This window comes from Leptonychotes weddellii, chromosome X (genome assembly GCF_054177405.1).
Source record: "Leptonychotes weddellii isolate Sample4059 chromosome X, ASM5417740v2, whole genome shotgun sequence".
Taxonomy (NCBI): domain Eukaryota; kingdom Metazoa; phylum Chordata; class Mammalia; order Carnivora; family Phocidae; genus Leptonychotes; species Leptonychotes weddellii.
The window spans coordinates 1413020-1480240 of NC_138385.1; the positions used below are offsets into that span (position 1 = coordinate 1413020).

General features: G+C 53.2%; 3 protein-coding genes and 1 pseudogene across 11 annotated transcripts in view; 2 read left to right on the forward strand and 2 right to left on the reverse strand.

Annotated features, from left to right (window-relative positions):
• Positions 1 to 17526: 17526 nt before the first annotated feature.
• On the reverse strand, positions 17527 to 17696 carry LOC115943324 (small ribosomal subunit protein uS14 pseudogene; annotated as a pseudogene).
• A 6007-nt stretch (positions 17697 to 23703) lies between these two features.
• On the forward strand, positions 23704 to 51617 carry PDZD4 (PDZ domain containing 4). 3 transcript variants are annotated; one of them, XM_006740453.3, is made up of 8 exons: positions 23704 to 24044; positions 45225 to 45478; positions 46487 to 46577; positions 47025 to 47123; positions 48029 to 48091; positions 48406 to 48507; positions 48787 to 48897; positions 49049 to 51617. In XM_006740453.3, exons 1-8 carry the CDS (start codon positions 23985 to 23987, stop codon positions 50564 to 50566), a joined length of 2298 nt encoding a protein of 765 aa, XP_006740516.1. In that variant the 5' UTR covers positions 23704 to 23984; the 3' UTR covers positions 50567 to 51617. The 3 variants fall into 3 exon arrangements, with proteins under 3 accessions (XP_006740516.1, XP_030891588.1, XP_030891589.1); XM_031035728.2 differs by having other exon boundaries at positions 45225 to 45460; XM_031035729.2 differs by lacking the exons at positions 45225 to 45478; positions 46487 to 46577 and having other exon boundaries at positions 23706 to 24044.
• A 2350-nt stretch (positions 51618 to 53967) lies between these two features.
• On the reverse strand, positions 53968 to 58214 carry SSR4 (signal sequence receptor subunit 4). Of its 3 annotated transcripts, XM_081808070.1 has the most exons (7): positions 58126 to 58214; positions 57758 to 57834; positions 55744 to 55862; positions 54930 to 55004; positions 54674 to 54763; positions 54302 to 54367; positions 53968 to 54137 (listed from the first exon to the last, which is right to left on the reverse strand). In XM_081808070.1, the coding sequence occupies exons 1-7, from the start codon at positions 58197 to 58199 to the stop codon at positions 54033 to 54035; spliced, it is 606 nt and encodes a 201-aa protein (XP_081664196.1). In that variant the 5' UTR covers positions 58200 to 58214; the 3' UTR covers positions 53968 to 54032. The 3 variants fall into 3 exon arrangements, with proteins under 3 accessions (XP_081664196.1, XP_030891585.1, XP_006740515.1); XM_031035725.2 differs by lacking the exon at positions 58126 to 58214 and having other exon boundaries at positions 55744 to 55859; positions 57758 to 57917; XM_006740452.3 differs by lacking the exon at positions 58126 to 58214 and having other exon boundaries at positions 57758 to 57915.
• Positions 58124 to 67221, forward strand: part of IDH3G (isocitrate dehydrogenase (NAD(+)) 3 non-catalytic subunit gamma) — a 9468-nt gene continuing 370 nt past the window's right edge. The window contains exons 1-12 of one of the 5 annotated variants that reach the window (XM_081808064.1): positions 58124 to 58278; positions 61993 to 62031; positions 62359 to 62370; positions 62602 to 62699; positions 63129 to 63241; positions 64429 to 64489; positions 64588 to 64720; positions 64861 to 64994; positions 65329 to 65431; positions 65521 to 65667; positions 66888 to 66982; positions 67066 to 67126. In XM_081808064.1, coding sequence (XP_081664190.1) covers positions 58198 to 58278; positions 61993 to 62031; positions 62359 to 62370; positions 62602 to 62699; positions 63129 to 63241; positions 64429 to 64489; positions 64588 to 64720; positions 64861 to 64994; positions 65329 to 65431; positions 65521 to 65667; positions 66888 to 66982; positions 67066 to 67126 — 1077 coding nt within the window. In that variant the 5' untranslated portion in view covers positions 58124 to 58197. Of the gene's footprint in view, positions 58279 to 61992; positions 62032 to 62358; positions 62371 to 62585; positions 62700 to 63128; positions 63242 to 64428; positions 64490 to 64587; positions 64721 to 64860; positions 64995 to 65328; positions 65432 to 65520; positions 65668 to 66887; positions 66983 to 67065; positions 67127 to 67221 lie in introns of all 5 variants that reach the window. The other 4 variants (XM_006740451.3, XM_081808066.1, XM_081808065.1 and 1 more) reach the window with 4 other exon arrangements.

Genomic DNA, 67221 nt, shown 5'->3' on the forward strand with positions numbered 1-67221 from the left:
TTTTTTTAAAGATTTTATTTATTTATTTGAGAGAGAGAGAATGAGAGACAGAGAGCATGAGAGGGAGGAGGGTCAGAGGGAGAAGCAGACTCCCTGCCGAGCAGGGAGCCCGATGCGGGACTCGATCCCGGGACTCCAGGATCATGACCTGAGCCGAAGGCAGTCGCTTAACCAACTGAGCCACCCAGGCGCCCCTAAAATATTTTATTTATTAATTTGACAGAGAGAGACACAGTGAGAGAGGGAACACAAGCAAGGGGAGTGGGAGAGGGAGAAGCAGGCTTCCCGCCGAGCAGGGAGCCCGATGCGGGGCTCGATCCCAGGACCCTGGGACCATGACCTGAGCCGAAGGCAGACGCTTAACGACTAAGCCACCTAGGCGCCCTGAGTTTGACGGTTTCTTATAAAACCATGCATCTATCACATGACCCAGCAATTGTAATCTGGGACATTTACCCTAGAGAAATGAAGAGTTATGTTCACACAAAAATCTGTACAGGAATGTTTATAACAGTTTTACTCATAATAGCTCAAAACTGCAAACAACTCAGATGTCCTTCAGTGGGTGAATAGTTAAACAAACGATGGTCCATCCACACCATGGAATACTCTTCAGCAATAAAAAAGAAGGAACTACTCATACACTCAATAATCAGGATAAGGCTCCAGAGAATTGTGCCGAGTGAAAAAAGCCATTTTCAAGAAATTATACATTATATGGTCTCTGAGATCCCATTTCTACAACATTATTGAAATGACAAAATTATAGAAATGGAGAACAGATCATGGTTACCAGGTAATAAGGAAGGGCTGGGGGCTGAGGAAAGTGGGTGTGACTATAAAAGGGCAATAGAAATAAGCCTGGTGGTGAGGGAAATATATCTTGGCTGGATCAATGTCAGTATCTGGGTATAATATGATACTCTGGTTTTGTAAGATGTCACCCCTGAGGAACTAGGTAAAGGAGACAGGAGATCTCTTGGTATTGCTTCTTAGTACGACGTATGAATCTGCAATTATCTCACACTAAAAAAGTTCAATTGAAAAAGTGAACAAAAGGGGCGCCTGGCTCGCTCAGTCAGAAGAGCATGCAACTCTTGATCTCGGGGTTATAGGTTTGAACCCTACACTGGGTGTAGAGATTACTTAAAAATAAACAAATAAAACCTTTAAAGAAATTTTAAAAATTAAAAAATAATAAAAAATGAACAAAAGATTTAAATAGACATCTCACTAAAGAAAATACAGGAATGAAAAATAAGCACATGAAAAAATGTTCATCTTGGGGCGCCTGGGTGGCTCAGTCATTGGACATCTGCCTTCGGCTCGGGTCGTGATCCCAGGGTCCTGGGATGGAGCCCCACGTCGGGCTTCCTGCTCGGCGGGAAGCCTGTTTCTCCCTCTCCCACTCCCCCTGCTTGTGTTCCCTCTCTCGCTGTGTCTCTCTCTGTCAAATAAATAAATAAAATCTTTAAAAAAAAAGACAAAATGTTCATCTTATTTATCTTTAGGGAAACAATTTAAAACCACAGTGAGATGTCACTTCACACCCACTGGAATATGGCCAAAATAAAGGCCAACAACCCCCTTGTTTGCCTGTTGATTCACAGGCCTGAGGAGTCCAATGTGGCCAGGTGGCAGTCTTCACTTTCAGTTCAATGGAATCAGTAGTGTGCTTCCTGTTGGAAAGAAGACTTTCCTCCCTCTGGAACGAAGGCCTCTAGGACAGCAGAGCATAAGGTCACAGGAACCAGAAGCACAAATGTTGCTGGTGGGTCACTAGGGGTCATAGGGAGTCGGTGCCATTTCCACCCCTTGATTCCTGAACCCATGAATCCCGGCTATGGGAGAAAGAGCACCATTCACTGGATGTTGATTCAGAGCATATTACAGCTTTCTGGAGAACCTTGCTCCAGCCCTGCAAGGTATCCCCACCTAGCCAGCACTGTAACTGAGTCTTCAGAACTCATTCCACACCATTCCATGGTTCTATCAAGGCAGCTTCTTCAGGATGGTGGGGAACAAACATGGCGAGACCAGTGAATTCTATGAGCGTGGGCCCACTGACACACTTCTTTTGCTGTGAAGTGAGTTCCTTGATCAGAAGCAATGCTGTGTGGAACACCATGAGGGTGGATAAGGCACTCTGTAAGTCCACAGATGGTGGTTTGGAAGGAAGCATTGTGTGCAGGGAAGGCAAACCCATATCCTGAGTAAGTGTGTATCCCAGTAAGGACAAAACGCTGCCCCTTCCATGATGGAATGATTATCATATATACTAGTATTTTAAGTTTTAAAATTTGGGATATTATCTTGCTTCTTGCTTGTTATATTATTGAATTTAGGTCAGATTGATGAGGATTTACTTGCAAAGGATAATATCTATCTCAACTGTTTTAATGTTTTATTTTTTTCAAAGATTTTTGTTTATTTATTTGAGAGAGAGAGCATGAACAGGAAGAGGGGCAGAGGGCGAAGCAGACCCCCCTACTGAGCAGGGAGCCGGACGTGGGGCTCGATCCCAGGACCCCGGGATCATGACCTGAGCCGAAGGCAGATGCTGAACCGACTGAGCCACCCAGGCGCCCCTTATGTTTTATTTTTTAAAATGTCATGGTTTAAGAGACACTGAACTCTAGGAAACAAACAAAAACAAAATGTCATGGTACAGGAACAATGATACATTGTCAGGAATGGAAAAGGAGTTTTTCTTTTATTTATTCATTTATTTTTAAAGATTTTATTTATTTGACAGAGAGAGAGACAGCGAGAGCAGGAACACAAGCAGGGGGAGTGGGACAGGAGAAGCATTTTACTTCCCGCTGAGCAGGGAAGACTATTTGTTTAATTAGAGAAATAGATTTCAGATTTTATACACTTTAAGGTTTACAGTTGACAAAGTGTGTTAAGACACACCTTATAACTTGGTCCTGCTGTACATACCTAACATACACTTTGTTCCACATGTGGTTCACCACCAATTTGGACAACATCACAACTGACCTACATCCTATTCCACAAGGCAAGTTGATTATACTATTTACATGTCTCAGCATTGTTCAATCGCTGTTAATGTTTCAAAAGCTTAGGACTTTTCTCTGGTGAAGTTCTACTAATAAGGAATCCACTTAGGTTTTTTTCTTCCTGAAAATGTCTATTTCACTTCCTCCTCAAAGTTTATTTTATTTTTTTAAAGATTTATTTATTTATTTGAGGGGGGAGGGGCAGAGGGAGAGACTTTTTAGGCAGACTCCCCACTGAGCACAGAGCCCAACTCCGGGCTCTATTTCACGACCCATGAGATCATGACCTGAGCTGAAACCAAGAGGGAGTCTGCTTCTCCCTCTGACCCTCCCCCCTCTCATGCTCTCTGTCTCTCATTCTCTCTCTCAAATAAATAAATAAAATCTTAAAAAAAAAAAATTTAAAAATAAATAAATAAATAAATAAAATATTTTTTAAAAAAAGAAACTGTCGGGCGCCTGGGTGGCTCAGTTGGTTCAGCAACTGCCTTCGGCTCAGGTCATGATCCTGGAGTCCCAGGATCGAGTCCCGCATCGGGCTCCCTGCTCGGCGGGGAGTCTGCTTCTCCCTCTGACCCTCTTCCCTCTCATGCTCTCTGTCTCTCATTCTCTCTCTCTCAAATAAATAAATAAAATCTTTAAAAAAAAAAAAAAAGAAACTGCCAAACTGCTTTTCAGAGTGGCAGCTCCATTTTATATTCCCACCAGCAATGTAAGAGTGATCCAGTTCTCTGCATCCTCACCAACATTTGGTGTTATCACTATTTTTTATTTTAGCCATTCTGATGCCTCATTATGGTTGTAGTTTGCATTTCCCTAGTGGATAATGATGTTGAACATCTTTTCATGTGCCACGTATATCTTCTTGGATGAAATGTCTTTTCATCTGTTTTGCCCATTTTCTTTTTTTTAATTATTTTAATTATTTTTTTATTTTTTAAAAAGATTTAATTAATTTATTTATTTGACGGAGAGAGTAGGAGAGCACAGGCAGGGGGAACAGCAGAGGGAGGGGGAGAAGCAGGCTCCCCAGTGAGCAGGAAGCCCCACGTGGGGCTCGATCCCAGGACTCTGGGATCAAGACCTGAGCTGAAGGCAGACGCTTAACCGACTGAGCCATCCAGGCGCCCCTCTCTTTTTTTTCTAGTTCCTTGAGGTGGGAGCTCAGTTTATTGATTTGAGACTTATCCTTTTTACTAATGTATGAATGTAGTGTATAAATTTCCCTCTCAGCACTGTTTTAGCTGTCTCCCACACATCTTGCTATGCTATATTTTCATTTTCATTCAGCTCAGTGTATTTTAAAAAATTTCCTTTGACATTTCTTCTTTGACCCATGGATTGTTTCTAAGTGTTTGGAGATTTTCCTGTTGTCTTTCCGTTATTAATAAGGTGTTAAGCTGATGGGTGTCAATACTGGAAAGGAAAGCAAAATGCCATATAATCCTACCTTTTTCTTGCCTCAATTCAAGGATAACCAGCCTTTCCTATTTGGATGGCCAGAAAGCTGATGCCATTGAGAAGCTACTTGGGACTCTGAGGTCATCCACTTGCCTTTTTTTGTCATCTGATGTTACCCATTTAAAGCCTTTTTCTAGGGGCGCCTGGGGGGTTCAGTCGGTTAAGCATCTGACTCTTGTTTTCAGCTCAGATCATGATCTCAGGGTTGTGAGATTGAGCCCTGCATTGGGATCCATGCTGCACGTGAAGCCTGCTTAAGATTCTCTCTCTCCCTTTCTCTCTGCCTCTCCCCTATCTCTCTCTCTCAAAAAAAAAAAAAAAAGAAAGAAAAAAGAAAAAAAGAAACAGGTGAAAAAAAATAAAGCCCTCTTTTCCCTGTGCCCAGAAGTTTGCAGAAACCCCTGACAGTGTTTGAAATTTACAACCCCACACATGGAATTTTGCAACCAGAAGATCTTGCTCATTTGATGGAGCAAGCATGTTGGCATCCGGGCACCATATCAAGAGGTACAGTGACCAGGGGAAGCCAATTAGCAACCACCCCCTATAACTCTGGAAGAACTAAAAGCATTCAGAGACCCATTAAGAGGGGTTACTGACAGTCATACACAAAATCTTCATGTAAAGGTGAGCTGAGAGAAGCTGCAGCAGCATACTCAGAAGATAGTGAGTCCCTCATTTACTTCATCTGTGGTTTGTTGAGGATTTTTGTCTCTCAAAATCGGTATTTATTTATTTATTTTATTATTATTAAAAAAGATTTTATTTATTTGAGAGAGAGACACAGCGAGAGAGGGAACACAAGCAGGGGGAGTGGCAGAGGGAGAAACAGGCCTCCCACTGAGCAGGGAGCCCGACGCGGGGCTCGATCCCAGGACCCCGGGATCATGACCTGAGCCGAAGGCAGACGCTTAACGACTGAGCCACCCAGGCGCCCCCGAAAGGGTTTCATGTTTAAAGTATGAAGTCTTGTTCTGTCACATTGCATAGAAACAGGCTACCCCCATGTCAGCTACTTCTCTTCCTTTGCATTTGATTCTTCCTTTTAAGCACAAAGGAACACGTGTCAGGTAGAGCTTTCTTTAGCTGAGATGTGCACCCACGGCTTTGATACTTTTCTAGTTTTGCAGCAGTGTCAGGAGCACTTGGCAAGGTCCCTTTCAAGTGGGCTGGAAGGCTGTCTTCCTTTTTTTCCGGGGGTGGGGGGGTGCTGTCTTCCTTTGGTGACATTTCTGAAACACCCAGTCACCATACTGTGAACTGGCGGGATCCTTTGCATTGGGACCTGGGAAGGCTTCTGTAACCCGTCGATGATAGGCTTGAGCATAAGACATTAGAGATGGCCAGTAGCCGGGCACACCAGCATGAGACAACAAGGGATCAGCAGAAAGTTGTATGTGAATACACCTCAGTTTGCAAACAGTCAGCAACCCTAAAAGCAATACCTGAGGCCAGGGAAGTGCAGTAGTTCTGGCAAGTTTAGAAGTTTTATTTATTTGTTTATTTATTTATTTATTTATTTTAATTTTTTTTTTTTAAGAGGGAGACAGAGAGAGAATCTCAAGCAGGCCCCATGTCCAGCTCGGAGCCCAACGTGAGGCTCGATCTCACAACCCTGAGACCATGACGTGAGCTGAATTCAAGAGTCGGACACTTCACCGACTGAGCCACCCAGGCGCCCCTGGCCATCATAATTTCTGATCCAGGAGCAGACCACTGCCATGTTACAAGGATGGCAAAACTCTGGCAATGAAGAGGCATTTTCTTTTTTTTTTTTTAAAGATTTTATTTATTTATTTATTTGACAGAGAGATAGAGAGAGAACACAAGTAGGCAGAGAAGCAGGCAGAGGGAGAGGGAGAAGCAGGCTCCCCACAGAGCAGGGAGCCCGATGCGGGACTCGATTCCAGGACCCTGGGATCATGACCTGAACCGAAGGCAGCCGCCCAACCGACCGAGCCACCCAGGCGCCCCAAGGCATTTTCTTTTTAAAACAAGTATCTCTTTATGTAACCAAACCACTGTTGAGTTCACTCCTTGGGGAGTCACAGGTATACCAGGTGGGGTTGTCGCACAAAGTAAGCTTTATTGGCAGGAAATAAGGAGAGCTCGGAGAATAACTTCCAAAGCCATGACTTTTTGATCAAGGGCAATAGGTTCCTTTTGTTTAGGGGTAGGATGCATGTTTATATAGGGAAGCCTGGCCATCCTATGCAGAGGCAGGCAGAAAGGCTGCTTGTGGGGCGCTTGGAAGCTTCCGTTGGTTGTGTCTGGCTCTTGATTTGGGCTCAGTTCACGATCTCAGCGTTGTGAGATCCAGCCTGGTGTGGGGCTCTGCACTGGGCGTGGAGCTTGCTTGAGATTCTCTCTCTCCCTCGCCCTCTGCCCCTCCCCTTCCCTCTAAAAAAAACCTTCTCGTGGGCCTTAAGGAAACATGCCTATACATACATTGTATGTCATATAAAAGAGGCTTGTGCTCCTCCTTGGGCGGAGATTTTAGTATTATTAATGAGGTAAAGGGTTATTGGTCATTCCATGGGTCACGCCATAGTCTGTCTGCACAGGTGTGAGTCAGGGTTGAGCTCAACCTGGTCTGGGTGATCAGGCCTGCTGGAGCTCTTCCTCAAGGCAATTTATCTACTCTTGGCTTTTTATAACAGAGAAACTAAACAAGATTTGGATGTGCTGGTACATCGACTGCTCTTTAATTCATAGCTATTCAAAAAAGCATCTGTTTCGGGGACCCTGGGTGGCTCAGTTGGTTAAGTGACTCTTTTTTTTTTTTTAATAAAGATTTTATTTGTTTATGAGAGCATGAGTGGTGTGGGGAGAAGCAGAGGGAGAGGGAGAAACAGGCTCCTGGCTGAGCAGGGAGCCGGATGTGGGACTCGATCCTAGGACTCCGGGATCATGACCTGGGTCAAAGGCAAACACTAAACTGACCCAGGCGCCCCCCCGACTCTTTTCTTTTTTAAAGATTTATTTATCTTTTTTAGAGAGAGAGTGCGCACTCGAGTGGGGAGGGGAAGGACAAAGGCTTGAGGATTCTCTCCATTTCCCTCTGCCCCTCCCCGCCACTTGTGCTCTCTCTCTCTCTCAAATAAGTAAATAAACCTTAAAAAATATATGCTTCTTGGGGCACCTGGGTGGCGCAGATGGTTAAGCATCTGCCTTTGGCTCAGGTCATGATCTCAGGATCCTGGGATCGAGTCCCACATTGGGCTCCTTGCTTAACCAGGAGCCTGCTTCTCCCTCTGCCTGCCACTCCCCCTGCTTGTACTCTCCCTCTCTCTCTGGCAAATAAATAAATAAAATCTTTAAAAGATATATATATATATATATGCTTCTAGAAATTATAAAATGTACTCAAATTTGCAAATCAAAAGAATCCTCGTATATTTCACAATACTTCCTAGTTTTCACTAGAAATTAAGGTTTCTAAGGGTTAAGAATTCTAAGTAATATATGTAATTAATGCTAGTAGAAGTAATAAGAGGGGCGCCTTGGTGGCTCAGTCAGTTAAGTGTCTGCCTTTGGCTCAGGTCATGATCCCGGGATCCTGAGATCGAGTTCCGCCTCGGGCTCCTGGGATCCTGGGATCGAGTCCCGCCTCGGGCTCCTTGCGCAGCGGGGAGTCTGCTTTTCCCTCTGCCTGCCCCATCCCCTGCTTCTGCTTTCTTTCTGTCAAATAAATAAATAAAATCTTTTAAAAAAAAAAGGACTAATAAGGGAAACAGCTTTGAATGCCAGGAGGGTAAGATTTGTTTTTGGTAAGAGAAGGTATGAGGAATGGAGATGCATTTTTTTATTGAGGGAAAAGAAATTTTGTCTTAAAGTGAGGTTGATTGTTTAAAGAAGAAAAGCAGGGATGCCCAACTAGCTCAGGTGGTAGAGCATGTGACTCTTGATCTTGAGACTGTAAAAAAAAGAAAATAGTGTAAAATCAGAATGTGGAACGGAATCTTTGAAAGGGTATTTTAATGTGTGATCAAGCTGGCTAAGAGTAAAATGAATTTATTTTAAAAATGAGTGTTGGCGGATGCCTGAGTGGCTGAGTCGCTTAAGCGTCTGCCTTCGGCTCAGGTCATGATCCTGGAGTCCTGGGATCAAGTCTGCATCGGGCTCCTTGCTCGGTGGGGAGCCTGTTTCTCCCTCTGCCTGCCGCTCCCCCTGCTTGCACGCTCTCTCTCTGACAAATAAGTAAAATCTTAAAAAAAAAAAAATGAGTGTTAATATCAAAAGTATGTGGGGAATTAGGGGCCCAGAAATCTGTACAAACAAACCTTGTTAAACTCACCTTTACCCCGTCTTGTCAAGTTTTCAGATTCATTGTTTCTTTGTATAAAAGGTAGAAAAGCTGCCCGCTCTGGTCACTCACTTTCTCAGGTCTTCATGCTTCCCTGTGTACCTGCAGAAATTCAACAAAATCTGTGCTTTTCTCCTGTTCATCTGTCTTATGTCAGTTTCGTTCTTAGACCCAGCTCGAGACCCAGAGAGTAGAAGAGAATCCCGGACACACACCCCAGTTGCGGGCACCACCCCTTCCGAAGGACACAGCTGCATTTGCAAAGGGTCTCTCAGGGAGCCTCAGGAAAGACGGGTGAGTGGGGTGGAAACTAAATTCAGAAAGCTGTTCGGAGGCCACAGTCGGTGCGGAGATGGTGGGACCCGAGGCAGAAAGGAGAGGATGGGCCCATCTGAGAATTGTCAGTGTGATCGATTCACAATATCCACTCCACAGGAACTCACAGGATGCCTGTGTTTCAGGAAGCAACTGTGATCTGGCGCTGAGAATTTCCAGTGGCCCCCTTACAATTTAAAAAGTAGCCCAGACCTGGTATGGATAAGCAAATGCCTCTGCCCTCAAAGGGACTTGCATTTCAATGAACTTTAGCGTTTAGAGGAGTGGAGGGAGAGAATGGACAATATCCCCTCCCCAGGAACTCCTAGTTTGCATTTACTCCTGGAGGCAATTGTGATCTGACCCTAAGAATTTCCAAGGGCTTCCCTTCAAATTTAAAAGTACCCAAGACCCATCTGTATACGCAAATGCCCCCAGGTCCCCAAAGGGACTTGCATCTCATTGCAATGTCCTTTTAAAGAAAGGGAGTACTTTGGTTGGCTTCCTGGCATTGTTAAAACAACAATCAAAACAACCACCTTGGGCCTGCTGACAAGAATCTACACAGCCCTCCTGAGCCTGTTCAGCCTGGAAAAGTCTTTTTCTCTCCTTTCCTTTCTTTCTTAGAAAAAAAATCTTGACTACTGCCTGACACTATGCACAAAATCAATTCCAATTGTATTGAAAATATAAAAATAAAAGACAAAACAACAAAGCTTGTAGAAGACAAGGAGAGAACATCTTCATGATCTTGGGGTTGGGAAAGATTTAATACACAGAAAGCACTAACCATAGGGAAAATGTTGATAAGTTAGCATTTTCTTTTCTTTTTTTTTTTTTAAGTTTTTTTTTTTTAAAGATTTTATTTATTTATTTGACAGAGAGAGACCCAGCGAGAGGGGGAACACAAGGAGGGGGAGTGGGAGAGGGAGAAGCAGGCTTCCCACCGAGCAAGGAGCCCGATGCAGACTCGATCCCAGGACTCCAGGATCATGACCTGAGCCGAAGGCAGATGCTCAACGACTGAGCCACCCAGGCGCCTCAGTAAGTTAGCATTTTCTGAGCTCTGCCAACCCTAGTCCAATTTGGTGAAGATGTTCTCTCCTTGTCTTCTACAAGCTTTGTTGTTTTGTCTTTTATTTTTATATTTTCAGTACAATTGGGATTGATTTTGTGCATAGTCTCAGGCAGGAGTCAAGATTGAAGTGTACTTTGTTTCAGGTATTTTCTGAGACGTGTTGCCCCTTGGCGGCTTTGCTATGGTCTTTTTTTTTTTTTAGGCGGGGGGCAGAGGGAGAGAGAGAATCCAAAAAAGTTCCCCGCCCCACATGGAACCTGACTCAGGGCTTGATCTCATGATGGTGAGATCATGACCTGAGCCAAAATCAAGAGTCAGATGCTTAGCCGACAGAGCCACCCAGGCTCCCCTTCTTTGCTATGTTCTTTGCCTTTTAACTGCATGTATCCCCTAAGTGGCTTCTGCTCTATGTCCTCCCGATGTTCCCGAAGTCCTGTAGTTCTTGCTGTATGCAGGGGATATAGGTTTCCCACTTCTCAGTAAACCCTGTACTTAGACAAAGTGCACTGGTCTTATCTGGGATATGCTATCATGAGGCAGGCCCACTCTTTATTCTGCATACCCGTCCCGTGTGGCTTCCATTTAAATTCTAACTGCTTTGGGAGGCCCTTACACTTTGCGTGTGGCCATTTTGCTGAAAATGGAGTTGGTAGAGGGTTTCCATGCACCTCACTAGTTTTGGAAGGTCTCCAGAAGGGTCAAAGCACTGTCTCTCACCCCCATATTCATACATTTGTACTCAGTTTTAACAGAGTGAATGTTGAGTTTTATCAAATCCTTATCAGCACCTACTGATGTGATGAAGCAGTTTCCTCTGATTTCCTGTGTAATAACTTCTATGAAAGAATTTCCTGATGTTGAACTAGCCTTGTATTTATGGACTAGGCCCTACTTGGTCATACATCATATCTTATTCTTTTGCTGTATCGTTGGAGTCTTGCTTATCTTTACTTTAGAATGTTTGCACTTGTATTCAAAAGTGAGAGTTGTCCACAGGTTTTCTTCTGTACTCTCCCTTTTTAAAAATTTATTTATTTTTATTTGGGGAATGGGGCAGAGGAAGAGGGAGAGAGAGAGAATCCTCAGTCCGACTCCATGGGGAATGCAGAGCCCAACTCAGGGTTCTATCCCAAGATCCTGAGATCATGACCTGAGCCGAAATCAAGACTCAGACCCTCAACCAACTGAGCCACCCAGGCGCCCCTGTTCTGTACTCTCTCAAGTAGGTTTAGGTATTATGTTTATTGTTGGTTTTATGGGAGAGGAAAAGTCAAGAGGAGGTAATGCATGGGGCACCTGGCTGGCTCAGTAGAAAGAGCATGCTAGTCTTGATCTTGGGCTTGTGGGTTCAAGCCCTACGTTGGGTGTAGAGATTACTTAAAAATACATAAACTTTAGGGGCGCCTGGATGGCTCAGTCATTAAGCATCTGCCTTCAGCTCAGGTCATGATCCCAGGGTCCTAGGATCCAGCCCTGCATTGAGCCCCACATCGGGCTCCCTGCTTGGCGGAAAACCTGCTTCTCCCTCTCCCACTCCCCCTGCTTGTGTTCCTGCTCTCGCTATCTCTCTCTCTCTGTCAAATAAATAAATAAAATCTTTTAAAAAAATACATAAAGTTTAAAAAAAGACTAGGTAATACACCCCTGAAGAAGATGAATGAACAGATGCTTGCCCAGGAAATAACGTGACTTATCAAAAAATTATAAAATTCGTATAAGCGAATATAGGTGAGTATCTTTCTGCCCTTGGGGTAAGGAAGATCTCTGAAACCAGACATAAAAAGTAGTAATCCCCTGAAAAAGATATTGGTCGATTTAACTATACTGGATTTGGGAACTTCCGCTGATCAAAGATTTTCTTAAAGAAAGTGAAAAGGCAAGCCACAGATTGAGAGAAAATGGCAATACATGTAATTGGCAAGGGGTTAGTATTCAGAATATGTAAACAACTCCTACAAATCAATAAACAGAAGGGAAAGAATACAAAAACTGGCAGAAGACAAAGCCAGGTATAACACAGAACAGAAAACGCATATGGCCAAGAAACCACTGAAGAAAAGATCCACCTGACTAGTAATCAGGGAAATGCAAGACTGTAGTGAGAGACCATTTCTACCCACCGACCTGGCAGAAACAGTCTGAAAATAGCAAAAGTTGAAGAAGACATAGATTCCAAAGCTCTTTTGTATCTCGCTAGGAGTACAAATTGGTAGGTCCACTTTGGGAAACAATTAGGCCCCACCTATGAAATTGAACACATGCAGATTTTCCTCTCCTGGGCATATATGGGAGAAAAACATCCATATGTTGCACTACGAGATGTGCACACAAACAAAAATCTTAATTATATAATGTTGAGGAGAAAAAGTAAGTCCCAGAAGTCTACAGACAGGATTCTTTTTGTATAAAGTTCAAAACTAAGGTGATGTAGGGGTGCCTGGGGGACTCAGCCTGTGAAGCATCTGACTCGGTTTCAGCTCAGGTCATGATCTCAGGGTCATGAGATCGAGTCGCACTCAGCAGGGAGTCTGCTGGAGATTCTCTCTCTCCATCTCCCTCTCCCTGTTCCCCACCCCCAGCTCACTCACTCACTCTCTCTCTCTAAAGAAAGAAATATATGATAAAGCTTTATTGAAGAAAACAAAGCAGAGAAAGATAAATGCCATATAGTTTCACTTATGCGTGGAATCTAAAAAACAAAAGAGACAAACAGAAACAGAATCATAAATACAAAGAACAAACTGGTGGTTGTCAGAGGGGAAGAGGTGGGGTGATGGGCAAAATAGGTGAAGGGGATCAAGAGGTACAAACTTCCAGTCATAAAATAAGTAAGTCACAGGGATGAAAAGTACAACATAGGGAATACAGTCAATAATATTATAATAACGTAGATGGTAACTACACTTAGTGAGCATACCATAATGTATAGAATTGTCAAATAGCCATGTTGTATACCTGAAAGTAATATAACATTGTGTGTCACTATGATTTAAAAATTTCTTTAGGGGCGCCAGGGTGGCTCAGTCGTTAAGCGTCTGCCTTTGGCTCAGGTCATGATCTCCAGGTTCTGGGATCGAGCCCCACATCGGGCTCTCTGCTCAGCGGAGAGTCTGCTTCTCCCTCTCCCTCTGCCTCTCCCCCTGCTTGTGTGCTCTCTCTCTCTCTCTAATGAATAAATAAAATCTTTAAAAAAAATAAAAAATAAAATAAAAATTTCTTTAAATGGGAGGCCTGGGTGGCTCAGTCGGTTAAGTGTCTGCCTCCAGCTCAGATCATGATCCCAGGGTGCTGGGATCAAGTCCTGCATTGGGCTTCCAGATCAGCGGGGAGTCTGCTTCTCCTTCTCCCTCTGCCTCTCCCCACTGCTCGTGCTCTCTCTCTTTCTTTCTCTCTCATAAATAAAAATCTTTTTTTTTTCTTTTTTCTTTTTTCTTTATTTATTTGACAGGGAGAGACACAGCAAGAGAGGGAACACAAAGGGGTGGGTGGGAGAGGGAGAAGCAGGCTTCCCGCGGAGCAGGGAGTCCGATGTGGGGCTCGATCCCAGGACCCTGGGATCATGACCTGAGCTGAAGGCAGATGCTTAACGACTGAGCCACCCAGGTGCCCCTCATAAATAAAAATCTTATAAAAAATAAAATAAAATAGGGGCAGCCTGCTTCTCCTTCTGCCTTCTGCTCTCTTTGCTCCTGCGCTCTCTCTCTCTTTAATAAATAAATAAAATCTTTAAAAAAGATAAAAATAAAGGATGGGCAAAATGGGTGAAAAGGAGTAGGAGATACAGGCTTCCAGTTATGAAATAAATAAGGTCACAGGAGAGGCACCTGAGTGGCTCAGTTGCATAAGCATCCAAGTCTAGATTTCAGCTCAGGTCATGATCTCAGGGTCGTGAGATCAAGCCCCGTGTTGGGCTCCGCACTCAGCGGGCAGACTGCTTGAGATTCTCTTTCTCCTTCTCCCTCTGCCCCTCCCCTGCACACTCTCTTTCTCTCAAAAATAAAATAAAATAAAATAAAAGGCCACAGGAATGAAAGGCACAGCATAGGGTAGATAGTCAATGGTATTGTAATAGCATTGTATGGTGACAGAAGGTAGCTACACTTGTGAGCACAGCATAACACAGACTTAATTGTACACCTGAATCTAATGTAACATTGTGTGTCAACTATACCCAAAAATATTTTAGGGGCGCCTGGGTGGCTCAGTCAGTTAAGCGTCTGCCTTCAGCTCAGGTCATGGTCCCAGGGTCCTGGGATCGAGCCCCGCATCAGAGAGTCTGCTTCTCCTTCTCCCTCTGCCGCTCCCCCCAGCTCGTGTGTGCTCTCTGTGTCAAGTAAATAAAAATCTTTTTAAAAAATCTTTTAGGGCGCCTGGGTGGCTCAGATGGTTAAGTGTCTGCCTTCGGCTCGGGTCATGATCTCAGGGTCCTGGGATCGAGTCCCGCATTGGGCTCCCTGCTCCTTGGGAGCCTGCTTCTCCCTCTGCCTCTCTCTCTCTCTCTCATGAATAAATAAAAATTAAAAAATCTTTAAAAAAAAAAATCTTTTAAAAATATATAAACAAAGGGAAGCCACTCAAATGCCCATTGACAGATAAATGGAGAAACAAATGAGGTCCATCATACGTTGAAATACGATGTGGCCTTAAAAGGATATGAAGTTCAATGAGGTTTATCTGGGGCACGATTATTGCTAATTTTCCCTCCATGACGACTTGAAATATAGTTGGCATTGGCACTTTTTGGCAGTCTCTATGGAGATTGAATCTTTCAGGTTAAAGTGATTGATGGGACATTTGCTTCTTGAGGAATAGTCATTCTTACTTACCTGGGAGAGCAGCCTGGAGACCTCCCACAGCAGAGAAGTGAAAGTTGTCCACCTCCTTCCCCAGCGGAGTGGACTCCCTATCCTGAGGGTCACAGATTCACAGAAATGGGAGGGAATATATATATGTTTTTAATTGGAGGGAACTTAAAAAAAAAAAGATATGTAAAAAAATTAAAATTAATAAAAATAAAAAAATACAGGGGCGTCTGGGTGGCTCAGTGGGTTGAGCATCTGCCTTTGGCTCAGGTCACGATCCTGGGGTCCTGGGATCAATCCCCGCATCGGCCTCCCTGCTCCGAGGGGAGTCTGCTTCTCCCTCTGCCTGCCACTTCCCCTGCTTGTGCTCTCCTTCTCTCTCTCTCTGACAAATTAATAAATAAAATTTAAAAAAATTAAAAAATATATATGTAGTTCTGATCCATGCTACAACATGTTGCAAACATTATTGAGAGAAATCAGGTATAAAATGACAAATATTACATAATTCCACCTAAATGAAACATCCAGAATGGGCAAATTCACACAGACAGAAAGTAGGTAAAGGTTACCAGGGCTGGAGGAGGGGAACGGGGAGCCAGTACTTAATGGAAACGGACTTAAGGGATGATGAAAAGGTTTTGGAAATAGCGGTGAGAGTCGAGCATTAGGAATGTACTTAATGCATCTGAACTGTACTTAAAAATGGTGAAAATGGCAGATTTTGTCTTATACATATTCTATTGCAATTTTATTTATTATTTATTTATTTATTTATTTTTAAAGATTTTATTTAGTCATTTGACGGAGAGAGACACAGCGAGAGAGGGAACACAAGCAGGGGGAGTGGGAGAGGGAGAAGCAGGCTTCCCGCCGAGCAGGGAGCCCGATGCGGGGCTCGATCCCAGGACCCTGGGATCATGACCTGAGCCGAAGGCAGCCGCTTAACGACTGAGCCACCCAGGCGCCCCTCTATTGCAATTTTAAAAAGCAAGAGAATGATAAATCTTAATGCAGGCTATTGGCCACTGCGGGGTCATGATGGTGTATGTAAGTTACTGGTAGTGGTTCCATGCCGGGGTCAGGCAGTAGTTTCATGGGTGTTAATCAGCTTATTTTAAAAATAAACAAAATGTAAGTGGGCCTTGAGTGGACAAATTTTATGGATAGTGAGTAAACTGAATCTGCGCATCTGTATTAAAAAAAAAAAAAACTAGAAAAGGAAATACCCATGTTCCCAAGAGCCAAGATATGTTCTCATACAGAACATGAGAAGCCTCCTGGGCCCCCCATTTGCTTCCTCCATGCCATCAGCAGGGTTTCCAGTTTTGCCAAATGAAATAGCAGGAATGGTCCTTTACAAATGCTGTCAACTAATCTTTGACAAAGGAGCAAAGTCAATTCAGTGGAGAAAGGATAATTTGTTCAACAAATGGTGTGGAATACCTTGGACATCCACATGCAAACAAATGAATCCAGACATGGACCTCACACACTTCACAAAAATTGACTCAAAATAGATCATAGACTGAAACATAGAATGCCAAACTATAAAATTTCAGAAGATGATAACCTAGGGGAAAACCTAGATGACCTTGGGTTTGGCGATGACTTCTTTGGATACAAAGTTTCTGCTGCCTTTGGAGAGAGCAACCTCAACACTTGAAGAGAAGCTGGATAGAGTTTCTGGGCCAGGGTTTGGCCTCAGCTTCCCCGAGAGTTCCCTTCCGGGAAGCCAGTGGGCAATGTCATGAGTGACTACTGGGAAATAGGGCTCCCCAGATGGGCATCTGGCAAGGCTAGGATGGGGACCAGGAACCACATCTAGTGGAAAAATAAAAGTAAGCTCCTGACCTCTTTGTGCAATCAAGGGTGGGTTGAAGTGGAACCCTTCTATAGGGTGATACAGTGTCCTCAGGAGATCCAAGCTTTAGGGCATGGAGGGAAAGCAGTACAGAGTCATGAGAGAACCAGTCCGGATAAGAACCCAGGTAAGGGGACAACTGGGTGGCTCAGTTGGTTAAGCATCTGCCTTCGGCTCAAGTCATGATCCTGGGGTCCTGGGATTGAGCCCTGCGTCAGGTTCCCTGCTCCTTGGGGAGCCTGCTTCTCCCTCTGCCTGCTGCTCCCCCCTGCTTGTGCGTGCTCTCTCTCTCTCTCTCTCAAATAAATAAATAAAATCTTAAAAAAAAAAAAAAGAACCCAGGTAAGGCTCACCTTGGCATTTGTCTTCAGGCTAAAGAATGCTACAATTGCCATGGCAGTCATGGTAGAGACAGCCGTCCTGCTATGCTGGGGTGTCCCCCCCAGTCTCTTCCTCATTGCTGAGCTCAGTTCAAATAGCTACCCCTGGATCAATTGACTGTCTCTTGATCTCTTCCTCTCTCACACTCTGGGAAGGCTTTGTATTTGTTAGGATTTTCTTCTTCTTTTTTTTTTAAATTGAAGTGTTTTTATTTTATGTATAAAGAGTTAGCATTAAGGTACATATCTTGGATATCTGCAGTTAAGGTAGGTCTCTTGGATGACCCATTCAAGGAAGTTCACTTAATCCAATTTAATGAAGCCTATATCCTTTGTGTACTGATGGAAATATTGACCGCACACATTGAGGCTGTATTTCCAGATCAGATCGTGCTGGGTTGAGCAGACGTGGCAAGACCCTGGCCAAATTTCCTTAGATGGCTTCAGTAGAGTTGCTGGTGTCCCATTTTGCTCTCGGATGCAAAGAGGAAAAAGGCTGTTAGGATTTTCTTTTTCTTTTTCTTTCTTTCTTCTCAAAGATTTTATTTATTTATTTGAGAGAGAGAATGAGGGTGAGAGAGCATGAGAGGGGGGAGGGTCAGAGGGAGAAGCAGACTCCCTGCTGAGCAGGGAGCCCAATGCCGGACTCGATCCCGGGACTCCAGGACCATGACCTGAGCTGAAGGCAGTCGCTTAACCTACTGAGCCACTGAGGCGCCCTTTTTCTTTTTCTTTTTTTTAGGATTTTCTCTTTTTTTTTGACTTTTTAAAAATTTTTTTATTTAAATTCAATTTAGTTAACATATAGTGTATTATTAGTTTCAGGAATAGAATTTACTGATTCATCAGTTATATATAACACCCAGTGTTCATTAGATCAAGTGTCCCTCTTAATGTCCATCTCCCAGTTACCCCTTCTCTTCACCCATCTCCCCTCCAGCAACCCTCGTTTGTTTCCTATAGTTGAGAGTCTCTTATGGTTTGTCAATTTTTTTTTAGGATTTTCTGATTGCAAAAAGAAACTGACATTAACTCAGGCAAGAAGAGGGGTGTATTTGGCATGATGCTGAGCAGATCACTGAAATGGTTGAATGTTTGATCAAACAGGTCTTGGGATGCACAGGTGTGACATGTTTGGAGTGTGGCCCAGAGCAAGAAAGGATCCTGCAGAAGGTCTGGTCTGCAGTGCAAGCTGCTCGGCCGTTAAGACACAGCCAACCTAAAGCCTCGAGAGGATCTGTCCATGGTAGATAATGATGCTGTGAAGAGTCTGTGGGAAGCCTCAATAGAAGGATCCAAGCACAGACCCATAAAGGTCTGGAGCAAGGCCCTGTCTTCAGTGGCAGAGCTACTTACTATTCAAAAGGCAGCTTCTGTCATGCTACTGGGCTTTGGTACAGACTTAGACGCCGACCATGGGACCTCTAGTACCTATGTGACTGGAGCTGCCCATCGTGAGCTAAGTATTGGCAGACTCACCAAGTCATGTGGCCAGGCAGGCACAGAAGCAAGATGGTGAAGATGGCACCTTCAGGACCAGGCCCAACTGGAATCAGAGGCTCAAGTCAGGTACGTGGTCCTGTAGTCCAGACCCCAGGTCTTCTGCCTCCATCACACTGGTCCTCCCCCCTCAGTTAGTTCACACCTATGCACTCATGAGTGGTGGGGGCGGGAGTCAGGACGACCGACTGATGACAGGGAAACATTTAGACCTGGTTTATTGGAGGGTCATCTTATCATGTCGGTACTAGTAAAAACAGACTGCTGCCTAGCTACAGTCCCATTCAGGGTGGCCCTAGGGACAGTGATGAGGAGAAATCCTCCCAGTGAGCAGTACACTTGGTTTTCTACTTGGTAGAGAGAGAGAAATGGCCTGAGATAAAGATGTCCATGAAAAATGACTTGGAAGATTGGTCAGGGACCTAGGAGGAATAAAACTCGAAGGTCAGTAAAAAGCATTCTGTACCCAATTCCAATGTGTGGTGGGAGTTTTTCCAGAGCACCAAGCAATTCTTATCCACCATGTGGTGTCCTATAATTTAGCTTAATTCTGACTATATCTACCTGGAGACAGCATCAGATCCCACTAGTTGAGCATTCACTCTTTTAAGACCTCACCCCACTTCAGACACCAGTCTCAAATCTAGGTTTTTTGGGGTTTTTTTTTAAAGATTTTATACTTATTTGACACAGAGAGAAAGCACACAAGCAGGGGAGAGGCAGAAGGAGAAGGAGAAGCAGGCTCCCTGCTGAGCAGGAAGCCCGACCATGGAGGACGATGCAGGACTGGATCCCAGGACCCTGAGACCATGATCTGAGCCAAAGGCAGATGCTCAACCGACTGAGCCACCCAGGCACCCGTCAAATCCAGGTTGTTACTTGTACTTCCTACGGACTGGCTATAAATCAGAGGTCCCAAGACCCCCTCTGCGGGTTGGATTAATTTGCTGGAGCAGCTCACAGGATGCTTACTAGATCACCAGTTTATTATAACTCAGGAACAGCCTGATTGACAAGGTATGGGGAAAAGGCACAGATCTTCCATGTTCTTTCCAGGCATGCCACTCTCCCGTACCTCCAACGCAGGTCTGCAAACACTGTTCCTTTTGGGTTTTAAAGGAGGCTTCATTACAAAGACATAATTGTTTTTAAAAGATTTTATTTATTTATTTGAGAGAGAGGGGCAGAGGGAGAGGGAGAAGCAAACTTCCCACTGAGCAGGGAGCCTGCCCCGGGGCTTGATCCCAGGACCCCGGAATCATGAGCTGAGCCGAAGGCAGATGCTTAACTGACTGAGTCACCCAGGTGCCCCTACAAAGACATGATTGATCAGATCACTGGCCATTGGCCATTGATTCAACCTCCAGCCCCTCTTCCCTCTGTGGAGGTCAGGGAAGGAGGACTGAAAGTTCCAACCCTCTAATTATTCAGTTGGTTCTCCTGGCAACCAGCCCCCATCCTTTGTGTGGTCCCAAAGCCACCTCATTCACATAACAAAAGACACCTTTATTGCTCTCCTCACAGGAAATTCCAAGCGTTTTAGGAGCTCTGGGCCAAAAACAGGGACAAAGACCAAATATATATTTTTTTCATTATAAATCACAATGTTACAATCAGAGACCAGAAGGTTTGGAGGAGAGGTGTGTGGTGATATCTAATGTACCTAGGGGAGTGCATAAGAAGGGTACGTGGATTCCTGTGTCTCTGCCAATGGCCCCCAGCAGAATGGGAACTCAAACTCAACCACCAGGCAAATAGAGGAAACCTTGTGGTGGAGGTCAGCCAGCTTCTCTCCATGGTGCGATGGATCCATGAAGGCGGTGGTCTTGGTGCATGGGCTGGAGGTTCTGCACAGGTTGAAAAGGAAGGGTTTTCTCTCACCAAGGATGATCTCGATACTGCCACTACTGAATGCCCAACCCACCGGCAGCAGAGATCAGTGGTGATCTCTTGGTATGATGCCATTTCTCAAAAGGACCAGCCAGCCATTTGGTAGCAGGAAGGTTACATCAGGATTCCTCCTATGCTGGAGGGGGCAGTAATTAGTCACACTTCGGATTTGGATTTGCCTTCCCTATGCACAGCATCTCTGCTGGCAGTCCATCTGAGGGCTTACACAACACTTGATCTATTGACATGGTATGCCACACAATACTTCGGAGCAAGGGACTCTTTTTCCAAGAAAGGGGGTGTGACAGTAAGCACACGTACATGGGAGCCACTGGCCCTGCCCTACACTGCATCACTCAGAAGCACCCAGAGCCTATTGAAGGCTCAGCAAAGATTCTGCCTCGGGAAAGCACCCTGTGGTGTTGGGGGATGTTACTCCATAATGTGACAAATGCAGTGAATTAATAGTCAATACATGGTGCTATGAACCAAGAAGTGGGAGTAGGATTGGCTGCTCTCCCCATCATTTCCAGTGACCCAGTTGAGGAATTGGTGTTTCCTATTTCTGAAACCTTAGGCCTTCCTGGGCTAGAGGTCCTGGTTCCTGGGATAGGGGCACTGCTTCTGTCAGGGGTCATGGTAAGTGTTCTGTTGAACTTGAAACAAAAGTTACCATCTGGTCAATGTAGGCTCCTCATGCCCATGGACCATCCAGCCACGAAAAGATTGTCATATTGGTGGGGCAATTGATCCTGTGTCCATTAGGAGGTAGCATTGCTGCTCTCTAAGGAGAGCAAGAAGAATGCCTGCAACTGAGAACATTCAATAGAGTGTCTCTGTGTTTCGTAAATAGACAATTGCACAACTATGGCCTGACAAGGAGGAAACCAATGAAAGGTTCAGACCTATGTAGGATGAAGATCCGGTTGAGCCCTCCAGGAAAAAAACCTAGACCGGCAGTGATGCTTTCCAGGGATGGGGGAAATCTAGAACGGGTGATGGAGGTATGGTCAATGGTAAAATGGCCACAAAGTCTTCCCATTCGTGTATTCGCAGACATTTACATTCCTATGCAATGTGACTTTGTCACTCCTCCCATCAAGAAGCAGTCTATGCGGTCCTTGAATCTGGACTTCGCTATGTGTGGTAGGTAGAATTATGTCCTCCAAAAAGTTCAAGTCCCAATCCCTCGTATCTGTGAATGTGATCTTATTTGGAATTAGAGTCCTTGTAGATGCAACCAAGTTAAGAGGAGGTCATGCTGGAGTAGGGTGAGCCCTAAATCCAATGACCAGTGTCCTTATAAGAAAAGGGAAAGTTGGAGACACAGAGGAGACCCAAGGGTTAGAAGGCCACGTGGGGACAGATGCAAAAACTGGAGTGATGCAGCTACAAGCCAAAGAACAGCAAAGATTGCTGGGAGCCACCAAGAAGCTAGGAAGAGGCAAAGAAGGATCCTCCCCCAGAGCCTTCGGAGGGAGCATGGCCCTACCAACACCTTGATTTTGGACGTGGAACCTCCAGAACTGTAAAAACCACATTTCTGTTGTTTTAAGCCACCAGCTCTGTGGTCCTTCATGGTATGGCAGTACCCTCTTTGGGTTTGGGGCAGACAATTCTGAGATGCACTCTATCCACCTCCTAGCAAGGTCAAGTCCCAGCAGCTCTGAGTGCCCACCAACTTGAGAATGTACCCTTGTACTGGCTTTCATCCCGAGACCACTGTCTAACATAAGCAACCTGTACACCAGCCCTTGTCTCAAGGTCTGCTTTTCCAGACACTCCTATCTCTTCTCCAGACTCGGAGCGGGCCCACCATTCCGGATTCCTAGCTTCTAACCCAGGAGTCTGGGAGGAAGAAGGGCTTTGGAGGGGCCTTCCCCAACCGCTGCCGTGGAATTCAACAGCTCTGTGTGGTTAATGATTCTGTCACTTGCCAAAGCCTGGAAATGAAGCGTGCGGCAATTTAATCAAGCGATCTTCTGCAGCCAGGGGGCTTGGGCTCAGCAACTCTCCTGGGCACCCCATGGGAAGCCACCCCGATGCTGCTTTCCAGGCAAAGGCCTTCTCTCCCCAGGCTTGTCCAAGAAGAGAGGGCAGGCTGTGGGAGAGAAGAGGAAGAGATGGAGGGAACGTCAAAGCCGTGGGCTGGGGCTGAGACACAGGTAGGCAGGGGACTCAGGTGGGCCAACTCTGCGCGCGCGCTAGGGTCCCAGGGCATCCCAAGCCATGTGGCGGGCTCTCCACCACCTCTCGTTTCCCCATTCTTTTTATCTTATTTTAACAAAGGTGTCCATTTAAACGACAGCGAGGGAACGGCTGAGCTGAAGGAGAGAAGCGGTCATTAAAGGGAAGTCGGAGGAAGGGGTAGAGGTATTCGGACTGCAGCGTGGGGGCCCCGGGAACTGGGCTGAGATTGCGCCCCGCTCCCGAGGCCCCGAGCTCTCTGGGCGATCCCGGGGGGCGCTTTTCCAAACAGGACCCCTGTCTCCTGGGCCCGCACCGCGTCGGCCGCGCGTCCAGAGCCGAGGGCCGGGAGACCCGACGCCTGCGGGAGCGGGGAGCCAGGACCACCCCCTACCACCCCAGCCAAGGCCCCGCCCCCGGCTTGGCGCGCCGGCTCCCGCGGCCCCCGCCGCGCGCGCTTCCACCCCGCCCCGCTCCCCTCCCCCGCGCGCGTGCGCCCCGTCCCCGCGCCCCTCCCCCCCACCCCCGCCGACGCGGGCGCGCGCGCGTGCTCGTCGTCCCGGGCGGGAGCCGGAGACTGCGGGGCCGACTGCGGGCTAGAGAGCGGGCGCCGGGAGCGCCGTGAGCGCGGCCGGGCGAGGCGGGAGCGTGGGCGCGGGCCTGGCCGCGGGCGGGGGCCGCCGCCGCGCCGCCGCCCCCCAGTCGGCGGGCCGGGCCGCGGCGCCGAGCGCGAGGGCCGGGCTCCCGGGGGCCGGTGGCCATGGGTGGGAGCCGGAGGCGGCAGCGGCAGCGGCAGCGGCAGCGGCAGCGGCGGGCCCCGCGGGCGGGGAGGCGCGCGGCCCACGGCCCCTGACGGCCCCCGGCGGCCCGGCGCGCCCCCGCGCCTCCTGGGGGGCCGTCGCCCAGCAACGCCCGGCGCGCCCGCCCATCCCCCGCTGCCCTTTTTTTCCTGGCCGGGTGCGAGGGAGCATGCCCGCGCCTGGCCTCAGCCAGCGGAGTTAACCCGAGGGGCGTGGAGCTGCCCCTCCCCCGGGGGCGTCCTCCCCTCCCCCGCTAAGCGGCCCGCCCCCTGCACTAGGGTATGGCCCCCGGCCCCGGCCCGGGACCCGAGGTCCCGCACTCCGGCCAGTGAAAGGCGTTTTCCCGTTCCCGCCCTCCTCCCCTCGCTGGCCAGCACCATGGGATGTAATATGTGTGTGGTTCAGAAACCGGAGGAGCAGTACAAAGTGATGCTTCAGGTAGGGGCCGCTGGGGCGGGGGGCGTGGGCGCCACCTGGGGAAGAAGCTGGTCGCAAACCTGGCAGGGCTGAAGGGCTCGAAGAGGAAGAGGTAGGGAGCCATTCCTGCCCTCAATTTCTGGGGCTGCTGGGTGTTGGCGCTCCGTGGGAACCAGTCACAGATGGGGGGAGCTGCGTGGGGATGGGGTGTAGGGCGCATGCCTTGGGCGCCCGGAGTAGATGGGGACGTGAACCCTGGGTCCAGATCGGCCTGGGTCCGGAAGTTGGGCTCGGCCCGGTCCGGCGCGCTTGCACCCCGGGCCCGAGAGCCCGGGAGCCCGGAGGCGCGGTGTTGCCGGCGCCCGCGCGGGATGGAGGTTGCATAGCAACGGGCTCCGTTCCCTGCACACGCTCGCCCCGCTGGACCCAGGGCGGGGGAGGGAGTTGGGCACCCGCGGCGCTGGGGGCGGCCAAATCCAGGGCCCGGAGGGCCAGGGGCGCAGGAGCGCGCGGGCGGTCTGGGGCTGGGGTGCTTGTCCCGGCACCCATTCCCCGCTCCGGCCCTGCCCAAATGGTGGGCTCCCAGGCTGGGGTACCGCGGGCTCAGCGAGGGGAGGGCTGTCTGCAAGCAGCGGTGCCCGGCTCGCTCCCTGCCCTGCGGGGCCTCGGGTCCAGAGCCGCGGGGGGCGTGGACCGGGCGGTGTTCGGCGGGGCAGGCGGGGATACGCCCGGCCGCGCGCTCGGAACCCAAGCCCAGCCCGGTGGCCCGGAGCCGGGCTTCCTTGCTTGTGCGTGGCGTGACTTCGTGAGTGCGTGCTTGTGCCCCGTCTGTGTGTGCGCGGAGGCTCCTCGGGCCCCGCGTGTGTGTACTTTCTGTGTGCGCTCAGAGAGGTGTGTCTAGGGAAATGTCCCGCATGGTGTGGCCTGAGACGCGCCCGGGGCTAAGGGGAGGGAGTTCAAGGTCGGAGGGAGTCGGGACCCAGGGGCAGACCCGGTGCAGACAGGTATGCACTTCATCTCCGGGTTTATGGGTCAGGACTGGGGAGCAGGCGCTGGTCCGTGCAGTGTTGGCTGGGGGCAGTGGGGTCTCCTTAGAAGAATAGGGGGAACTCCTGTAAGCACCCGCGGGGGCGCGGTGTGTGTGGGGGGGTGGGGTGGGGGGAGGAATCAGCGTCTCGGGGGTGTTGGGGAGGCCGCGGGAGCCCAGCTTTGGTGCTGTGAGCCTGGTTCTGGCCACTGTGAGCGGGAGGGGGCACGACGGGGAATCTTGCTCTGCCCTGGCCGCGCCACTCAGCTCCTCTCTGAGGCTCCGTCTGCCGGGGCGCGCGCGGCCCTGCGCTTTTCCCGCTCGCTGCCCCTCGCCTTTCTTCCATTCTCGCCGTCCGCCCCCGGGCTGTGCCGCTCGTCTTGTTCCCGCTGTCTGGAAACCTTGCCTGGCCATTGTCATTGCCCGCTCGTGGAATCGGGCTCGGTAATAACTCGCGCTGGGACCGAAAGGCAGTCCCTTGGAATCCCAGTGGTGGGCACCGGGGCTGCAGGCGGAAGGCCGCGCTGCACTGGTTGGTTGGTGACGCCGTGGGATCCCACCCTCACGCCTTCCTTTCTTGGAATTATTCCACCAAATGTCCAGCGATTCCAAAGCTCTTGGCTCTTGACTTCCTCACAGAGGGATTGAGGTAGTATTTCATTTAAGGCCGACCTCATGGGGGTGTGTGGAAAGCGGAGGGCGACCTGCGCTGCCTACAGGCTTGAAATGAGCCGGGTCGAGGGGCGACACTGAGGTGACCCTTCTGGCTCCCCCTGGCAGTGAGTGAGGGGAGGCTGCCACAGTAGGGGCTGGGACTGCCTTCAGGGAGGCTCCATGGTGGAAGAGGGCTTGAGATGAACCTGGGCAGGAAAGTTCAGAGCCAGGCTTTCCTTGAGAGAGAGCCCCAAGCCCTGGGGAGATAGGTCCCCAGGAGGAGGGGCCCGCATGCCAGCTGCCCTCTCTGGGGACACCGCTCCCTTTTAAAGCTCCTGCCGAAGTTTGGGCAGAATCAGAGCCTGGGTGCGCTTTTAAAAGAGGAATGACCCTTTAAAATGAAGGGGAGGGGCTCCTGGGTGGCTCAGTCCCTTAAGCCACTGACTCCATTCTGGCTCAGGTCCTGATCTCAGGGTGGTGAGATCGAGCCCCAGTGTGGGGCTTGTGTGCTGGGTGTGGAGCCTGCTTAAGATTCTCTCTCTCCCTCTGCCCCCCCCCCCAAAATAAATAAGTAAATAAAATAAAATTAAGGGGAGACAAAAGAAGATTGAATAAAAAGGAGCTGGAAAGCAGGGAAAAAACCATTAGTGGTCCCAGATGACCCCGTTTCTGGGGGCTGGAGTCCCAGGCACAGCGGGGTGAGCATTTCCTGGCCCAGTCCGGTCCTCTTCTCAGAGCAGAAAGAAGCTTTTGTCCCAAAAGACCAGTCAGACCCGTTGCCTGGCTCCCATACTCCCCTAAACACTGGTACTCCCCTAGCCTAAATGGTGCTTCTCCCAGTCCGGTCTGTACCTGCCTGTGGCCTCTGCACCTCATGAGAGTAAGGGACCCGGGTGGGGCACGGTGCAGCCCAGAGAAATGCACATGCACACCTACACCACTTGCCAGGGGACTTCCTTGTGCCTTACGTTCTCCAACCCCCAGGTTAAGAACTCCAAGTGTCTGTCCTACCCTTGAGTTCCAGGCCCTTTTCTCCTGATGGCACAAAACCAACTACAGCTTTATTGAGCATATACCCTGATAAAGTGTGCAGTCGGTGGTTTGTCATATATTCAGGGAGTTGTGCAACCGTCACCACTGTCTCATTCCAGAACATTGTCCTCACTCCAAAAAGAAACCCCGTCTTTAGCAGTCATGTACCCATTTCCCCCAACTCCTCCTAGCCCCTGGCAACCACTAGTCTCTGTACGGATTTGCCTGTTCCAGACATTTCATCTTAATGACCATAGGAACCATACAATACATGATTTTTTTTATGTGCGGCTTCTTTCATTTATCATGTTTTCTTTTTAAAAAAAAATTTTTTTTTTTAAAGTACTCTCTACCCATCCAATGTGGGGCTCAAACCCATGACCTGAGATCAAGAGTTGCACGCTCTATTGACTGAGCCAGCCAGGCACCCCCTAAATTTCTTTTTATTGCTGAATAATATCCCATTGTGTGGCTATACCACATAGTATTTATCCATTTACCCATTGATGAACACTGGGGTTGCTTCCACCTTTTGACTATTGTGAATAATGTGGTTGTGAACATGGGTATATAAATATCTGTTTGAGTCCCTGCTTTTATTTTATTTTTAAAGAGATTTTATTTAATTTTTTTATTTTTATTTTTTAAAGATTTTATTTTTTAAAGATTTTATTTATTTATTTGACAGAGAGAGAGAGACAGCTAGAGAGGGAACGCGAGCAGGGGGAGTGGGAGAGGGAGAAGCAGGCTCCCGGCCGAGCAGGGAGCCCGATGTGGGGCTCGATCCCAGGACCCTGGGATCATGACCTGAGCCGAAGGCAGATGCCCAACCGACTGAGCCACCCAGGTGCCCCTAAAGATTTTATTTTTAAGTAATCTCTACACCCAACGGGGCGCTCAAATCCACAACCCTGAGATCAAGAGTCACATGCTCTGTGGACTGAGCCAGCCGGGCACCCTCAGTCCCTTTTAATTTAATAGTTAAATTAAAAATAATTTAATTTTTTTGGGTATATACCCTGAAATGGAATTGCTGGATTATATGGTAATTCTGTTTCATTTTTTGAGGAGCTGCCGAACTCTTTTCCACAGGGACTGAGCCACTTTACATTCCTACCAGGAATGTAAGAGGGTTCCACTTTCTCCACATGCCCCCAATGCATGTTTTTGATTCGCAGTTCCTGAGTGATGTTGAGTATCTCTTCATACATTGTCCATTAGTATGTCTTTTCTGGAGAAATGTCTGTCTTTATGCCAGTACCACTCTGCTTTTACTATAGCTTTGTAAGTAAATTTTATTTTCTTTAATTTTTAAAATATTTATTTATTTATTTGAGGGAGAGAGATAGCGCGCACGAGCAGGGGGAGGGACAGAGGGAGAGGGAGAAAGAATCTTAAGCAGACTCTGTGCTAGGCAAGGAGCCTGATGCAGGGCTCAATCTCATGACCCTGAGATCATGACCTGAGCCGAAACCAAGAGTCCAACATTTTAACCAACTGAGCCACCCAGGTGCCCGTTATTTTTTTAAAGATTTTTTTGGGGGGCGCCTGGGTGGCTCAGTCGGTTAAGCGTCTGCCTTTGGCTTGGGTCGTGATCCCGGGGTCCTGGGATCGAGCCCCGGGTCCGGCTCCCTGCTCGGTGGGAAGCCTGCTTTCTCCCTCTCCCACTCCCCCTGCTTGTGTTCCCGCCCTTGCTATCTCTCTCTGTCAAATAAATAAATAAAATCTTTAAAATTTTATTAGATTTTATTTATTTATTTGATAGAGCACAAGCGGGGCGGGGGGAGCAGCAGAGGGAGGGGGAGAGGCAGGCTCCCCGCTGAGCAGGGAGCCTAATGCTTGGGCTCGATCCCAGGATTCCGGGATCATGGCATGAGCCGAAAACAAGAGTCAGATGCTTAACCAGCTGAGCCACCCAGACGTCCTGGGAATTGTTTTCTTAACTTCCTTTTCGTCTTTCTCATTGCCACTGTGTAGAAATGCAGTTGATTTTTATATATTGACCCTGAATGCTGCAACCTTACTCAACTCATTTATTAGCTCTCATTGTTTCTTAGTGGATTCTTGAGGATCTTCTATATGTGGGATTATGTCATGAGCAAATAGAGATACTTTTACGTCTGCCATTCCAATCTGGATACCTTTTATTTCTTGTTCTTGCCTATTTGCTCGGACTAGAATCTCCAGTACCGTGTTGGAAAGAAGTGAGAGCAGACATCTTGGCCTTGCTCCTGATCTAAGAGGGGAAGCTTCCAGTCTTTCACCAGTGAGTTAGAAGTTAGCTGTAGGTTTCTCATAAATGCTCTTTATCAAGTCAAGGAAGTTCCCTTCTATTCGTAGTTTGGGTGTTTTTATGATGAAGTGTTGTTTGACGTTGTCAGATGTTTTCTGGGTGGCTATTGGGACGCTCCGTGGCTTGGGCCCCTTATGCTACTGACGTGGCCCAGCACCGCGCGCTAAGTGCAGCCCCGCAGAGCCCCAGCCCCACTTCGGTCCCATCAGTATTGAACCGGGCGGGCGCTGGGGTGGGGGCAGGGTGCCACACACCAACAAGCTCGACAAGCTCAGAAAAGGTAGAAGGATCTTGGGGGTGGGCGGTCTTGCACGTTGAGTTAGGAAGAGGCAGCAACCAGGTGCCAGAGGGTGAAAGGTGGGCAGGAAGCGGAGTCAGCGCCAAGGCCCACGATGCCTGCTGAGAGCCCTTCCTGGTGCCCTTGCAGGCTGGGGGCGCTGTCCTGCCCTGGGGCACCTTGACCCCTTTGTCATGGATCTAATCACACCCCACTCTGTTGGGCTTCTCTCTGCCTCTTTGTCTTTCCCCTGCCACCCCAGTCTTCTAGATCTTGGTGCCCCCTCTCTGACACCATCAAATGCTTGCTGGCTGGCCTGGTGCACAGGAGACCTATGTGACAAAGGAGACTGGCCCCTGGCCTACTGCACCCATTCCCTACAGGGCTTGGCCAGACCTCTGCTCTTCTCCCTTCTTTCAGCCTCGAATGACTCAGGACCACCATCCGGCTCCCCTCTGTCCACATCCAGAGAGGTCAAAGGACAGCCCTCCAGGTCTCCTTGTGACACCCCCCCTCCCAGGTCTTTTTTCCTCAGGCTCCTGCTGGCGTAGCCCCCGCCCCCACCCCGCTGTGCCAGCCATCCTTCCTTGTGCTGAGGATCACAGACACCCCCCCTCCCCCGGGCCTTTTTGTAATGGGAGAGACTGGCGGGGAACAAAGAGGCAACAGTTGGGGAGAGAAGGGCCCAGTGTGCTGCAAGAGCAGGGTGGAGGGCAGCGGGCCCACAGCTGTCCCCTCTCTCCATCTTCATCCTCCGTGGCGGCTCCCCTCACCCTGACATGCTCCTTGCCCCTTGCGTGGGGGCTTCCTGTGAGCAGGATTTGGTTCTTTTTTATTTTATTTTATTTATTTATTTGACAGAGAGAGACACAGCGAGAGAGGGAACACAAGCAGGGGGAGTGGGAGAGGGAGAAGCAGGCTTCCCGCTGAGCAGGGAGTCCGATGTGGGGCTCGATCCCAGGACCCTGGGATCATGACCTGAGCCGAAGGCAGACGCTTAATGACTGAGCCACCCAAGGTGCCCCAGCAGGATTTGGTTCTGTCATTGTGCCTTGCTGCTGAGTGCCCTGCCTGTCCTGAAGTAGGTAGGCCCTCTGGAAGTAATTGGAGCGCTTGAGTGGGGCACTGAATTCCAGTAGCCATCATCTACACAGGATCACCATGTTTTTCCATTGTCTCAATATTTTAAAGTGCCCTTCCTCCCTTACCTCAGTTCCAAGGACTGCCTGAGCCATCGGGGTAGAAAATTCTAGAAAATGCAAACTAATCTACAGTGACTGGAAGGCAGATCAGCATTTGCGCGGATGGGCGGAAGGGAGGGATGACAAAGGGGCATGAGGATACTAGAGGAAATGGTCACTATCTTGATTGTGATGATGGTTTCACAGGTGTATATTTACAAAACTTTAAAGTGTTATGCTCTAAATATGTGCATTTGATTATATGGCAATTATACCTCAGTAAAGCTTTAAAAACAAGAAATACACGTAACACACACATACCAAAGGAAAAACACATGAGAGTACTTAGCCCAGCATGGGGCTCTAGTGGGGTTGGGTGGGTCTTTCCTTCCTTCTGTTTCTGGGTCCCCAAAGGGAAGACAGTACCATGTGGGAATAAAGAGTGCCTGCCTCCCAGGGTCATTGCCATGGGGAAATCAGCAACCTTTGCTCATCTGGCACTGGGTCCCCTGGGATCTCATTTGGCTAGGGGGTGGAGTTGTTGCCATCAGGCCATTTGGTCAGTGGTTAAGGCGTGGCAGTTGGGTGGAGACAGCCTTACTCATGGACATGACACAGTTAATGTCCAGTGACAGAGGAATGTTCAGTATTATTCTGAGGATTTCTGTATGTGAAAGAAAGGAGAGAAAACTTTACACAGGAAGAGGAGCCCCTAGTTGTGAAGTGTAAGGTCTAAGATTAGTGAGGAGCCAGAGGAGGAAAGACTGAGAAGTTGGGGCTCAGGGGCTTCTTTGTAGTGCAGCCTGCCTCTTGCTCATGCTTGCTTTGAGCAGCGGACATGAAGAGCATCTCATAAAGAATATCATTCTGATTACTGCTAGACTTGGATCATGCTCTTGGGCCAGTCAGGTTAGCCCAGAGGTGGGCGGGTGGATGTTTTTTAGTTGTGAGCTTACACCCGAAGGTTGATCTTTTTTTCTTTTTTAAGATTTTATTTATTTGACAGAGAGAGAGCAAGTAGGGGGAGCGGCAGAAGGAAAGGGAGAAGCAGGCTCCCAGCTAAGCTGGGAGCCTGATGTGTTGTGGGGCTCAATGCGTCGCGTGGCTCCATCCCAGGACCCTGGGATCATGACTTGAGCCAAAGGCAGACTCCCAATTGGCTGAGCCACCCAGGCGCACCCCCCGCCCCCTGCAAAGTTTATCTTGATGATGACCTCAAGAATTGCTTTGCTTTTTCACACAGGCCATCTGGGGTATTCTTCCTTCCTAGCCACTCTTTCCAGGCAGACTTCAGAGGTGCCCTGAGAGACCTGCTCTCACCTAGAAAGGCAGGGGGGCCAGGGCTGATGGGTCAGATTTCAGCAGACCCTGGGTAGCACCACCATCCACTCAACAGCTTTGGGGAGGGAAGGGGTAAGAGGGAAGGAGAGACCCTTTGAGTCACTTGTCTGGTGTCCGAACCTCATTCAGGTATGTGTGCATCCTTCCTGGTTCCTTGAGGGGGTGCTCTGGGCCAGCACAACTCAAACCTAAGGCCCTTGTTAAAATGCAGAACCGGAGCAGGTCCAGGGCCTGAGAGTCTGCATTTCTCACAAGCTCCCAGGCCATGTCCATGCTGCTGGGCCTTGCACCAACCACACCAAGAGCAAGGACCTCAGGAAGGAACTCAGGATAAATCAGTGAAGCCCTGAATCACATCAACATGACCTAGGAAGTGAGTTTGCTACAAGAGGCAAGGCATCACCTGAGACCTACCAAATCAATTTCCAGGGGTCTTTGCCCCCCTGAGGTTCCCAAGGGACATACTGTGTGCTAGCTAAGCAAGCCTCCTTTCCCATCGCCCACACCCTCACCAACACACAATCAGCTCACCTGGGCGCCCAGACATACACACCACTCCCAAACTACTAAAAAGGCTTTTTTTTTTTTTTAAAGATTTTTTATTTATTTATTTGACAGAGAGAGAGACAGCCAGAATAGGAACACAAGCAGGGGGAGTGGGAGAGGGAGAAGCAGGCTTCCCACTGAGCAGGGAGCCTGATGCGGGGCTCGATCCCACGACTCTGGGATCATGACCTGAGCCGAAGGCAGACCCTTAACGACTGAGCCACCCAGGCGCCCCTAAAAAGGCTTTTGAGAGGAAGCCCTCCCATGCTTCCTTTTCTTTCTCCTGCCCCTGGGCAAGAAGGGGTGGGCACAGTTAGGGGCTTGGATGGTGTGGTTTGTCCAGGTAGCCACGACTGGGGCCATGCTGTTCGCTGGACCAGTCACGTGATGGTGGAATGTACTGCTGTGCCCTGCTAGAATTCTTACGAATTAAGGCATTTCGGGGCACCTGGGTGGCTCAGTCGTTAAGCGTCTGCCTTCGGCTCAGGTCATGATCCCAGGTCCTGGGATCGAGCCCCGCATCGGGCTCCCCGCTCCGTGGGAAGCCTGCTTCTCCCTCTCCCACTCCCCCTGCTTGTGTTCCCTCTCTCGCTGTGTCTCTCTCTGTCAAATAAATAAATAAAATTTTGAAAACAAAACAAAAAACAAATTAAGGCATTTCGTAGCCACTGATGCAATTCATTTAGGCAAGGATCATCCTCGGATGGTAAAACCATTACATAAAGGTTGTCCGGAACAAGATGGTCACAGGGTCTCAAGGTATTACCCCAGGTGACTTGTAAATTAGGAAGGGAAAAAGAGAGACCTGGCAGCCATGATTTTGACCATATGACTAAACCAAATCAAGCATTCCCCAGCAGTGGGACGACCTGATGGCGGGGAGGGGGTACTACCCAGCAATTTGTCAAAGCACTTAAGCTGAATCTAATGAGGGCAGATCCAGACTCAGGCATTGTGCAAAGCAGCTGCCCTGGACTCTTCCAAGAGGTCAATGCCATGAAAGTTAAAGAAAAAAGAACCTAACAACCAAATGTAATGTGTGTGGTCCTTGACTGGATCCTGGGGTCCAGAAACAAAAACAAACAAGCTGTAAGGGTATTAGTGGTACATTTGTAGAGATGTGGGGGTGGCTGATGATTACATCAGTGCTAAATCCATGAGCACATTAAGGGTGGTGTGGTTACTCCTGGAATGGGAGCATTGGTGTTGGCATCTTGCTTGCAAAATGTGTGTGTAGAAAGGGGAGAGCAGGTGTGGGAATGTGCACTCTGGGGGAGATCTGCCTGAAGGGAATGCAGGTATCCACTGTCAGATGTTGCAACGTCCCTGTGGGTTGACCATTTTCAAAATCCAGAGTTGGGAAAATAGGAGTGAGGACTTGTGCTCGGGCCATTGAAAAGACAGAGGCTGCTCTGTCGGTTTGGGGGTCCCCATAACACTCGTCTGAGCCTGGGAAGCCAGCGACACAGGTACATCCAAAGTGTCCCTTGGACACTCCTGTCAGCAGAGCTGAGAGCCATCAGTCAAGACTCAGGGCTCCAGGGCAGAGGGCAACTTCCGGTGTCTGTTGTCTCCTTGTCTGTTTCTCCATCCCCAGAGTGGGGTTAGGAGAGTCCTAATGTAGCAGCCTTGGTCCCCACTAGACATTTACGTAGGTAACCCCCTACTCCCCGCCTTACCACGAGTGCAAGGGGCCTTTCGCAGGCCTCCCTGGGGTCGCAGGCCCCGCCCGGCACCCAGTCAGGGCTCTTTTCTCGGCCCCTCCCTCCCTCCTCCCCGCCCGCCCAGACGGCCCGCATCACAGCAGCTGGGAAGTACGGCCAGGGCCTCCCGGGGAGCCCCCGCGCAGCTGCGCCAGCCTCCCTAGGTCAGGGCCCGGAGACTCGCTCCAGCCGAGGGTGGGAGAGGACTCGCGCCCACCGCCCGTGCGGGGGAGACGACGGCCAGCCCGGCTCGCGCCGCCGCCGCCCTCTTTGTCTGCTGCTCAGGGCCCGCGGGGCGGGGCGAGCGCGCCGGGGCCCCGCCCTCCGCCGCCCGGGGCGCCGCCGCTTCGCAGTCGGGGGCGGGGCGGGCCCGGCGCTTTCCCCGCGGCCGGTGGGCCCCTGCGGGATCGCGACTGGCCGCTGGGATTCCCCCGGAGCTGTCGCTGGCCCCCGCGTCCCCTCGTTGCCCCTATGTCTCCTTCACCTGCCGCTGGTGTTTCTTCTCTTCCCCCGTGTTCCCCGCGCCTACTCCCAATGTCCCCCAAGGTCTAGGTGCCTGCACTACCCCCCGCCCCGCGCTCTTTGGCCTGAACTTTCCCTCTTGTAAACCTCCCATCAGCATTCAGAACGCTCAGGTGTCTCTCCTGGTAAAACCCAAAGGCAGCGCTCTCCCGCAGCCCCCAGCCACTCCAACCCCATTCTCTGCAAAAGTTCCCGAGCTTCACACCCCGCCCAGCCCAGCCTGCTGAGTGTCCCTCTCTGCGGTGGCCCACCTCTTAACAGATGCCCCTCGATGCACTGTCTTGTTCAGCTTTCCTCCTTAGCTTCTCTCTGGCTGACTGTAAACTCTGGGTCTCTCTCTCCAACTGCTTAATGTAAGCGTGCCTCATGGTCCTTTGTGGGCCTCTTCTGTCTATATTCAATCCCCCGTTAGCTCCTCCATCTCATGATTTTTATTTGTAATTTATTTTTATGTTAATCTCTAGCCCAACATGGGGCTCCAACCCACAACCCTGACATCAAGGGTCGCATGCTCTACCGTCTGAGTCGGCCAGGTGCCCCATCTCAGGCTTTTTTTTTTTTTTTTTTTTAAGATTTTATGTATTTATTTGACAGCGAGACACAGAGAGAGAGCACACAAGCAGGGGGAGTGGAGAGGGAGAAGCAGGTTCCCTGCTGAGCTGGGAGCCCAGAGAGGGAACACAAGTGTGGGAGGGGTGGGCGGGGCAGAGGGAGAAGCAGGCTCCCTGCTGAGCAGCCAGTGCGATGTGCGACCGTGAGACCGTGGGATCATGACCCGAACCGAAGGCAGACGCTTAACTGACTGAGCCATCCAGGCACCCTGCTTTTTTTTTTCTTTAAGATTTATTTATTTATCTTCGAGAGAAAGATGGGGGCAGAGGAAGAGGGAGAGAGAAACCCAAGCAGACTCCCTGCTGAGAGCAGAGCCCGCCAGGGGGCTCGATCTCACGACCCTGAGATCAGACCTGACCCGAAACCAAGACTGGTCTCTCAACTGGCTGCACCACCCAGGCGTCCTCCCCGCCATCTCATGGTTCGGGACATATGTAGGTGGAGTGGGGCATCGAGGATGTTTGCATGTCTCAGGAACTTTAAATCCGAGAAAAAAATTTCCATTAATAAAACATGCCCATTTCCCGTGTTTACCCCAACCCCTGCATCGTCCACAGTGATCCTCACCTTTGTTGTCTCTGTGGATCTGGATGGCAGTCTTATTTTTATTGTGGGAAAGTCTATGACATCAAATTTACCATTAGTGACATGTACATTCGCATCACCACTATTTATTTCCAGAACATGTTCATCACCCCAAAAGGGAACTTCATACCCATTAAGCAGGCACTCCCCATTCTCCCTTCCCCGGGCCCTGGCAACCACTGCCACCTCCATCCCAGGCCAAGGCACCGTGATCTCTGGTCTGGGCCACTGTGGTTCCCTGCTGCTCTTTCCCCTGCCTGCACTTGGTCCCCTCCTGCACGCTCCTCAATAGAGGCCGGGGCGATGTGTGCACATTATTCTCTGGAGAGCACCAAGGGCTTAGCACTGGCTGGAATGTTCTTCAAAGTCCCTACCGTGGGGGGCTCCTTGTCATCATTTAGGTCTTAGGTCAAGTATCCCCGGGGAGGCTGTCCCTGCACACTCGATCGAAAGCAGTCCCCGCTTTAGCATTTTCGGCCACATAACTCAGTGCTCTGTATGCAGTCCAAAACGGCCTTACTTGCTGTTTCTTGCCTGGGTTCCACCCCTGGCACTAGCCTCCCTGAGCACAGAGATCACGTCTGTCTTATTCATGGCTGTTCTTCCCGTTCTCCCAGTGCTCGGCGGGAGACGGAACGCGTCTTCCTTCCAGTGGTTCCCAGCTGCCTGGGGACACAGAGGGTCACTTGTGCACCCATAACCCCTGTGCTGACCTCATCTCCTGGGCTCCCTTGCCGCGGACCTTCTGAAACACAGCTTTGCCCCCTCCCCCTCCCCCTCCCACCTTCCAACCAGGCTTGAAGGAGTCTGCCTCTCAGCTTCCAAAGGGTGCCCTGGGGCAGAGGGGAGCCCGCCCTGCTTCCGGGGCTCATTCTCTACTGTCTCCCTGCTCCCTGGAGAAGCCGCATGCAAGACCACACAGGTCTGTCCCAAGAGTCCCTTGTCTTGAGCCCCCTGGAACGAGAGAGACCAGTGGGCAGTGGCCCAGTCGCCCAGATCCGTCCCCACTACAGCCTCTGACATCCCCCCTCACCTTCCTTGCTCACTCCCAACGCCCCTGATTGTCAGAAAGTTCTTCCCCCGTTACAACTCCCCCCCCCCACCCCCCTTTAGAGCCTGGGTTGAGGTAGGTCCCTGCCCTAGCTTGTGTCTTGTCTCCTCACCCCACTACCTGATTGGCTACTCTGTGCCTGTCCACCCCCTGGTGGGGAAGGGTCCCACCCTTGTGACCTGGCTTGCATTGAGGGGCTGGGGTGACCATTGTGTGTGGGGTGGCCGCAGGCTCCTTGTGAAGGCAGACCTGGGGGCCTGTCTGCTGTGCCTCCCTGCCTCGTTGGCTGGTGCTTATGGGGTCAGGGCTCCCCCGACCCCAGGGGCCTCCTGTCCTCTTCTGCTCAGACGCTGGGGCCCACACCTTGATCACCCACCTTCGAGGGAGCCAGTAGGGAGCCGGCAGAGGGGGGCTGCGCTGGGGGAACGGGGAAGGTGTCTGCTCAGTCTTGCTCCCGGGCCTGAGGCCGCCCATTAAGCCCAACTGGCCGGCCCCGTGGTCAGGCCAGCCTCCCAGTGGCCCCTGGGGTGGGCATGGGGCGGGGCCCTCGTGGCCACCTCCTCTAGGGGGTGGGTGGCTGTGATTCATTCCCCCCCCTCACCTGGAGCCCACAGCCCGAGCGTCCCCCCGGGGCCTCCTTCACTCCCTCTGGGACTCCAGGCCCCTTTTTTGGGACACCTGGGCCGGAAATGGAAGGCAGTAGAGGGAGAAAGCAGTGCCTCTCCTGAGCCTCCTCAGATCGGGTGTGGATGTGGAGTCTGATGTGACTTCATTACCGCTTCTCTCCTTTAATGGGCACCCAAGGGGCCTGGGCCCGGAGGCTGCCGTCCCATCCCGGGCTGCCCTGGAGCCAGGAGAACAAACCAGTCACCTGCCACAGAGTCTGGAGCCTTGGGGAAACTGAGAACAGGTCAGAATATATCATGGGCTAGATTGCTTTTGTATATTTTCTCTGTGGTTATAAAAGCGATGTTCATTGGAGAAAATACTAGAAAGAACAAGAGAAAAGAAAAGTCACCTGTAAATACTATCTCCCATGAATTTTCTCCCAGTCTTTAAAGAAAGTATTGTGTTGAACACATATGCATATACCAGTGAATGAATATATGTAACATACACCCAGATCCATGCTCCCAGAATTGAGGTCGCACTGGTCTAAACAGGTCTTTTTGCTTAATATTTTATCATGAGAATTTTCCAGCAATGGCGTTTTTTATTTTGCAGTTCATAAACATTTATTTTTTTTTTCAAAAAGTATAGCCAGGGCGCCTGGGTGGCTCAGTCGTTAAGCATCTGCCTTCGGCTCAGGTCATGATCCCAGGGTCCTGGGATCGAGTCCTGCGTCGGGCTCCCTGCTCGGCTGGGAGCCTGCGTCGGGCTCCCTGCTCGGCTGGGAGCCTGCTTCTCCCTCTCCCACTCCCCCTGCTTGTGTTCCCTCTCTCGCTGTGTCTCTCTCTGTCAAATAAATATATAAAATCTTAAAAAAAAAAAAAGTATAGCCATGTTATATAAAGTTTGGAAAAAAAGGGGAAAAATCTCAGATTTCCCTCACACAATGTTTTTATATATTCTTTTCCAGCCTTTTTCCATAAACATATTTTATATGGTAATCATCCTAGTTCACATGTCATTTTATATCTTTTTTAAAAAGATTTACTTATTGGGGTGCCCGGGTGGCGCAGTCAGTGAAGCATCGGACTCGGTTTCGGCTCAGGTCATGATCTCAGGGTCGTGAGATTGAGCCCCACGTCAGGCTCTCCACTCAGTGAAGTCTGCTTGAGTTTCTCTCTCCCTCTCCGTCTGTCCCTCCTGCTCCTGCTCTTTCTCTTTCTCTCTCTCAAAAATCTTTTTTTAAGATTTATTTATTTATATGAGGGGCGGGAGGGGCAGAGGGAGAGTCTCACGCAGGCTGAGCGCGGAGCCCAACGCCATGCTGGATCTCCTGACCCTGAGCCGAGACTAGGAATCCGACGCTTCACCCACTGAGCCACCCAGGCGCCCCATTATATCTTTTTTTTTTTTTTAAGATTTTATTTATTTATTTGAGATAGAATGAGAGAGAGAGAGAGAGCACATGAGAGGGGGGAGGGTCAGAGGGAGAAGCAGACTCCCCGCTGAGCAGGGAGCCCGATGCGGGACTCGATCCCGGGACTCCAGGATCATGACCTGAGCCGAAGGCAGTCACCCAACCAACTGAGCCACCCAGGCGCCCCCCATTATATCTTTTTTGAGAAAAAGGCATTTTACTGGAAGACTTTGGGAGGGCAGCTGTATGCTTTAATGAAGAAGACACTTAATGCTTAAGATTGTTGTGAAGTTGTTGGCATTAAAAATAATGCTGGTACCTCACTGAGTTAAACATAGATGGAGCATAGGGCGGCACTTCCGCTCCTAGCCCAGAGATTTGAAAACGGGGTCTCAAAAACTTGCACACAAATATTCATAGCAGCATTATTCACAGGTGGCCAAAAAGTGGAAACAACCCAATGTCTATTGACAGATGATTGGGTAAACAAAATGTGGTCCATCCATATAAAGGAATATTATGGGATACAATGGATTATTATTCGGCCATAAAGTACTAATGAAATACTAACGCTTACTGCACTATCGATGAACCTAGAAAATGTGTTAAGGAACGATGCCAAACACATCAGAGCACGTATTGTATGATTCCATTGATACCTGGATAGAAGAGAGAGTGGTGGGGGCTGGGGCTTAGGGTAATGTGGAGAGAATGGGTAGGGTCACCTTTTGCAGGGACGAAAATGTCCCAGAACGAGATGGAGGTGATGGCTGAAGAACAGTGTGAAGGAGCTAAATGCCACTGAAGTGTGCACTTTCAGATGGTCAAACGGCAAATTTTATGTTAGGTGTATTTTACCACAACAAAACTGCTCTGGCCATCCCTGTAATTCACATGGTATCTATTATTATTATTATTATTTAAAATCTATTACTTAGAGCAAATTTATTGGATCAAAGGGTATGATGAATATTTTCAAGATTCTTCATAGTTATTGACAAATTCTTGCAGAAAGTTTACCATTTTACAGTGTGTAAGGTTCAGACCAAGAGTGCGTGACTGGGTGACAGGGTCAACCAGGATAAGGGCTGCTGAGCACCCTGGAGTCTGGAGGTGGCCACTGCCCTTGGGGCCTGTGGAGGCTGGGCTGACAAGGTGCTTCAGTGCCTGGGGACCTAGGGCAGTGAGTGATCCCCTGGTGTGTAGACGGGAACCAGGCCACCTGGGCCACATTTGAGCAAAGGGGTGCCTCTAAAGCTTGGGTCCCCTCTCCCCACAGTGGAAATGAAGTGACTTCCAGCTCACCTGGGATTGCATTAGAGCTGTGGGTCTCAGGTCAGCCCACTTGGGCTCATGTGGGCAGCAGGAAATGGATGCGTGCTTGGAGGGTTCCTGAGTAGCGAGTACAAAGTCTATCTCGGGCGAGGCAGTGCTTGAGGGTTTGCTTGCTCTGCAAGCACGCTATGAAACCAATAGGATTGGCTGCCAAAAGATGGTTCCAGCTAAGGCAAAGAATGATGCCCGGTACATGGCAAGGCCAGCCCAGCCTGCCCCGCAGTGGTAGAGATGAGAGTCATCAGGAACTGGGGTGAGGGAGGATGTGGGACATTCAAGTGGGCTTCAGGCATACGTGGAGTATTAGAAAACAAAGTGGATTTCTTCTGGATTGTTCCAAAGGAGGAAGGTTTGTACTTGATGAAGGCAACATCTTCTAATAATGAGAGGTTCTGACAATGGGCATAGCCAGCGGGTATTGCTCTCCCTGAACTGGAAATGATGTTCCCAACGTGATCCTAATTCTGGATTCCTTCTGGATATAAGAAGGCACCCTGGGTCATGATCTCACGATCATGGGGGTATTGGGACGATCTCATGATCTCAGGTCTTGGGATCGAGCCCCCCTCTCTCGTCCTCTTGTCGGCTGTGCTCTCAGTGGGGAGTCAGCTTGGACAGTCTCTCCCTCTGCCCCTCCCCCCACCCGAGTGTGCATGCTCACTCTCTGTGTCTGTCTCTCTCATAAATAGATACATCTTAAAAAATTTTTTTAATTAAAAAAATTAAAAAAAAAAAAAAAAGGCGCCCTGGCCTGGTGGGAGAGACAGACACAGAAGCAGAGCTGAGGGCCACCTTGGAAGCTTGGGTGGGGCCCCTCAGGGCCTGGCTTCCCCTCCAAGCTGAGGATGAGGATGTGCTTGCTGTCTGTCCTCTGGCCCATGCTGAGCCTTTGACCTCCGCCGGGCCCCCTCTTGCCTTCTCAGGCGGGAAAGTGAATGAGTTTTGCAGCCAGCCTGCTTGGCAGCCTGAGGGGAGTCAAGTCTCAGGGCTGTCAAGCCATGCCCACATGCTGGGTCTACTAGGGTCCCCTCTGTGCTACATGCTTAGCATGCTCCGCTTTCTCCCTGGGTGTCCGCTGGGCCTTTCATGGCTCCCTCAGCATGTGTCTGCTTCCCAGCGAGTGTGACTCTGGCCGGGGATGGATACACCTGGGCACCTGTCCTTGAGTGGGTGTAGGTGACAGGAGGGGGGCAGGAAGTGATGAGCAGCTATTGAGGGAGGAAAGAAGGATACATGAAGGAGAGGGAATGATATAGGCTGACGTTTAGAGCTTAAGTGGGGAGGTGGCAAGGGGCGGGAGGGGAAGAGAAGACCCTCTAGAAGAAGGGGGTTCAACACAGGGTCATAGACCTGCTCCTGTTACCACCAAGCCCTACCGCCCACCCACACAAGCCACCCACTCCCTGATCCCCACACCCACCCCGCATCGGGTTCCCTGCTTCTCCCTCTCCCACCTCGATTTTGGCCCGTTGGTCTCAGCATTTTTTCCTTAAAAAGGCAGATTTGAAGCCGCCTGTGCACACCCATTCCTGACCCCATTCTGTTCCTTCCCTCGCCGGAGGGATTTGGGTTTGTCATTCTGATGCACGTTTTCTCCTATTTATGCCATTAATGAGCAGGAATGCTTCCATATACCACACGTAGGAACAGAGCATGAGCTTTTGATGCCTTCTGCCCATGGTGGGTCCTTGGGCTGCTTCCAGGGTTGGCTATTAAGACGACGCTGCTCACAGCCCGTGGCTTGGTTTAGGCTCCCTCTTCTGTTTGCACTGGTTTTCCTACTGTGTTTGTATTTTCTTAGTGTTTTGTTGGAATTCTTTACAGAATATTCTGGATAATCCTTTATCAGTTCTATGCATTGTAAGCATCCTCTCTTAGCCTGTCTTATCTTTTCACTGTGTTTCTGTCCCTTGTTCGGAAGTTTTACTTTTAACATAGTCAAATTTGTGTCTTTTCCATTCTTGCTTTCCCATTGTTTATCTTAAGAATTCTCTATTTCAACATCATGGACATTGTTCTCTCACCTCCACGGTAGGCAGTTTTGCTTTGTCCATTTAGGATTTTGATTCCAGTTTGGATTGTTTGTCAGGGGCTTGGAGTGGTGGCAGCAGGGGAGGGAGGTGGTGAGCGGGAGTGGGTCTTGGGTGTCTTGGTGGGGAGAGCCTCTGGGCCTGTGGAGACATTTGCATGTGACTCAAGGTGGGGAATCTGAGGGTCGGTACTGTGTGCCTGGCCCCAGGCTACTTTGCTCATCACCCCACACTTCCCCACCTTGCCTGTAGCCCTCCCCTGCTCTGGGAGGGGCTCATTTCTAACTTGTCACGGCCTGTCTCTGCCCCACTTATCTTCATTAGCTTGGGAGCACCCACTGACTGAGGAAGAGGAGAGAGGAAGCTGAAAGAGCACGTGGGTCAAGGGGAAGGCTGCTGGGCATCCCAGGCCTCCCTGTGATGACCCCGTCTCTGCAGGTGCCCATCCTCTTCTTGACGTCCCAGCCCACCCTGCATTCCCCTCCCCACTATCTGGGCCCAGTTTCCATAGCAACATGGCCGCAGGCTAACCAACAGATTCCAGGGAGAAAGACATTCCTGCATTTCTCAATGTCACCTGAGCCCCTCCTATTGCACACTTGTGGCCCTGCTGCGGGAGTTTCAGGGTGACACGTAGCCCTTGGAGGTCTTGAGGACAGCCCAGCCCTTCTGCATTTTAGGGAAACCCTTGACTTAAGGGCAGTGGGGAGCTGGTCAATGTCCGAGACAGAAAGCCCTGGTTTGGAGCAGTTGCTGATTTCCGTGGTGTAAATACCCCCACCGTGGCCAGCGGCAAGATGTCACTCAGCACGGGAAGAGACGCACAGGCACACGCCATTATATAGCATCTCCTATCCCCAGACACACTAGGCACAAACACGAGAGTGTAGTAAAAGAATTAGAAAGTCATGAGCTTGGAGTACTTACTGCCTTTGTTTTGAATATAATGCATTCCATTGTAAGATTAGTCCATCAAAGTGTTGATAACGGCTGGCTCACAGATTTCCTGACAGCTTCACAACCGGCTCTTCTAGGGTCTTCCAGGCCATTCCTCACATTCCCTCTGTCTACAGCCTTTCCCACACTGCCCGGCCTGCAGCTTCCTGAATTTCTCCCGTGCATTCAGCCTTCACCCCCCCCACCCCCCGCCTTTATACTTCCTCCTCTCGGGCGGTATCGACCACATTCTCACACTTACCCTTAGTTGGCAACTAATACCTTCTTGGCAGATGCTTGTGTTCTTCCTTATGGTTTTCTCTATTTTTCAAATGTTCTACAATGAACCTGTGTTTCTTTTATAATTAGACCAGACTGGTTAAAAAATTTTTTCTGACCAAGGAAAGTTTGTGGAGAGGGGAGACATCAGTACTGAGATTATCTACAAGGACACAATGAAGCAGCAGATAGGTAATTATTTGCTTTCCTAAGACAGACCTCTCCCTGGGATGACATCCAGGGGTTAGTCTGTTAGGTGGCAGCCTGGAGACAAGATTTTGCAGTTGGATTGGGCATCTCTGCAGAACTCCCAACCCCCTGAGACACCCAGGGGCAGAGATGGCACTGTGGGAATTCGGAGACCGGGACAACCCGGCCACTGTGCCCAAGTGCGGCCCTTCTCCCCTCTGTCGGTGGGCAGGTGCTGGGTCTGCGGGCCCTTCACTCTCCGTGCTGACTGGCAGGGACTCACAAGCCTCCCTCTCTCCCTTCCTCTGATGCGAGCCAGGTGCCCCCTGCTCAGGGAGCCTTCCCTACCCCCTTCCTAGATGGGGTGTGGCCGGCCCTCTGCTTCCTTAGCAGCCTCTCAAAGGTCTGGTTCCGTGGTTACCCACGGGGTGTAGCCATTTGGAGTATCCCCGCTGGTGCGTGGCCTCCCTGGGCCCAGAACAGCCCTTCCACGAGCTGCTGAGTGGATTAGGAGACCCTGCCATCCCCCTCCTCCAGGAGCTGCTTCCTGATCCCTATCTCCCACCCCTCACTGCTCTCATGGCGCCTTCCCTGAATGCTGGCTGTGTCTGTTTGGTCCTTAGTCTACTTGCCTCCACACCAAGGAGCACCTTGAGGTCACAGCTTGTGGTACCTGGTTCACTCGCCCCAAAGTGACCATCCCAGGGCCCAATGCATACAGGCTGCTGCAGAAATCAGTGGCTGGGCTGGGGCCAGCCTTGGGCCCCCCAAGTCGCTTGAGGGCACACCTTGCTCCACCCAGCTGGCCCCAGAAAGCACTCCACCCTCCACCCTCCGCACGTTGTGGTCCTGATCTTCCCGTGAGGCTTCAGCAGGCCAGCCTTCTCCCTGGCTCTGACCACTATGCAGCCCAGTCAGGCTCGTGACCTTGACTCACTCCCTTCATTTTGCTGAACTTCGGTTTTCTCATCTGCACAATGGATCGTTGAGGTCAGGATTCGGGGGAGATGCACATCAGTGCCCAAGAAATGGCGGTGGTCTTAGAAGGGTCACTTCCTTGGTACCTCCCTTAGGTTGTCTTGCCATGTCAGGAGGCTCTGTGTGTGTCACCTTTTCTCTTCAGCGACTCTGTCATTGCCTTGAGGACAGAGATCCTGTCCTTCGTGTCTGCGTACTCTTTTCAATCCTCCTGCCCGAACCCATTTATGGACTGACTCCCACTGGGAGAGAGGGGTCAAAGTCTTCCTCCAGCCCTGATGTCAGATGCGCAGTCATTGCCAAGGGGGACTCTCCGCGGATCTCCTAGTGCTCTGGCTTCAGTGCTGCCTGAACGAGAAGCAGGTCCTGGAGTGAGGAGGATGGAAGTGTGGGTGGCTCCTGCTGGAGGATGTTCTAGGGTGGGGGCCGAGCCCCCAGACCCAGTGCCTAGTCACGGGGGCTCCCTCATCCCCAGACAGCACTGTGTAGGGGTAGGGCTGAGAAGTGGGGCTCACCCGGGAATGAGGGTGGAGAGCACACTCGTTGGTTGAGGAGACTGGGGTGTGGGTCGGCGGGTTCTCACGGGGGCGTGTCTCTGCCGCAGGTGAACGGGAAGGAGCTCTCCAAGCTGTCTCAGGAGCAAACCCTGGAGGCCCTGCGCTCCTCCAAGGAGCCTCTAGTGATCCAGGTGCTGAGACGCAGCCCCCGCCTCCGGGGGGACAGCTCATGCCATGACCTGCAGCTGGTGGACAGTGGCACTCAGACCGACATCACCTTTGAGCATATCATGGCGCTGGGCAAGCTGCGCCCGCCCACCCCGCCCATGGTCATCCTGGAGCCGTACGTCCTGTCTGAGCTGTGAGTCGCCCTCAGGAGGGCCCCGGGCCCTGCCTCCGGAGAGGGCACGCCACCCAGAGGCTACGTTGCTGCAGCTCTGGGTGTGGCAGGGAGACCCCGACTGGCCTGCCCTCTCAGGCAGGAAGCAGGCTCCTTGGCCTCCAGAGCTGACTGTGGCATCCAAGGGCTCAGCAATCTCTAGGCCTCTACAGCCTCAGGCTGGACATCAGCCAGTGAAGGGACCAGGGGAGGCTTCACACACAGGCTCCCTTTGGTATCTACCCCCCAGGGCCAAGGCAGGAGCATCCTGGGAGCTTGCTCCTGGAAGGTTGAGGGCCTCAGCTCCTCCTCCTCCTCCATCCTCTCTTCTCTGCTGTCCATCGTCTTCTGCCTCTCAAGCATCCCTCCTTGAATCTTCTCACATCCTTGTCTGTCCCATCCTCCCCCTGCTCTGAACTTCCTCCATCTCTTCGGCTTCTTTCTGGCCCAGTCGGAAGAAGGGCCTCTCATCCAGGCCTGGTGGCTCATTCCGCTAATCTAAACCCATGATGCAGAGCGGTGGTCCCGGGATCCCCTCCTCCACAGAGAGTGAGGCCCCTGGCCGCCAGCAGCCACGCTTAGCCTTGGGGCAAGGAGGGCTGCCCCTGGAGGTAGAGTGGGTCCTCCTCTACTCCCCAGCAGTCCTCTGGGGCCTGGATAACTCCTGGGGGCGTTGCATGAGCGGGGGTGGGGGGGCCAGTGCCGGGTGGGAGGGGCACCTGCAGTTTGGAGAAGTTGGTACCCTGCCGGCTGGGCTGGGCTGGGCTGGGCGACAGGGTGGGATGGGGTAGGGAGAGCTAGGCATGCCTGTGTCCTCAGTGCAGACCCCTGCTCACTCCCGTTCAAGAAGCATTCCTGGTCTTTGCATGGATGCATGTAGCTCAGAAGGAGGGGCTCCATGCCGAGCTCACTGGGACCGGCCAGCCCGGGAGCTGGGGCGAGGGCACTAGAGGAGCAGATGGCTGGCCTGACCCCCCTTCTCCTGGGCAGCCCCCCCATCAGCCATGAGTATTATGACCCGGCGGAGTTCATGGAGGGCGGCCCGCAGGAGGCAGACCGTATGGACGAGCTGGAGTATGAGGTGAGCCAGGTGGCCAGGCCAGGGCAGGGATGGCTGTCTGCAGCCCAGCTCAGGCCTGGCTCCTCTTGTCCCCAGGCAGCCGAGCCTCGTGGCCCTTGCCGAAGCGCGGCTGCTTACTCAGGCTCACGGGTTGAGTTGGGGAGGGCATGGGTGAGGTCCCTTAGTCAGTCTGCGTAAGCGAGTCTGTGTCCCACGCATGTCTGTGTCCTGTGTGTCCCGTGTGTCTCGTGTGTGTCTCGGGCATTTCCTGGCAGGGGAGACCACGGCACACGTGCACTACTCGGGGTGGTAAGAGAGACCCTCCAAGCTGGAGGCTGGAAACTTGGCTCCGGGGGTCGTGCTGCTGGGGTTGGGGCTGGGCCGTGGCTGCCGCCCCCGTAGCATGCCTCCTCACTCACACGTTTTGGGGGCTTTCTTCCTTTGCTTCCCCCACGGCCCCTGTGGCAGGAGGTCGAGCTGTATAAGACCAACCACCGGGACAAGCTCGGCCTGATGGTTTGCTACCGCACGGATGATGAGGAGGACCTGGGCATCTATGTTGGAGAGGTATGAAGGCAGGGTGCGGGAGTGGCTCTTCTAGGAGGCCGTGGGGCTCCACGCCTCCTCTTTGTGTGCTAGGACATCCGGGCTGGACGTGGACGGCGTCCATCTGTACGGTACCGGCAGCGGGGAGGGGAGGGCACGGTGGTGGCAGGTGCGGAGGCGGGGTCTGACCCACGGAGAGTCCGCACACCGTCCGATCCCTGTGGCCTCTCCATGCCGCCCGGGGCTCTGAGGCTGCCCAGAAAGCCCCGGCTGCCAGGGGCAGAGCCTACTTAGCATCACACGGGGCAGCTAGTGGCTTCGGTGTGTGTTCGGCCAGGCCGTCCTCCCCAGGAGACTTGTGCGCAGGCTGGGCCGGTGAGCAAGGCTGAGGTCTGGGCCCTGTGATGCTAAGCCCCTCCTGGTACTCACAGGGCTGTGCTTCCCCACCTGTCCGTGGCGGACACGTGTGTGTCCACAGGAGGGCGGATGGCTCGCCAGCTGCCCCCACATTCTGATCAAGTCAACCTTTGTACGAATATCTTCCTGCCCATCGAGCCCCAGGGCTGGGGTGTGTGTGTGTCTGTGTGTGTGTGGGGGGGGGTAAGTGTTCGGCTTCCTGCGTTCACCCAGCCTCTGACGTGGAAAAGAACAGGCTTCCGTGCACAGGAGCGTGCGAGTGCCAGCTGGGGGTGGGCCTGGGCCTGGGGGGGGTGGCAGGGGCCGGGGAGCTTTTGGCTGGCTCGTGCTGGGGAGAGGTGACTAGCCCGAGACCCACTGTTTTGTCCCTGCCTCCTGGAGCTCAGAAGCTTCCAGTCTGAGCTGAAGAGGGAGCAAGCAAGGAGACTTTAGTTTGCTTTGGGACCTCCCCAAGGTGAGGGGGGAGGTCCTTTCTACTGAAAGGTCCCCATGACGCGTCTGCCTTCCAGGTGAACCCCAATAGCATTGCAGCCAAAGACGGCCGGATCCGCGAGGGGGACCGGATCATCCAGGTGAGTGGGCGGGGGGCGGGGTGCGGGGAGGCCTGACGGAGGCCCCACACTCTACTGGCCGCTCAGTGACCTCTCTCCTGCTGTGCCTGAACCCGGGGCTGGGTCTCCTCTCCCGCACAACTGCCCCGGGGGGCTCCCAGGAAGAGGGCGCATGCTCACTTGGTTTCCATCCTGTCAGAGCTCAAGAGCCTTTCCTAGGCCAGGGTGCTCTGCTTGGAGCTCCCTACGAGGGGGTCCCTGCAGCTCCACCAGGGCAGGGCCCACCCCAGAGCCAGCCCTGGCATTCTTTGTGATGGTCCCTTGGCTTGTCGCAGATAAATGGTGTGGACGTCCAGAACCGGGAGGAGGCAGTGGCCATTCTGAGCCAGGAGGAGAACACCAACATCTCCCTGCTGGTGGCCCGACCTGAGAGCCAGGTGTGTGTGTGCCAGGCGGGATATTCTGGGACCCCTGACATCGGGCTTTCTGTGGGAGCTGCTGGTCCGGGACAAGGGCACAGGCATGCCAGCAGCCTGGCACTGACGGAGGGCGGGCGGTGTCTTTGGGGCCCATTTCCCCTTGGGGCCACCCTCTCCCTTGGGTTACTCAACTTCACTGAGACCAGGAGACCGGGTATGGGACCTAAAGGTCATCGGTGGGGTGATGTCTGGGGCAGTCCTCAAAGCAGTGGGGACAGCACAGTTCTGTCTCTGCAGCTGGCAAAGCGGTGGAAGGACAGTGACCGGGATGACTTTCTGGACGACTTTGGCTCTGAGCATGAGGGCGAGCTGCGTGCGCGGAAGCTGAAATCCCCCCCTGCCCAGCAGGTGAGGAAGGAGGCAGGGCGGGCAGTGGGGAGCGCCGGCGGGAGGCCAGCGGGCTGGGCCATGCGGGAGATGGGCTGGACCCAAAGGCCCTTCTGATTCCGACCCCGGCCTGCGGGACTCCTACTGAGTGGGCCTCATCCTTCTGCCCCAGCTTGGCAACGAAGAGGAGAAAGGGGTCCCCGATGCGGGCACGGGCCTGAGCAATAGCCAGGAGCTGGACAGTGGGGTGGGCCGCACTGACGAGAGCACCCGCACCGAGGAGAGCTCCGAGCATGACCTGCTGGGGGATGAGCCCGCCAGTGCCGCCGACACGCCCGGCGCCCTGCGCAAGAGCCGGGACCTCCACTTCAGCATGGACTCGCTGCTGGCAGAGGGGGCAGGGCTGGGGGCTGGCGACATCCCGGGCCTCACCGACGAGGAGTACGAGCGCTACCGGGAGCTGCTGGAGATCAAGGGCCACCTGGAGAACGGCAACCAGCTGGGCCTGCCCTTCCCCCGAGCCTCGGGCGCCAACAGCGCCCTGGATGTGAACCGCAACGAGAGCCTGGGCCACGAGATGGCCGTGCTGGAGGAGGAGCTGCGGCACCTGGAGTTCAAGTGCCGCAACAGCCTGCGGGCGCAGAAGATGCAGCAGCTGCGGGAGCGCTGCATGAAGGCCTGGCTGCTGGAGGAGGAGAGTCTCTATGACCTGGGGGCCAGTGAGCCCAAGAAGCGCGAGCTGTCTGACATCTCCGAGCTGCCCGAGAAGTCGGACAAGGACAGCACCAGCGCCTACAACACGGGGGAGAGCTGCCGCAGCACCCCGCTGCTCGCCGAGCCCGTGCCAGAGAGCCCCCTGAGGCGGGCTGCCGCCGGCAACTCCAACTTGAACCGGACCCCCTCCGGCCCCACGGTCACCGCACACCCCAAGGCCGCCGCCCCGCAGGGCAGCCCCGCTAAGTTCCGATCTCTCTCCCGGGATCCCGAGGCGGGCAGGAGACAGCACTCGGAGGAGCGTGTCCGCCGAAGCCCCAAGACGGGCGTGACCCTGGAGCGCGTGGGCCCCGAAGGCAGCCCTTACCTCTCCCGGCGCCACCGCGGCCAGGGCCAGGAGAGCGAGCACTACCACAGCTGCGTGCAGCTGGCCCCGCCGCGCGGCCTGGAAGAGCTGGGCCGTGGCCCCCTGAGCTTGGCTGCCGGCCCTCGGGTGGGCGGGGCAGCGGTGGCCCCCGAAGCACCCCGCATGGAGTGGAAGGTCAAGGTGCGCAGCGATGGGACCCGCTATGTGGCCAAGCGGCCCGTGCGTGATCGCCTCCTCAAAGCCCGGGCCCTGAAGATCCGCGAGGAACGCAGCGGCATGACCACGGATGATGACGCGGTGAGCGAGATGAAGATGGGCCGCTACTGGAGCAAGGAGGAGCGGAAGCAGCACCTGATCCGGGCCCGGGAGCAGCGGAAGCGGCGCGAGTTCATGATGCAGAGCCGGCTGGAGTGCCTGAGGGAGCAGCAGAACGGCGACAGCAAGGCTGAGCTCAACATCATTGCCTTGAGCCACCGCAAGACCATGAAGAAGCGGAACAAGAAGATCCTGGACAACTGGATCACCATCCAGGAGATGCTGGCCCACGGCACTCGCTCTGCCGACGGCAAGCGGGTCTACAACCCTCTGCTCTCCGTCACCACTGTCTGAGCCCCGCTGTGCTCCGGGGCGGGCCCTCGGCCCCAGCCCAGGTCCAGTGGGCCTCCCAAGACCCTGTCCCCTACTCTCCCTTAGAATCTAGTGTGTGTCTGTGTGTGTGTGTGCACAGGATTCTGTGACCAGAGAGAAGCCCCCAGGAGAAGGGACGCTTCTCTCCGTCGGCTACTTCCTGCTCTCCAAGTACAGCGACCACGGCGACAGCTGGCATGGCGGGGCAGACCTGTAGCAGGCGCCCCTTCAGCTTCGTGCGGGCCGCGTGTGCGCATCACAGGCCCAGGCACATGTACGTGCACACACACGCACACCCCTCCAGAGCTCTCTGCGTGGCTACTTGGGGACAGGAAAGGCGAACTGGAAAGCAGAGGCGAAGAGGACTGTCCTAAGCACAAGAGAATGCCTGGCTTTGAAGCAGCCTCGCCCCCTGCCGGGAGCCTTGGTTATTTGTAGACAAAGGCAACCCTGAGTTTTGTGGTTTTTTTCCCTTCCTGTGCTTGCCAATTGTTGTTTTTCTGTTTTGTGGACCTGCTCCGGGGGCTGGCAGCTCCTTCAGGCAGCCTGACAAAAGTGGAACCCCCAGTGATGGCTGGGAAGGAGGTGGGTGGGGGGAAGGAAGAGAGGGAGGGCTGGGGCAGGGGGAGGGGAAGGGTTGGGGAAGAAGGGGAGAATGGGAAGCAGCTTTCTTGGTGGTCTCCACTCTGAGGTATGGGGACGGGGAGCCTCTGATGTGGCTTGTGAGGCCCACCCTGGGGGCCACTTCCTTCCCTGATGACCGAGGGAGAGCCAAGACATAAGTAGCAGGGGAAGACCTTGGTGACAAGACCCACGCCGAGCTGAGGGAGGGGCCTGGACCCGAGAGAGCCGGGCCCGGCCAGCTGGGCTGACATGGGAGAAGATGCTCTGCACCCCACTCTGCAAATGTGGACCAGGCCCAGACCCCCGGGCCCCTCTAGCTCAGAGAGCCTGAGACTGGAGGCAGACAGGCTGCCCACCCCTGCCCCCCATCAGCATTGAGAGAATAAAGCAAGCTGCCTTTTTGAGGTGACTCTTGGCCTCTCTGTGTTCATTTTCATCGGGCTGGGGGAAGAGATGTGGGTTTTGGTGGGGGTGGCAGGGCGGGGATGGGCAAGGCATGGGCCAATTGAAAGCTGTGCCTCTATGCTTTCTGTCACTGAGGAACTGCCAGGTCTTCTGAAGTCCCTCTTCTACTCTGAGAGGAGGCGTGACAGTCACTGGAATTGTTTCAGAAGTGTGAGGTCACAGGGGTGATGCCCAGAGGCAGGCCCTGCCACCAGTGCTAAGCCAGGCCTCTGCCATGTGGATGAGGCCAACACTGGTCCAGCGGAACCCTTGAGAAGCGGGTTCTACCCTCCTCTACCCTCCAGCTCAGGAAGAGTCCTAGAAGGGGCACGGAGTTGGGAACTTATGAAAGGCAAACTACCCTCTTTGTTTGGGGGCTCCCACAGTGCCCAGCACGGAGACTGCCGAGTAAATGTCTTTTGGCCAGATGGATGAACATCCGGGTGGCCACAGAGGACCCTTCCATGTTGGGAACTCCCAGAGGGGCAGCCACATGCTCGAGATTCCATTCAGTGCAGCAAACCACGGGGCTTCTGCTAAGTGCCAGGAACCACGCTAAGTGTTCGGTGGGGTCCTGGGGCTCCAGCTTGGTGTGTGTGTGTCACCCCCTGGGCTGGGACGTACAGCAGTGAAGGAGCTCAGTCTCCTGACTGACACACACACACACACACACACACACACACACACACACACGACGCTGCCAGCAGCTGAAGCGAGCAAGGATGCATTAAGATTCTATTGAAACATCAGCATAGGCCTCTCGTTAACTTCCCTAATTTGCTGAGATGGGCATGAGCTAGAAATCCAAGCAAGTGTTCCCAGGAGCCAACTGCTCTGCGGGGAAGGCTGGGCCCTGAGGGCTGGCCGCATCTGTGAGCTGCTGCCTGAGCAGCTGGGACGGAAGGCCCAGCACATCACAAGGCAGGCCTGGAACATCAGCAAGCGGGAAGGGAGGAAAGTGCTTGTCAGTGAGGAGCACATGGGAGCCCAAGGGGTGGGGCCTGGTTCTGGAGCTGTCGGCTTCCTCTGCCCTCTGAGGCCTCTGGAGTCCAGCACTGGCCACATCTCTTCCTCTGGAGGGGATACGTGGGCCCCAAGCAGGCCTTGTGGAGAAGGATGGGACTCCAAGGGCCCAGTCCCTGCTGCAGGATACTGGCTGGAGATCAGCTGGAGACGGAGGCCAACTGTTGCCCTGGCGTCCCTCTCCAGTGGCTGGGGGGGCTCACCCTATGGGCACTAGAAGCACTCCATTCTCGCCTTGGGGGAGAGGGGAGCGCTGGAGACCCAGTGCTCTTGGGATGTGGGCCAAGACAGGCCCATAAACTGGAGTCCCTTGCCATGTAGAAGCCAACACTGGGACTCTGGGAAAGGTGGTACCGGGAGGGCTAGCAACCCTTAGCTACTGATGCCCTGGAACAGTGACTTCACATTTGGGTCCTACTGCCATTGAGCAGAATCAAGAGCCACTGAGCGGCCAACAGCTGCCATCGTCCACCCTGTCTGCCCCGCACAGGCTGTTGGCAGAACGTGGGGACCCTTTACTCCCTGGCAGTGAGGGAGGGGGCAGCAGGCATCCCTTGAACTCCAGAAAGCCCACCCACCAGTACTCCTAGCCTGGTCCCATCAGCAGGGGACTCAGCCCCAAGTCTGCTTTAGCCCTGCCCTTGGGAGTGAGGAGCCAGCTCTCCCCCAGGGCCTCTGAAGTGAGGACACGCTGGGAGGCCACAGAGGCGGCAGGGGGTGTAGGGCATGGATCGAGCGCTGCTCAGCTGCCTGGCTAGCGGCTTCAGCTCCGCCACAAGCTAGGCCCCTCCCCCCCCCCACGGTGTTGCCTGGCAACAGCAAGGGAAGTACTCGCTCCCACCCAGGACTCCACCCCGGAGGCATTCTGAAGGCAGCTGGGCCTGCATCTACCCGAGCCGTGATTGCTGGACTTCAGGGGAGTTGGGGGCGGCCCGGTCTTCTCTGGGCAGTTGCCCGGCCAGCGGCTGGGTGAGGGCAGGACAGGACGGGGCAGTCCTCTCTGCCCGAAGACAGCACGCGTGGGGCGGAAGCGCAAGCCCACGCCCTGCCCAAACCTGCGCAGGCAGCCGCGAGAGACAGGAGGCAGACACAGGGGGCGGCGGGCAGGGAAGGCTGAACTGGGGGCCAAGGAACGAGAGCCCATGATGGCAGAGTGTGGAGCGAACACGCGAGGCTCAGGAGCTCCAGCCCCGTCCGCACTCAGTGCCTGCGCTGTCCAGGTGAATACGGGCGCCCGCTGCCCGGCTCTGCCCATGTGTAGAAGGCACGACAACGTGAGTTAGGACCCCCTGTCCTGAATACTGGTTAGAGCCAGCAACCGTTTATTGAAAGTAGCAATAGCCCAGGGGTGCCACCTTCAGGCCTGGATGTGACTCTTGGCGCTGAAGGCCAGGTAGTAGATCACTAGGCCGATGGCTGCAGCCAACACCTCGGTAGAGACCCAGGGCCCATTCCAGGTGCCCTGCAAGAAAGGAGACCAAAGCCAGCTCAGGGGAGAGCTGGGCGGGGAGCCAGCCAGCCCCAGTCACTCTCCCCCTAGGGCACGAAGGCACGCTCAAAAAGGGCGAGGCTTGCTGTGTGCTCCCTGCTCTCCCAGACACCAGGCAGCCTCTTCAGCCCACTCACCCGATGGTCCACACTGACTGTGAATAGGGGCGGGATGACGGAAATGTCCTCGTTATTTCTCTGAGCCTGCAAGGGAGATGCTGGGGTCAGGGGTGCTGCCAGGTGGGGTGGGGAGAGGTTGGACAGGCAGTAACGTTGGCCCGAGTCATGGAAGAGAGGAGAACCGGGCAAGAGAGGAGCACGGGACGTGTAGTGACAGGTGGGGCGAGTGGTCAGGAAGGTGCCCACCCGGCCGTTCTGCTCTGCGAAAGCGAGGCCCCTACTGGCCTGGAGCTTCGGTGAGAAGGGGCTGCAGGGTGGAGACGGCTGTGGAAGTGGGGGGTGCTCTCCCTCCTGGAGGCCTGGGAGGGGCTCCAGGTGACGGACCCTCACCTTCCTCAGGAGGCTGTAGGACTCCTCATCGAAGAATCTGACCTCGTAGGTACCTGCGTGGGCGCTCTTGTGGTCTAGGCTCCAGGATACCTGGGTTGGGGATGTTCGGCAGGGGTGGGTGCAGTGGACAGTACCACCACCAGCCGCCCGCGTCACAGAACCTCAATCCTCCTCCACTGGGCCGCCCCTAGGGCTTCAAAGTCATGCCAGGGAGCAGGTGGCCTCCCCTCAAAATGACAACTATAGCATCCCTTACCTGATAACGCCCCACATCCTGGCCCCGGGTGACGGGAAATTGTTTTCCACTGACATCAGCATAAAGAGCCATGTTCTGGGAGAGGGAACAAAGAGAGTCACCCTCTCCCCTCTCCGGCGCTCAGCAGAAGCCCCGCTGTGCTGCCCACAGCAGCCCCCATGGCCTATGGGCAGGGAGCACCACGGGAGATCCACGGAGGTAGCCTGCCACAACCCAGGGCCGTGCCCGGAAGCCAACACCCACCGATGCTGTTACTGCTTCTCTGCAAGTCTCCCCTGGGGGGGGCACACCCCCCCCGTGGCCTAGCCTCCCTAACCCACAGCAAGCCTGTTAACTGTGAACAGAGGCAGGATGACTAAAGTGTACTCGTAATGCCTCTGAGTCTGGAAGCGGGTGTTGGGGTCAGGGGCTGCCCAGTGAGCCACCCAAGGAATGTTGTACCCGGACCAGAAGGGCCACGCCTTGGCAGGCAGCAACCAGAAAAGGGGTACAGGAGCCTGGGGGCTAAACTCCTGCGGTTTCTCACTTCAGCGTATGCTCTCATCAGGCACAGCAAGACGTCTACCTACGTTTTCGCACCTAGGCAGAGCAGATTAGGAAAATGTTCTTTTAACACCTGCTTTACACAGTCTGGCCTGGCCGTACCCTGACCTCTCTCTCCTATACCTGTAAGTCAAAATCCTCATTCTCCCTGTCTGCACGGGTACAGGGGTCTGACCCCATCAACTGCCAGTGAGGAACTGATGCCCCAGGTCCCAGGCTCACTGCCTGCCTCCTGCCCCAGCACCTGCTGGCTGAACCCCCACTGCCTCACCTGGACCCTGTTCTTGCACGTCAGGGAGATCTCCACGATGAAAACAGTCTCAGTGGAAATGACGGCATCCGAGGTGGTGTAGTAGGAAGGGGTGATCTGGGGCTCCACGCAGGCTTCTGCTGTGGGGAGGAGGTAGACATGTCTACGTAGAGCCCAACTTGTGTGCTGGGCTAGGGGGCAGAAGGGACCACCCAGACCCACTTCCCAGACCTTGTCAGCTGACACACAGAGCCCTTTGCAACCTGTCTGGTGGGCTGTGGGAGACAGATAAAAATGCTTAGTCGGAAATGCAGCAGTAAGGGGGGCGGATAGGGTGGGATGGCCCTGAAGGCAGGCTGGGGATGCGGGATGGATAGAAAGGCTTTGTATAGGTGGAACCTAAACGTGAGGGCAAAAGAAGAGCAGGGGAGAGGGAGGGAGGGAGAGAGATACAAAAAGTGTGTTTATTGGGGGAAAGGGCAGCAGCTAGATGGATTCACTGCACAACTGGTGCCTGTGCCTGCACCTGCGGACAGGGAAGCCCTGCAATGATTTGGGGCTCCAGCCTGCCTTGGAGCACCCCGGAAGTCCAGGGGGCAGACGGACTTCAATTCAGAAACATGCATGGCCCTGGACAGTTTGCTGCATGTGGACTTGAGATGAAGGGGTCTCTGCCTCCAGCCACAGTTGACAGAAGGCCAAGACTGGACCCAGCATTGCCCAAGGGAAGGAAATGGGCACAGCTTGTCCCCTTTAACAGGGCTGCCTGGAGAGGAAGGACGCCGTGCCTCTGCCACCTCCATGCTGCTAGAGGCCTAACTCCTACAGGTTCTACGGAAGGCACTGCCTAAATCACAGGGTGCCAAGCAGATGCTACCAGTGGGAAGCTGCTCTCCGGATGTGAGCTGGCACAGCCATGCATTAGACCGAGACAGAGAAGCTTTGGGTCTGAGCAGCAGGAGGAAGATGCCTAGGAACATCAGTGGGGGGTGGTTCTCAGGAGCCACGTCTGTGTCCCACTAAGCTTGGCCGTTTTCCTATGGACCCTGTGGAGCACCAAAGGGTTTTACAGCCAGGTTTGTCCTTTCCAGACATCACTGGCTACACCATGGGTAATTCCCAGGGAGTAGGTGAGGAGGGTGCAGGCAGGAAAGGCAGTTAGGCTGATGAAACACTCCAGGCACCAGAGGCTCTGACCTGAGCAGGGCAGGTAAAGTGAACGTGTAGAAGGCATCCCGGACCCAGTCTAGGCTCCCCAAGCGTAGCGCTGGTTCTGGCAAGGAGCTTCACCTAAACACACTTCTGGACTCCAGTTTGAGCTCAACCCTGCCACCAGGTGTTAAGAATCTCTCAAGAATGTTCACTGATCTGACTGTGGCTGGGCTCTGCTTAAAAGCCCCTTAAGAATACACCAGGGCCTTAGGTAAAAAGTCAACGGTCCGGCCTGGCACCCAAGCCCTCCGCCCCTCCCAACCCCTTTTACCTTTTTTCCCCTCTTCTGCTGCTCCTATCTAACTTGCCCACGCTCATGGTCCCTCTGCCTGGCACATCTCTGCTTCCTCTCTTCACTTACAGCTCCCTGCCTGGGGAGGCCTGGTCCCACCTCACTGGGTCGGGTGGCTCCTCTCCCACCAGCCTACTTTCTCACTCCGGTCGCCCTGCGCTGCAGAGTTTTGCTCTTGTCCGACCCCCGCTCCGAGACTGGGAGCTCCGGAAGGGGAGCAGGGACGTGTGTCACTTTCCCTGCTGGAGCTGGGAAGCGGGCGCACGGGGCAGGCTCTGGGACTCTTCCTCGCGGGAGCAGACGGGGGGGGGGGGGGGGGAAGCTTTGGCTGTTTCTTCCAGAAGCCTGGCTGCTGGGTAAACGTGTGTGGTGCAAGAGCGCGTGGTGGCCTCGGTCGCCGCGCCCCGAGGCCACCTGCCTCTCGGAGGAAGAAGGCCCAGAACCCTGCTTCGCCCGCACCCCTCCTCCCCCCACGCACCACCAGTCGTGGGAGAGAGGCTCGCCAGAAAGGAGCTCCGGCCAGGCCGCTACCTGAGCAGCAGGAGAGGCTGGACAGCAGGAGTAGCGCCAGGGCGCCGAGAGATGCCAGCGCCGCCATCGCCTCTTCTCTGCCGAGGGAAAAAGAGAGCGACTCCCCTGAGCACGAGGGGCAGACGAGGAAGCGCGTCGCGTAAGCAGCAGTGGCAGCCAATCAGGCGCCGGCGGGCCGGGCGGGCCTGTGACGTTACTGGCGGCACTGACGTGTCCCCTCCCCAGGCCAGAGGCCCAGGTGGCCGCCCCATCAAGATGGCGGCGGCGGCGGCGGCGGCGGCGGCGGCGCTCTCGGCGCCGGAAAGGGGCGTGGGAACCGGCGCGGCCGTGCGCGTGCGCACTGCTGGGTCCGTGCCCACTTCCGGCACTTCGCGCCCATCCTAACTCTCGCGAGAGGGTTGTCTGCGTGTCTGAACGAGCGGCTGCTCTCACTTTCCGTCATGGCGCTGAAGGTGGCAGCGGTCGTCGGCGGCGCTGCGAAGGCGGTGCTCAGACCGGCCCTCCTTTGCCGCCCTTGGGAGGTGAGAAGGGGCAGCGGTCCGCGGGGACAGCCGCGGCGCTTGCTGGGCGGGTCCGGAGACCGGTGGCTTGCAGCTTGTTTTGGAGCCCGATTGGCTGTGGGCCGCGCGAGGGGCGGGGAGAGGGCTACGCGCCGGAGTTGATTGGCTGTTTTCTCCGCTGTCAGTGAGGGGCTTGGGTGAAGTTGGCCCTTGTCCGGCTTCCCCAAGGGTCTGCATCTTGGGCGGGCGGGGGGAGCTCCGGACAAGCGGGGAGAGTGGGCAGCAGCGGGCCGAGTGTCACCTCCCTAGTGTCATGGTGGGAGCCCTCCTGAGGCGGTCACGTGTCCCGGCCCCCCTCGTTCTTGCCGCCTTAGGAATCCGGTCCCCAGCCCCAGTTCGTCCTCGGGTTTTTTTTTGTTGCGGACCGCCTTGTCACTTGTCCCAGTGGAGTTGGAGAACCAGATTTTGCCAGCACCCCCGATGCCACACCCCACCCCCGGACACTTTTATAGCCCCAGATGTCTTTTTCCCGCAGCCTTCTGGAATGGGAGGGAGCTAGATTTTCTGAGACTGATGAGGTGGGAGGCCGTGGGGGCTTTGCTTCCTCAGTTCTCCGTTTAGGATCTTGTTTATTCAGGTCTCATTCCTCTTTCTTTACACACTTAGGCAAGGATAATTTAGTCCCTGGGTGGATCGGAAGCCTTCCGAAGCATCAGAGAGCCGGGACTGGCTCTAGGGTCAAGAGGTATGACCTCCAGGCCTAGCTGCCCCTACTGATCCACAGTATGGCCACCCTCCTGTCTCTGGGCTCCAGTTTCCCCTCTGTCTCAAAGGATCTAGCCAACCCTGACCTTCCAGAATCCTGTGAGTTTGCTGACACTCCTTGTGGATGCATCTGATATGCTTCTGCCCTCTGACCCCTCAGGAAAGCAACCCTGTGGCAGCTTATACTTTATGAAATTCTGATTTCTCCAAACTTGCTGATGAGGGGCTTTCCAGAGGCCTGGCGGTTCTGGCAGCTAGGCTCCCATGGGGTCTTGGTGAAGACATTTGTCTCCTCCCTGACCTCTCCTGTGTGTGCTTGTGTCCATGTTGGGGGTGGGGGTGGGGACAGGGGACACTTGGTAGCTGGGCAGTGCCTTGCCCTGAGACTGGTTGTCCTGGGTATGGGAAGCTTTAGAGATGAACCCCAGGTCTTTGGTCCCACCACTTGGGGTCTTGTGGGAAAATATGCAGCCACCATTGGTACTTGATCTAACAGAACATGCTAAAGAAAGAAGTCTCACTAAGATTTGGAGTGTGGGAATCCTTTGGCAGGAACACATACCACCCTGGACTCCTCTCTTTCTGTGGCACCATCAAAGGATGACTGACAGTCCATCCTTCTGCTTCATGAATGAGCAGTAGGCCTGTGCATGTATCCCATCCTGCCTTAAACTGGACTTCTTTGATGGGTGGCTTCACAGGGCAGCGTGGGTGTGAGGCAGAACCCGTGTAGCCCCCTGAAGGAAGAACGTGCCTGTATCTGTCCAGAGCAAGGTAGGGAAGTAAGTCTGTCTTGAGAGCTCTCTGGGTCTTTGGCTAAAGCCTGAAGAAACTCTAGTATGGGGACCAGGTGAAGGAAAGGTTCAGTTCAGGTGGTGATGTGATCCAAGGGAGGGGGGGCAGGGGTGGTTGCCCAGATACAGAGCTAGGTGCAGGTGGTGGCTCACCACCATGGCTGAGTTACTTGCCTAATGCCAGTGGACTCCCAGGAGGAATTACTGCTGGGAGCCATAGGGGTCTACCCAGTGCCGAACACCGGCCTAAGGAGCTGGTGGGGTGAAGAGGTGGGTGTGCCCTGTTGGGAACCAAATGGCTTGCTGCATCCTCCCAGCAGCCACAGAAAGTGGGCATCTCTATTCCATGGGTTTCAGGTGAGGACAGGAAGCTCAGCAAGGTTAAGCTGTTTGTTATCTAAAATAGTGGATGGTGGATTTGGACCGAGGCCTCCTTGGCCCCCAAACCCACCATCCCTTCTTCCATTTTCTGATGTGCTCATTAATTTGGGAAGTGTTTCTTATGTCCAAGCTCTGGACCAGGCATTCTTCTAGGTCTTGGGATGACAGTAAGGAGCTGGTCAGACATGGCTTCCACTCTTAGGAGTTTAGGAGTTGGGGAGGGAGCAAGGCAGTTGCTAGGGACAGCCTAGGGAGATTGTGGTTGGTGGGGGAGGGAGTAGGTAGGGCTTTGGGAACCCAGGGGGACCTACAGTTCCACAGCCTTAAGGCATCAGGGAAGGCTTCCTGGAAGAAGCCTCCTTCCACAAGTCGTATCAAGAGCCTACAAATAAGATGAATCCAGATACTGACAAGTGCTGGAAAGAAAAATAGGAAAGCTGCCAAGTGTGCCTGTCGCTGCAGATCCAGGGACCACATCGGATGAGCTGATACCTGGAGCCTTTTGTCCTAGTAGTCACTCCCTTTCTGGCCCCTGGCTTGGGCGGGGCGGGTGACCAGCACACCAGTGCTGCCAGAGCTCGTGCAGGTGGGTGCCTCATGAATACCAGCCAGGGAGACGCCAGGAGGTGGTCAGTCTCTGCCTGAGCTTTCTAGATTTCTCGCAGGAAGGCATGGCTCTTTGCAGAATGGCCACAGTGACTATGCTATTGCCTGGAACACTCTGCTGCTGTCCCAGTAGGCAAGTGGCAGGGCACCTCCAAGTGACGAAAAGGACCTTGGTTCTGTCCCTTCCTATTTGGATTGAGGGACACCTGGATGTGTTCCCAGGTGGGGCGTAGCAGGGAGGAAAGTGTAAGGACCCGTAGCCCCACTGCAGTAGGGCCTGGGACACAAGCTTCTACCTCCAGGATAATGTGGGGACTCTAGATGGATCACTTCTCAACACCTGTCCCCTTTGGCTCAGATGGCTTTTACTCCGAAGCTGTCAGACATGGCTTTGGTGTGGCCAAACGTGGCTGTTTCTGAGTTAGGGGGTTGGGGACACTCATCTCCCATGTAGGCCACGAAGCAGTTTTGCAATCCTTTATGAAAGCCTTCTAAGAGATTGGAGTCTGTTATTCTTTTTTTTTTTTTTTTTTAAGACTTTATTTATTTGTTTGACAGAGCGCGCGCGCAAGCAGGGGGAGTGGGAGAGGGAGAAGCAGACTCCCCACTGAGCAGGGAGCTCGATGTGGGGCCCTATCCCAGGAGCCTGGGATCATGACCTGAGCCGAAGGCAGTTGCTTAACCAACTGAGCCACCCAGGCGCCCCAGGAGTCTGTTATTCTTGTAAAAAATGGTTGGGTTTTCCATGCCACGTTTGCTCTGGACTTGTGATTCTGGAGGGCTGTTCCCTGCAGTGCCAACTTCTCCGTGTTATAGACAACAAACATCACTGAGCAGGAATAATTGGCTGAAAAAGAATCAAACAACAAAGGAGGGGGAGGGAGACAAACATTTCTTCAACCACTGACTGTGGGGCTGAAGGCAGCATAAAGGGTTGCGGCGCCCCTCCATGGTGCTTTGACCGGCTGCTCCTCGGGGAACGGAGGCTCTGGAGCCATTTGTGTGGGCGCGTACTGTGTGCTAGTCCCCAGATGGTGGTGTATGGTGGAGGTGAGGGGATGACACGTGGCACCTGTCTGGGGATGGTCAGGGGATGGTCCCTCTCCCCTGCCAAGACTTCAGCTGGCCTTTGCCAAATTGGCTTTCCGGGCTGGACAACAACTGCTGGCATCTGGGTTCTCTTTGCCAGGTTCTCAGTGCCCATGAGGCCCCCCGGAGGAGCGTCTCAGTAAGTTCCTGCCAGAGTGTTGCGTGCATGTGTCTGTGTGTGCTCGCACGTGTGTATACACATGTTTACGCATGTATGCCCCGTCTGTGCACGTGTATGTGTGAGCAGGTGTGTGCGTAGAGGCGTGTATGTGTGTGCTGTGCCTTTGTTCCCTGGCCCTCCATGTCCTTCCCTCTGAGGCATGGTCTCCAGAGGTAGCCCACCCCTCCTCCTTACCCGAACTGTACTACACAGTATCCCCAGGGAAAAGGCCCCGTTCCCTGGGCACAACCTTGTTCCTCCAACCTTGGCTGATTGGTGTCTTCTTCCTTCCTGTTCCCCGTCTAGCAACAAACAATTGTAAGTATTTTTCTCATCTGCCTGTTAAGTTTTGGGGCTTTTAGCTGCTTTGGGATTGACCCAAGTCCAGGCGGGGGTGGGGACTGCTTCTGCTGCTGCCCTTCTGAACAAGGAGCCCCCATGAGCAGCCCTGTCTGGGGTGGGGTGGGGCAGGTGGGGTAAGATACCCCGAGCTGGCACCTCATGATTGGCTGGCCCATTGGGCCCACTTTCACCCTCCCCTCCTTCCAGCCTCCGTCGGCTAAGTATGGTGGGCGGCACACAGTGACCATGATCCCGGGGGATGGCATCGGGCCAGAGCTCATGTTGCATGTCAAGTCTGTGTTCAGGTACACAGCCCCTGGGCCCACCTCCTGTACCCCTAGGGGAGGTTGTACCCCAGGCCCACCTGGGGGGGGATGGCTTGAGAACTGTGCCGAGAGGGGCAGTGAGCCCAGAAGCCCACTGGCTGGGGCTTCGCCTGAGCACCCAGTGAACCAGTGGCAGGAGAGCTGTACGCCCAGGCTTTTCGTCCCTGTGCCTATGATCCTGTCAGGCTGGCCTGGGCCTGGGGAAGGTGCCACCAGTCCTGCTAACGGTTGTAGAGTTCAGGCGTCTCTCCATTAGTTGGCGCAGGTGGGCCCAGTCTCCTCTCAGCCAGAGCCAGGTCAGGGTGGGCGGCAGTGGAGAGGCCTCTGCACCCAGTGGTCCAAGCAGGCTTCCTAGAGGACGCATGGGGGGCGCCTGGGGCCAGCCACCTTGACCCAGTTCTGCCCCAGGCACGCATGTGTGCCGGTGGACTTTGAAGAGGTACACGTGAGCTCCAATGCTGATGAAGAGGACATCCGCAACGCCATCATGGCCATCCGTCGGAACCGTGTGGCCCTGAAGGGTGAGTTCGGGGGGCCAGGGTGGGACACCATGCACGATTCCTCTCACTTCCAAGCTGATGCTTGTCCCTGGGGCCGTCCAACTGTGACTTCAGGGCTTTTCTGGCTAGGGAGGACCCTTGTGCTTGGAGAGTGAACAGAAGCTTCTGGGGTCCTGTCCGCGCTGCGATTCTGTGATAGACTCTGTGGGAGCCTGTTCGGTAAAGGGCTTCCTCCCACTCCCTTCTCTCCTGGGGCAGCCCCTCTGCTGGGGTCAGCTTTGACCCTCAGAACCTTTTTCATAAACCAGATGTCACAGAGATGCAGTTTTTGCCCTTCACCCGCTGCCTTGGCTCCAGCCAGCACAACTGTGGGTGTCGCAGACAGGAATTTTAGCCCTTCCTGAGTTTGCCGTGGTTTGGTACGCGTTCTTAAACTCTTTGTATTACTCATTTTGTAAACTAGAGCCCATTACCTGCTCTGTGTGAGCAAAGCTGAATCCAGCTTGAGCCCCAGGCCCCGGCAGTCCGGAGGAGGGGCTGACGTGGCAACTGCAAGGTGCCTAAGACACTGGGCAAAGGCAGTGTAGGCAGGGTGTGACTCGGAGGGGGTGATGGCCCCAGGGGGCCCTGAGAAAAGCCTGCTCTACTTGGCACTCTCTGATGGACCGCCTTTTCCCGGCGACTGCTGGCCCCCTGCTGCTCCTGTTCTTTTTGCCCTGGGTGCAGCCCAGGCCAAGCTCTAGTGTTTCCCAGACGGCCCCCACCTGCCCCTGAGCTGGGGCTCAGGTGGCACCTCGACGTGGGGCCTAACAGTGACGCTGGCCAAGGTCACATTGCTGGCGCCAGCCTGGCTAGCCAGCCTGTTAGTAAGCAGGAGTGGTCACTTTCTATCCAGCCAGACCCTGATCTTGCCATTTCCTGCCCAGGGTCTGGCAAGATCTCTTGGCTAGCTGCCAACCCTTGTCCATTCATTTGTTCATTCATTCAGTCCGTCAGTATTTGTCAAGTGCCCCGCCCTCCGTCCTCACAGGGCTTACGGTGGATGTTACACTCGGGCGTTCTGTGAAGTCTTCCTGCTGGTGAAAGCCATCTTCTGCCTGGGTTGGAGCTGCCTTTGGCACGCGTTCCCTTGCTCAGGAAGGGGAGTATGGTGGCGTGGCTGAGCCTGGGGGCCCCCTCTCCAGCCTGTCTTCTTTCTGTCTTGGCAGGCAACATCGAAACAAACCATAACCTGCCACCATCCCACAAATCCCGAAACAACATCCTTCGGTGAGAACCCGGTGCGCGGGGTCGGGGCTCAGTGCGGGTGGAGCGTGCCAGCAGATAGTTGTGGCATTGGCCAGCTTTTCTTCTCTCTGGGTCCCCAGCACCAGCCTGGACCTCTATGCCAATGTCATCCACTGTAAGAGCCTGCCAGGAGTGGTGACCCGGCACAGGGACATAGATATCCTCATTGTCCGGGAAAACACAGAGGGCGAGTACAGCAGCCTAGAACATGAGGTGGGTGAGGCCTGGGCTGTCCCCTTATTCCCTTGGGTCGTGGGGGCTGGGGATGAGCCTGGCGAGGGTCTGCAGTAAGGAAGGCCAGACCCAAAGAGAAACCTGTGCCAGAGGGTCTCTCCTCTCTGTCCCTGTCCCAGAGTGTGGCTGGAGTGGTGGAGAGCCTGAAGATCATCACCAAGGCCAAGTCCCTGCGCATTGCTGAATATGCCTTCAAACTGGCCCAGGAGAGTGGGCGCAAGAAAGTGACAGCCGTACACAAGGCCAACATCATGTATGCCCCACCCCTGCTGTGCTCCTGCCCGTTCTGCAAGCAGTTGTGAAACCGCTGAATTGCACACGCTCCTTGGGCCTGCTCTCAGGGACTTGGGGCCCAGAACACCGGCCGCCCACTAAGGGGCCGTGCTCAGGGCTCTGCCCTCTTGCCTATTCCCTAGATGCGGGTTTACCACAGTGCACACTTCGGGGAGGGAGAGTGGGGTTATGCCTGTCTTACAGACGGGGGACTGGTTAGAGGTTACAGCCCCACTTCTGTGGCCATCTGCACGCCCTGTCCCTCCAGGGGACTACTAACAGTGGCCAAGCTGGTGTCTTATGCCCCCTCCTAGGAAACTGGGCGACGGGCTGTTCCTCCAGTGCTGCAAGGAAGTTGCGGCCCGCTACCCCCAGATCACCTTCGAGAATATGATCGTGGACAACACCACCATGCAGGTAGTTAGCCTGCTGGGCTCCCCGGCCGCCTGCCTCGGTCACCGTGGGCTGCCCGTGCTCAAGCTCCTGTCTGTCTCCTTGTCCTGCAGCTGGTGTCCCGGCCCCAGCAGTTCGATGTCATGGTGATGCCCAATCTCTATGGTAACATTGTCAACAATGTCTGCGCGGGACTGGTCGGGGGCCCTGGCCTCGTCGCTGGGGCCAACTATGGCCACGTGTACGCTGTGTTCGAGACGGTGAGTGGCGCCAGGGCTCCTGGACCCTTTGTGCCATATCGCTCGCGTATCATCCAGTTCACTGAAAGTGTAAGGATTCAGTGCTTTTAGGTTATTCAGAGTTGTGCAACCATCACCACTATCTCATTCCAGAATGTTATCATCCCCCCCAAAAGAAAACCCTGTACTTGTTAGTTGTCACTCCCGTGCCCCTCCTCCCAGCCCCTGGCCACCACTCATCTGCTTTCTGTCCCTGTGGATTGGCCTCTTCTATTTTCTGTAAACGGAGGTTTTTTTTTTTTTTTTTTAGAATTTATTTATTTATTTTATTTTATTTATTTTTAAAGATTTTATTTACTTATTTGACAGAGAGACAGCGAGAGAGGGGACACAAGCAGGGGGCGCTGCAGTGGGAGAGGGAGAAGCAGGCTTCCTGCTGAGCAGGGAGCCCGATGCGGGGCTTGATCCCAGGATCCTGGGATCATGACCTGAGCCCAAGGCAGACGCTTAACCAACTGAGCCACCCAGGCGCCCCTTATTTATTTATTTTAGAGAGAGAGCGTGAGCGCACGCTTGCGGGGGGAACAGAGGGAAAGGGAGACTCCACGCTGAGCATAGAGCACAACGGGGGGCTCCATCTCAGGATCCTGAGATCATGACCCGAACCAAAATCAAGAGTCAGACGCTTAACGGATTGAGCCACCCAGGCGTCCCTACAAATGGAGTCTTACACCACATGGGCTTTTACGATTAGCTTCTTTCCCTTGGCACAGTTTTGTTTTTTTTTTTAACCCCAGCATAGTATTTTTAAGGCTTATCCACACTGTAGCACGGCTCAGAGCTTCGTTCCTTTTGATGGCTGAATAATATTTCATCATATGGAGAGACCACATTTTGTTGATCTATTGGTTAGTTTCTAAGTCTTTTTTTTTTTTTTTTTTAAAAAGGAGGCAAAATTTACGTAACGGGGTGAGACCACTTAAAGTGAGCAATTTAGGGGTATTAACTGCACGCACAGTATCGTGTAACCGTCACTTCTGTCTAATTCCAGAGCATTTCTGGCACCCTGAAAGGGGACTCCGGCCACATTAGCAAGCACTCCCAATCCCGGCCCCCGCCCCTGGCACCCACTGATCTGCTTTCTGTCTCTGTGGATTTGCCTGTTCTGGGTGCTTCACACCAGTGGAATCACATACCCTACGTTCTTACCTTCACCACCACCTTTGTCTGGTCCCTTCTAGGCTACAAGGAACACGGGCAAGAGTATCGCCAATAAGAACATTGCCAACCCCACAGCCACGCTGCTGGCAAGTTGCATGATGCTCGACCACCTCAAGTAAGCCACTTCTTGATGCCCAGCTGTCAGCCCCCGGCCAGCCCCCAGGCCCCAAGGGCTTGAAAGCTGCTCTCCCTCCTTAGGCTCCATTCCTATGCCACGTCCATCCGGAAGGCCGTGTTGGCGTCCATGGACAACGAAAATGTGAGGCTCCTCTTCTCCCCTCCCCTGCCTTCCGCCCAACTCCCTCCTCGATTGGGACTTGAGCTGGTGTGTCACCTGAGGGGCTGGAGGTGGTG

What these genes read in the sequence shown, in the direction of transcription:
- PDZD4 (XM_006740453.3), top strand. Translation starts at nt 23,985, where the DNA reads ATGGGATGTAATATGTGTGTGGTTCAGAAACCGGAGGAGCAGTACAAA. An exon ending in TGGGCATCTATGTTGGAGAG is followed by an intron (nt 47,124 to 48,028) that starts GTATGAAGGCAG and finishes TCTGCCTTCCAG; the next exon opens with GTGAACCCCAATAGCATTGC. An exon ending in AGGGGGACCGGATCATCCAG is followed by an intron (nt 48,092 to 48,405) that starts GTGAGTGGGCGG and finishes GGCTTGTCGCAG; the next exon opens with ATAAATGGTGTGGACGTCCA.
- SSR4 (XM_081808070.1), bottom strand. Translation starts at nt 58,199, where the DNA reads ATGACGGAAAGTGAGAGCAGCCGCTCGTTCAGACACGCAGACAACCCT. An exon ending in CCTACAGCCTCCTGAGGAAG is followed by an intron (nt 54,368 to 54,673) that starts GTGAGGGTCCGT and finishes TCTCCCTTGCAG; the next exon opens with GCTCAGAGAAATAACGAGGA. An exon ending in CAGTCAGTGTGGACCATCGG is followed by an intron (nt 54,138 to 54,301) that starts GTGAGTGGGCTG and finishes CCTTTCTTGCAG; the next exon opens with GGCACCTGGAATGGGCCCTG.